The 72,089-nt window shown below is 33.0% G+C and overlaps 6 protein-coding genes and 1 pseudogene across 7 annotated transcripts; 1 reads left to right on the top strand and 6 right to left on the bottom strand.

Moving 5' to 3' along the window:
- Positions 1 to 1,268: 1,268 nt before the first annotated feature.
- LOC8264107 lies at positions 1,269 to 3,747 on the bottom strand. The gene is made up of 4 exons (XM_002519633.4): positions 3,616 to 3,747; positions 3,321 to 3,508; positions 3,072 to 3,234; positions 1,269 to 1,914 (listed from the first exon to the last, which is right to left on the bottom strand). Exons 1-4 carry the CDS (start codon positions 3,691 to 3,693, stop codon positions 1,675 to 1,677), a joined length of 669 nt encoding a protein of 222 aa, XP_002519679.2. The 5' UTR covers positions 3,694 to 3,747; the 3' UTR covers positions 1,269 to 1,674.
- Positions 3,748 to 8,914: 5,167 nt separating this feature from the next.
- LOC8264106 (glucan endo-1,3-beta-glucosidase 11) lies at positions 8,915 to 11,428 on the bottom strand. The gene is made up of 3 exons (XM_002519632.4): positions 10,993 to 11,428; positions 9,762 to 10,813; positions 8,915 to 9,430 (listed from the first exon to the last, which is right to left on the bottom strand). The coding sequence occupies exons 1-3, from the start codon at positions 11,057 to 11,059 to the stop codon at positions 9,344 to 9,346; spliced, it is 1,206 nt and encodes a 401-aa protein (XP_002519678.3). The 5' UTR covers positions 11,060 to 11,428; the 3' UTR covers positions 8,915 to 9,343.
- A 10,536-nt stretch (positions 11,429 to 21,964) lies between these two features.
- Positions 21,965 to 22,866, bottom strand: LOC8264105 (VQ motif-containing protein 10). Its single transcript, XM_002519631.4, has one exon. It carries the CDS (start codon positions 22,657 to 22,659, stop codon positions 22,303 to 22,305), a length of 357 nt encoding a protein of 118 aa, XP_002519677.1. The 5' UTR covers positions 22,660 to 22,866; the 3' UTR covers positions 21,965 to 22,302.
- Positions 22,867 to 25,500: 2,634 nt separating this feature from the next.
- On the top strand, positions 25,501 to 33,767 carry LOC8264103 (cullin-4). 2 transcript variants are annotated; one of them, XM_048374414.1, is made up of 17 exons: positions 25,501 to 26,013; positions 26,870 to 26,985; positions 27,073 to 27,419; positions 27,735 to 27,915; positions 28,050 to 28,172; positions 28,260 to 28,547; positions 29,939 to 30,064; positions 30,200 to 30,301; positions 30,396 to 30,449; positions 31,600 to 31,706; positions 31,811 to 31,871; positions 31,976 to 32,107; positions 32,237 to 32,374; positions 32,507 to 32,587; positions 32,899 to 32,979; positions 33,083 to 33,133; positions 33,467 to 33,767. In XM_048374414.1, exons 1-17 carry the CDS (start codon positions 25,653 to 25,655, stop codon positions 33,578 to 33,580), a joined length of 2,463 nt encoding a protein of 820 aa, XP_048230371.1. In that variant the 5' UTR covers positions 25,501 to 25,652; the 3' UTR covers positions 33,581 to 33,767. The 2 variants fall into 2 exon arrangements, with proteins under 2 accessions (XP_048230371.1, XP_002519675.3); XM_002519629.4 differs by having other exon boundaries at positions 25,504 to 26,013; positions 33,053 to 33,133.
- A 6,952-nt stretch (positions 33,768 to 40,719) lies between these two features.
- Positions 40,720 to 41,406, bottom strand: LOC8264099. Its single transcript, XM_002519625.4, has one exon. The coding sequence runs from the start codon at positions 41,285 to 41,287 to the stop codon at positions 41,060 to 41,062; it is 228 nt and encodes a 75-aa protein (XP_002519671.1). The 5' UTR covers positions 41,288 to 41,406; the 3' UTR covers positions 40,720 to 41,059.
- Positions 41,407 to 43,769: 2,363 nt separating this feature from the next.
- LOC8264098 lies at positions 43,770 to 53,304 on the bottom strand (annotated as a pseudogene).
- Positions 53,305 to 59,191: 5,887 nt separating this feature from the next.
- LOC8264095 (F-box/kelch-repeat protein At1g30090) lies at positions 59,192 to 61,438 on the bottom strand. Its single transcript, XM_048374386.1, has 2 exons — positions 61,280 to 61,438; positions 59,192 to 61,069 (listed from the first exon to the last, which is right to left on the bottom strand). Exon 2 carries the CDS (start codon positions 60,786 to 60,788, stop codon positions 59,391 to 59,393), a length of 1,398 nt encoding a protein of 465 aa, XP_048230343.1. The 5' UTR covers positions 60,789 to 61,069; positions 61,280 to 61,438; the 3' UTR covers positions 59,192 to 59,390.
- Positions 61,439 to 72,089: the final 10,651 nt, after the last annotated feature.

Below are 72,089 nucleotides of genomic sequence, written 5' to 3'. Positions count from 1 at the left end.
TACAGTTTAAATCACATATTTTAACTTTTTAAGATTATGTTAGTCCAAAATTTAGTAAAATGTAGTTCATTTCAGCCCTTTTTTTGGACAATCAACTGCACATGCTTTATTTATCAATAAAAATACCTAAAAAAAAAAAAAATACTTAAATATTTAACTATTTTGAATGTCCCTCGCCACCACCACTATCACCGCCATCTCTATCAGTTCCCACCGCCAGCTTCCACCTTACATTACCACCAGTACTGCTCTCAACACAATCATCACAATAATAAAATTAAATAAAACTCAAACCCTAACCAAACAAATTTTACCCAAAAGAAATTCTAGCAAAAACTATTCACTCAAGACAATAATAACGAAGATGACTGAAACAACAATGCGATGGCGACTGAAGTAGCAACGTCAAGCAATGGCAACGACTGAAGCAACACTTTATGACGGCGATTTAAGCAGCAACGTTAGGCAATGGTGGCGACAGTTCCAACTCAGTTTTGTTGTTTGATTCTCTAATATTTTGGTTGTTTTTCTTTTCGATTTGTGGCTTTAATGGTGGATGCAGTTTTTTTGTTCTTTTTCTTTCAATTTGTATTGTTATAGCCGTTAATGGTTCTTGTTATTTGATGGTATTGTTATTTTTGGGGATGATGGTTTTGTTATTGTTGATGGCAATATTGACAATAGTGGCGATGGCGGTAGTGGTGGCAGTGATAGTGATAGTGGCAATAGAGTTGAATGTGAACAGGGCGACAGAAATATTTGATATGTAATATTTATTTTTTTATTTTAAAAATAATTATAGATTTATAAATTATAGTTCAAGAATTAAATTAATGTTTCATATTTTTCATTGTCCTCACGCATTTATGATGGAAAGTGCAATACACTTTCTTTTTTTTGACAACAACAAAAAAGGATATACTGAGCCCATTTTGCTAAAATTTATGATCAAATAGCCCAAAACGGTAAAAGAAAAATTATTTTATCACGTGAAAAGAATTCGAGGACTAAATTAAATCTTATTCCTTATTATTATTGCAGCAAATTCAGTTTTTAATATATATTATCTCGTTTCTCATAACTCATATCTTAATGTTTTTATTAACGAAAGATTGAACTTAAAATTTAACGGTCATTAATATTATTATTAGAAAATTCTTGTATAGACCTTGTAAATATTTTTGCCTAAATACTAAATCGATAAATGATTAATACATATTTATTAGTTATAAATGATGAAATATATGTCAATCATCCAATACCAAAATATAAAATATTCATATCTATCTATTAGTTGTCGTGTATACACCATTATTATTTTAGAAACACTGAACTAAAGCCTTATGAATAACTGCATTTTTACTACATAATACACATTAGAGCCTCCGTAGATAATCCATTTGCTGCTCATCTCTATAGCTTACAACCACCTAAAAAATATAGCAGGAGCAGCAGTAGTAATATTTCTGAATACAGTCTGCTGTAGGGTCAACTCTTCAAGTGCTAGGTAGATATTCAAATTACTAAACTATTGCCCAATAATTTGGATACTAAAAATTCTCAAAATTGTTTTCCACAAAGCTACACTTATAGCAATGTTATGTAACACCATACAGTGGCCTCTGCCATATACAGGCTTCAGCAATTTATTTCCCCGGAACTTATCTGTGAAGCCTATTTCATTCCAGCTTTACTTGCAGGGAATTGAGATGGCTTTTTCTCTTGATTTTGTGTGCTCAATATACTCTGAAGCTGCATTTGCAACTGTGATCTGATCTGGTAATTAGAAGCCAAACTTTTGTCCAAATTCTCCTTCACAGCAAGGAGTTCTGACTTTCTCATCTCTGCTGCAGCTATATCAGAGTTACTCAAATATCCGTTCTTGCCTCGAAGTTCTATGAAGGTCGAGTTCAGCTGAAACAAAGATCAAAGGTATTAGCTAGATACCCCATGTTCTTGACCACTAACCAAGATCAATGTATTAAGAGCAAAGTTTCCTTGAACGGTATTGAAGGACAAGGTTAATGGAAATTATCAGAGTGGAGGAAAACCAGCAAGACTATTTCTTTTATCGTTTCAGCATACTAACAAAACAAAGCGTCCAAACGCATGTGTCAGAATTTTAACTCTGGCTGCAGTGCCATTTCAAGAAAGAATGTTTTCTCCTACTTCCCACATTAACTGGCATGTACAAGCAGTCAAACACAGAAGAAAAAACTTCAGTTTATCTCTCCCTTTGCTGGTATTCAAAACAATCTCTCAGTAAATTAGCAGATCTTAATTCAGCATGTTGTGGAGTTCAGATGACCATATTTGCACTTTTGAGTGAAAATGCAGATTGTATTTTTCGGTTGTAGTTTACTTGAAAAGCTACAAAAATTCAGCATCTATCGAAATTTTGAGGGGAAGAAAATGTAGACTCTAATTGTATGAAATCTATGAGCATTCATATAACCGATACATCTGATTAAGCAAAATCACCACACTGATATTGCTCAGTGTAGTAGAATCCAGACTCTTAGTTTTCTTGAACAACATAAATGATCAACTTCCCATAAGCGTAATGGTGATACTCATTTGCAACATTGAGCTTAACAAGAGCTCAACAAAAGCACTTCAATTTGAAGGTCAGTTACGACTCTCAATGTTGATGTAATTTTCTTTAACATATCAGAATTTAAGTACTTCATGCAAAAATCAATTTTAGAACACATTTGGGTAACCCTGTAGAACTTAATTAAGCTTGTTGCGAAGTTCATATAAAACATATTACGAATCCAATGCATTAAATCACACTCATGACTGGTGAAGTTAAAATGGAATAATTAATTGCTAGACCTTGTGATTTTTATTATTAGAACATCACTGGGAAGAATTGCATACTCAGAGTCATATTTTCTTCAAGTTACTTGCATTGCATTAGAAAATCCACATCATCTATGTCTTACTAAAGCTACATCATAGATTAGAATTTCATGCACTAATCATCAAAATCAATCTAACAAACAACAGTAGTAAATTTCACTCGTTTAGATTCTTGAGCATCATAACAAATTGTGATTTTATTTTACCTCGTTCACTTGATTCTTCAACTCATTAACTCGCTTTCGAGATTCGGAAACGAAATCCTCCACGTTTTTCCTGAACGCCGTCATTTCATTATGTTTTAGCTCATAAAACCTCTCCTTCTCCTTCTCTACTCTCCCCAGCTCTTCCATTTCACTTTTCAAAACCCTATCAAATCCAATCCATAATCAAAACGCAATTACACTTCTTTAAAGACAAGAAGAAAGACTAACTTAAAAAAAAATCGACATAACCTCAATTGATGTGAATCGGCCTGATATTTGGTGTCTAGTTTCTGAATCTCAGATTTTAGAGCTAAAATTCTGAAGTTTTGAAACGCAATATTGCGATCAAGAATGAAACACCGCTGCTCCATGGAACGTATATCTGCTAACTTTGACTCTAAAACCTGCGATTTGTTTGCTTGCAATTCTTTCTCTGCCTGCAAAGATAAGATAGGCATTCATTAGTTTTATTTCGTTTCTACTTTCTCATTTTCTTGGCAACCAAACAGATGAAAACGGTTTTCTAATAATCAAGTTTTGAGACCTGGAGAAGAAAAAGACGTTGGTTTTTTGTATGTTCCATGTACTCTAGCCTCTCTCTAAACGCAGATGATAGCGCCATCGATGATAATCTTAAGAAAATAAAATAAATTTTCGCTCCAAAATTTATAATCAAATTGGAATCGTCAACTATGCACAAGGGAAGAGTTTGAATTATGGGGTTTATATAGTATTGGGCTGCAAGCTGTACCCTAGCAAGCCCATTATCATCTGGACTTCCTTTTGATATAAAATTTTAGAAAAAGATCAAAAATACTTTTTTATTATTTTTTATTAAATTTACAGTGTTATTTTAATTTTTTATTTTTACTGTATTAAAATATTAAAATTAAATTTACAGTTTTAATTTTTTTAATTATTTTTTAAAAAACAACTGAAAAATAATTAAAAAACAACTGAAAAATAATAATAAAATAATCACGCCACAAATTTAAAAATAAATAGTATTTTTGAAAAAGAAAAATTACACATTAAAAATGATATTATAATATCTTTAAAAAAATTTATAAAATTTATTTAGATGATAAGAAAAGAAAAAATAAGCATTGATTTGGTAGATGAGTTTTTCTATCACAAATGTGATAAAATCCTATTATTATTAGTGGATGATAGACGAAAAGGATTTGAGCTTTATATCTTTTAGTTCCGCATATTCACAAGTAAAATTATTAATCAAATCATTTTTTTTATTGAATGCAATTATTTTAATTATATTAATATTGTAAATTTGATATTATTAAAATTTAAACTCTAGTCTTTCTTAGGGTTGTAGTTTAATTTCAATAATAATGAATGAAAGGGGGTTCAAAAGTGTTATTACCAAACCAATATTTGATATAACTAAAAGTTAAACTAAACTCTGGCGGTTGTAATTTAATTTTGACAATGACGAACAGAAGGGGTTAAAAGTTAAATACAAAATCAACTGTGATTTAAAATTTACTTTTGGAAACCTGCCTATAACTGTATAGAACTTCCATAGGAAAAAACAATTCCACTTTATATAAAAGCATCCTCCTTAAATTTGTGCCAATTAGAGATATAAATATTCTTAAAGAAAGCCTAATCATGACCCCTAAACAAAGTGAGGACATCATAATCAACTTATCATTATATATAGTCCTAATATTATAATGAAATCTTTTTATCTAGATTAGTGTGTACATTATAATAAATAAGAAAGAGACAAGTACTATGAGTGTTTTACAGTATATGATTGATACGTACTCTATTATTTAAAATTAAAAAATATATGTCGATCATTTATCTATTTAGTATATATATAGAGACATGCACTTAATCTAAGTCTATTATATCGCTAGACAGAAAAAAAGAGACTCGATTTGACTATCTTTATTAACAGATTCTACCTCTTTAGGGCAGAAGAAACCCATTACCTACCTTCACTTAAAAGATTAATTTAGCCGTTTTGATTATAAATTGGTGTCTAGTTAATTAGTTTAAGTATTTACTCATCTTTAGGTGCAAAAGAAAAGATAAAGAATTATGTGATTATCTTCTTGAAAAAGTCTCCAATTCTTTTATTAAATTTATTGTAACTTTACCATAAGCTAAGGTTCACCAAATGTGATCGGTTGGTATACAATATGATAAAAAGGGAGGATAAAATGCAAAAGGAGCACAATAGATTCTTTTGTCAAGTTCAGTGCGTCAGAAGAATCATAAACTATAAGCTTTAGTGATGTATATTGGGGACATTCATTATTATTCTTTTTCTTTTTGATTTAATCTTTTTGACTTATTTGGTTGATGACTTTTGACATTATTATCATAAATCAACATCCAAATGTGTGATCCAAAACATGTATCAAATATTCTAATTTTCCAGTCCTATTGCGCTCAAACTAGCTTTGCCTCTTCAGTAAAAGTTACTGCTTAAATATTGTGGTTGTATTCATTCATTATGATTAATATGGCTCTTTAATCATATAAATTAGTGGCGCGTATTAACAGGGGAAATTTGCAAATCCTCTTTTTTCTTTGGTCACATAATTTTCAACTGGGGACAGGAAACGTGTCAGCATTTTTGTAGTTTTAGAAGGACCTCTCCAGAGTTCCAATAATGAACGGACTGCAGCATGAAACATCACCTAACAGAAAATCAGCTGAAATATACATCTCGACAAGATTGAGCCATGCATATATCACTAGAAGCCAAGTGAATATATAAATTCAAAGACAGGTTCAATGGTCATAAATAGTTTAGCACTTCTCACATCCACCTCCAACAATGTGGACATATAAAAGTTTTCATGTATTTCACTTAAAACCGATCGTGGCTCAAACAAAAAAGAAATGAAAATGGGAATACGTGATATGTTTTCTCAGAGATTTGAACAGAAATTAGGGTTGTCTATTAGAATTTGATCTTTATAGGATGTATTTGTAATTGTTGTTGGCCGTTTAAGAAAAAATTAATTTTTTTATTTAACACATTTGATTTTTAAAAAAAAATATTTTATAAATTATTTTCCTAAAACTATTTTTTTAAATGGTTTTTAAGATTTAAATAGAATATAATAAAAATAAAGGTTAAAGAACCATTTGTTTCTATCTGAATGCCAAAGTAGGTCGTTGCAGAGTTAAAACAGTCGTAGCAAAGTTCTGTCCTTAAATATAAATACTAATATGTAATTTAGGCTTAAAGAGAATGCAATAATCTCACACCATGAGGCAAAATGCACATGCTGCTATGGTCCAAGGGACCCTGACACGTCACTAACACAAAAGCCAACAACACACGACAATCTTCCATTTGCATTAACAAAATCTCTTTTAAATTGATGCACAGTATTGTACATTTCTCATTTGAAATGGTTTTATTTTCCTTTTTCTGAACACGAAATTATTCTCTATATTTTATTGATATATGCTTTGTGCCCATTTCTTTGAAGTCTGAATATGATATCTTAACCACCAAGATAGTGCCAACGATTACATTATACAAACTCTTATTGTCAAGATTATTAACTGACCAGTATTACTTTCCTTTATTATGTTTTTCTTTCATATAAATATGTTCATACATATATTAATACATAATTATATCATAATAAAGATTTTAAAAAATACAAAAATAAAAAAATAAAAAAATTTATTATTATTATCAAAAATCTTCAATCATCTTAAATAGACTATTAACTCTAACTAGTATTAGTAAAATTGAAAAAAGTCTAGAAAATAATAGATATGAGCTGAAAACTCTAACCATCTCTCTACTTTTTTCTCTGTTGTTGTTTTTTTATTAGAGATTTAGATATGAGTAAAACTCTAGCGGCCAATTTGAAAGATAGGTTGTGGTCACTTTTTTATTTATATTATTTTATTTTGATCAATAAATATAAATATTTTATATTATTTTACCTTTTCTTCATTAGTATTAGTATTTCTTAATTTTTTTATTTTTTATTCTTTTTTTAACAACTTTTATTTTTTTGTAAAAATTTTAATTGTATCCTCTATGAAATTTTAATCTTCTTTTATAAATGTAGTCATAAAATTTTATAGAGCTGTAATATTGATAGTACAATTTCTTTTGTTGATGTTCTCTCTTGGACTTATCTAAAAGCCAAATAGTAAATTAGAAGAGCTCTATTAATGTTGTTGAAAAAAATACTTTAAATGGGATTTTTCTCTTGTATTTTTTAATTGTTGTTCTTCATTCTTATCATTTATCAAATTATACGTTTTTATTGTTTAATAAATAAAAAACCCATAATTTCTTTAAAAAAGAGAAGTTGACAAAAGTCGAAGTTAAAACTTTCCAACCCCTAACTTCAAAGTGCATGAAGAATGTATCTATCACATACATATATCAAATCATACAGATCATTAATTATTCTTTTCTGATATTATATATATTATTAATTATTTGTCACATGAAGTGCAAGATACTAGTTGCAAAACCCATTCATAAAATAAAATGGTTGCAAAACACATACATATAGTAGAGCCTATTGACACCAAAACTTTAAATATTTTTGATTTGGTGTAATTTATGGTTTTTTGTTTTAGTGAAAGTGCTTGATTTGACTGATTAAACGCAATTTTATTGTAAATATGGTCAAAATGTGATAATGTAGCAAATGATATGGGTTATTATATTAATATCTAATCATCAATATCTTTGCTGCATTAATTAAAAACTAATCTAACAAAACTCCCTCATTTATCCTTTAACCTGTGTAATTAACCTAAACTTCTCTACTCTAACATTCATTTTTTTCTACTCACAGCACTCACTTTTCCATAGACCTATCGCAAGTAATGCCGATTTAAGACTGTAAGCATACACATTATAATATCCATAAACACATTGCAAAGTGATCAAATCCTTGATAGACAGAATTTTATCCGTTTACTGAAATAAATAAACAGCAGAAAAATGCGAGAGTCCACACTAATATCTTGCATAAACTTCTTCATCCCTCTTTGTTTTTAACAACAAGAACTCAAAATTGCCAACATTGTATTCAAGTCTAAATTGCTTTTAATTGATTAAATCAAGCCACTTATATAAAATAAAATAAGAGGGAGAAACTCATAAAATTACATATATTCCTTCATGAGATTCCTTAATCCTTTTTATGGTTGATTTTGTTTCTTATAGAGAATTAAAAAGAAGAAGAAGGAGAAGGAGAAGATCAAACATTTTTCTTGGTGGGGGTCCAAATAAAGGAATTGTTGGGGTGCATGTGCACCACGTTAGCTGATGTGAAACAGCGAGACCAATCCTCATCAGGTTGAACTAAGGCTGACCTTACATTGTCTCCCTCAACATCTCTACATACACTTCTCTACTCAGAAAGTGTGAAAGAGAAAACACCCAAAAGCTCCTTTGCAAAAAGGACCCCAGAATCACCAATTGCTGACGCTATATCGCCTAAAGGAATAAAGCTGAGCCGCCCAATTCTCTATTCAGGATTTTAAAACACACAAAAACAAATCCTAGCTAACCTTTTTATACTTCCCCCGACATTATCTTATTTTTATATTTATTTTTTTAGACTTAGTTTACATTTAAACTTATTTATTACATATGTTTCTCTAGTGTGCTTGGGAAGAAAAATGATAAAAGAGGAGAAAAGCACAACTTGAGAAATCTTTGTATATCTAACGACAGTCGTGGATTCCACGTCCAAAGGTAAAGAGAGGTACCTTTCTTTGCGACCAATAACGTGGGATTGACAGGATTATTGTCTCTATACACCCAATTCAGATTTATCACGAAAAACAGCATATATATATATATATATTTAACATACATAAAATATATGTCCTAGATTGAGAAAGTGAAATTTACACAATTACATTAGAATAGAAAAGATATACGATAGCTTTTGTTCTTTGTCTAACAAAAGATGCTCATTTCTTGACCGAGACTGCGAAATCGAGTTGGATGAGAGTGACCGATGGTGGAGATCACGTTGATGAAGGAGGTTATTGCCATGGCTAAATAATTATTTGTGAAGCAATTGCCAATTTTTTGAAATACTATATGTTGGATGTGAATTGCTTGGTGCAAATTAGAGGTACCTAAATTCCTCTTGTTGAGGGGTCTCTCTTTCTATTGTTTTGAAGGTCGGAAAGTACCAAAAAAAGAAAAAGAAAAATGAAAAGGAAGAGAAGAGACCCCTATGTTTCTTACCAAAATAATGCAATAAAAATATGTACATTTGAACTCCAATTGCTTAATAAGGTCTTCTCATAAAAACGTGGAAGGTCAGCAAATACACATACATCCAGTACACCAAGCTTTCATATTCCTTGTTTGAAGCCTGTTCCACAACGAATTCCATTTAAGGAGGAAAAAGAAAAAGAAAAAGAAATAAGAGAAAAGAAAATTAGACTATTTATATATATTTCTTATCAAAAGCAAGAATCTTATTATTAATCCACAACATACATTTATATATATATACAAATTGCTCATTTCATGATGAGTGACATATACACTTTGTTTCCCTCTATATAATAATGGTCCCACTATATACGTACACTTTTCTCTGTATGTCTATAAATAAATTTTTTTTTTTATTTTTACCTAGACAGAAAAAATATTGATATGATGAATTTTTCAAAAAGAGTAATAGAAACCTACGGCTTTACCTTAGTAGCAGAGGAAGTGAGAGAAATGGAAGCTGATGATGTTGATGAAGAAGAACTTGAAAGAGCGGATAGTCCAACATTGTAAGCCATAGTACAATCAGGTTGATATAGACCATAGTTCCTTTCTGATGTTGGTCCAGGCTTCATATCTTCATTGAATAATGCAAATAAATAAACGTCTAGCCTCCAGTTAGGCCTTAAAGGTGTACCTTCATTCTCCAATTGCCTTCTCAACAAATTCCTGTTATACATTGCTGCATTCTCAATTGTTGCACCAATTTCATCTGCGTCTCCTTTTGATGGCCAACCAGTTTCTGAAACCTTCACTTCAATTCCATTAAAACCTAATCTAGCCATTGCAAAGATAATGGCATCTACTTGAGCATAGAGCATATTGTCATAACGTAACTTGGTGTAGGGGTCAACCATTCCTGAATTAGGGTTGAAAAGAACATAGTCTAAAGAAACCCTATTCGGGTCATCTTTGTAAGCAAAATAGGGGTATGCATTGATCCAAAATGGTGTCTTGGTGCTTGACAAAAATTGCAAAAACTGTGACATGACTCCTGACACTTCACTTTTGAAAATACCTGCCGAAGGAGGGAAAGATTGAGCAAGAACAGCTAATGAATTAGGTGTTGAGACTTGAATGCTACCCAGGCCTAATTGGACTAGTGCCCCATGAATGCTGACTATGGCTGGAACTAAGTATGCTAATAATGTTGTATCATCATCAGTAAAGATCTCGTTCCCTACTGCGATTCCGGTGATTCTAGTGGCCGGAAAGTATGGCTTGATATGGGTACTGACCCATTGAAGGGCTTGTTGAGGATCCATTAATACAGCAAGCATTTGGTTCTCTACAGTGACAATAATTTCAACATTGGAGTTAGCAAATGCTGTTAGAACTTGAGGATTGGTATCGTAGATTCTTGCTCTGGTGAGTTTAAGAGAGGTCAAGAGATCAAGAACTTTCTGTGGTGGTGGCAAATCGTTGGCTACTTGACCATAATTGATGCCAAGGGATGTCACTCCTTGTGGAAAACCATAATCTGTATTTGAGCCATAAGCAATGGAACAAAAATTGACATTAATAAAGCATACACAAGAATACATCAGAAATTAGTTACTGGAGTCGTTTCTATGAATTTGAATCCTAGTTGAAGATAAATTAAAAAGAGAAAAAAAGAATCAGAAATAAGAGGAAAGGATAGAGTAATTAAAAGGATACCTGATAAAGTTAGAGAAAATAGAAGAACTATATGAATCATGGCTATCCTGCTTAAAAATGATGTCATGATGAAGGAAACTAATGAAAGAGAGAGATAGTCTTCAAGAATTCTCCAATTACTGAGAAATGGGGAGAAGTTATAGAGAGATGGAAGAGGGTAATTAAGGAGGAAGTGTGGAATTCTTTTCTTTGCTTGTTAGAAAATATTTGTGAAGAAGATTAGCTTCCTTGCCAATGCTGCTAGCTAGCTCCCTTGATATCTTTGGCTCTTACCTCTTAACTGGGTTTTGAAATAGATCTTTGTCTCTGGTTTTTGTTTCTCTCATTTTTCTTCCACAAGATGGCTTTTATTCAGGACTTAGATTGTCTCTTTCCACCCCATTCCTCCAACTTCCAGACTTTTATAATGACCAAAATACCCCAGCCACTTTCTTCAAGCAAAAGCAAAGTTCAAAGGCAAAATCCCACTGTTTGGTCGTACATATATTAGGATGGAGAGGGGAAGCACTTAATTGGAGGATCCAAAAATTTCGGGTGGTAAAGATTTTAATGGAAATAACTGCCATATAGATTCTGCTTTTGGTCTTCATTATCTTTCCCTACATGGATTCTTATACTTTCTAGGCAGAAAAACTTGAATATTAGTACATTGCGTTTTGTCAAAGGTCAATAATTACCCTTTATATAACTACAGTAAATGACCCTTTCTTTTTTTCTATCTTTTTCTTTTGTTCTTTTGAATAGTATTTATCCAAAATGTATTAAGCTAATTGATATGCTTAGTGTTGCTCCAACTCTATATGATTGAATGGATATCAGAAGAGGGCCAAGGACAAACCAACCAATTTTCACCTCTAACTTAAATAAATGTATAATCCAATTAGATAGGGCATATTACTGATGATATTTTTATTAAACATATGAGTGTGACGCAAGAAAACAACCTACTTTATTGTTATTTATCCTGGAGTCATTTTAATTCATATTAAGTATATATACTGGAATAAATAAATCAATGATATATATATAAGTTTTATATATTTTGTCATTGGATAATCAATACATATTTAATTATTTATAATTAAGTATATAAATAAAATATACACCTAAAGCAATTATATTAGTCATAAGTAGCGAAGATAGAAAGGTAAAAGTAAAAATACCATATTTAATTGATTGATTCTATCTTTGTTAGGTAGACATGTGTCATTAATACTTATGCAATGGAAGTTTAATATTTGGGATTTTGTTTTGCAAAGAAAATCACAATATTCTGAAATCTACGAAATTTATGTTTATATACGCTTTAAATTAACTCTATATATGAATATCAAAAAATTATAATATTTTACTTGTACAAAAGAATGTTACTGCAGTAGTGGATTGAGATTCTGCCATGTTTAAAATAAACATAATTGGTTGAAATCAGTTATCTAATTAAAATTTCATCAAATTCTAAATTTTTTATTTTAAGTTTTTAATAGAGTTTCAACTATTTGGCTTCAAATTAAAATTAGCCCAATGACCGTCCTTGAATGAAAATTATTTTATATAAACTACATAATTATATGAATTGGATATTAGCATTCACAATCTACAGTATCATTACATATATTTATATATAAAAAAATTATATTAAATTATAGATTCACAATTAAATATATTAAATTGGACTATCTTTATGTAATAAAAAAAATTAAAAATTTTAATTTGAAATGAAAGAATAATGATGCTATTTATAAATTTGAAAAATGTTATAAGGATACTAACTTTCTTAATCTGGGTGTAAAATTGAAAGTGAACTAAGGGAGTTTTTGTAGAAATATTTCATCTAAATTAATCATATTATATAGCCTATTATTTTTCTATAAATTCCCATTTCATCCAGGCAGAATCGGACTTTGTGCTGTGGGGTTCAGAAATTGACAGATTAATCAAGGTATAAGGTGATAAAAATTAGTGGCTAATCATTGCGGTATAATAATTTAGTCTTCACGATCAAGAGAACTAGGAAAAGAGTAACTTAGCCAGACGGGTTGAGCTGGCCAGTCGTTGGGTCGCGGCACATGGATTTTGTCTTTTTTTTTTTTTTTCTTTTTTTTACTTCGGTTCTATTTCCTATTGAGTTTATATGTGATCCTTTTCTTAATTTACACAGACCAGACAAGTGAAAAGAGAGAACATAATATAAATATGACCCCTTAACTATTTGCAATAAAATTTACGTGTTATTACTGATATAGTAACATGGGACGTTAAAATGTTTATGTCATCTATTACACACACACACACACAAAAAGACTAACAAAATTCAATTAAATAATAAGATTAGAAATTGTGGAACAATTCGTAATAATTATTCAAGAAACTCATCTTTTTGGATTGTAGTGAAATACCGCAAAATTGTAATTATTCTACACCATAAATCCTTTTGTTTGGAGAAAATTAGAAAGGAAACTTTCATGTTTTTTTTTTTTCCTTTTTATACTTGAAAGGCCTTACATGTAAAGCATTAATTAGAAATTAAAGAGAAGGTTTGTTGAGAATAATCCATTATATATGACTAGTAACTACCCCATATAGGTTGTTAATCTTAGCAATATAACTTCTATTAACTACTCTTTTTGCAGTTACTTCTTTTTTTTATTTATCTATTATGATGGAACCAAATCCAACATTAGTCGATAACATATAATAGGAAAAGATGGAAAATAGCGTCATGGGATTTGTGTCTTGTAATTGTTTTTACACAAAAATGAAGTTAATAAAATCAACAGGCATTTTCTAGTGCACTGCAAAAAGTAACTTGAATATACAAACACAAGAAGAGTTTATGAATTATATTTTGAGGAAGCTAAAGAAGTAGTTAAGTAATCATAATGGTGGGGAAAACAACTTAGTAGAGCAGTCGTTTATGGTCAATTAGAATAAAAGTTTGCAAGAATACTTTAGAGGAATGAGACAAAGTAATCAACATAAACAACAAGGCGATGAGCAACATTAATAGTATTTTGTGGTAGGGAAAATTCAATGATGATAACTTACGTATAGTTTGGCCAAACAAAGCCTTCTTTTTGAAAAGTTATATATGTTTGGCAAGTGGATAAGGGATGGAATAGTCTATAGCTATTTGCTGCAGAGAAACTTCTTTATCTTTTGATGAGACGTTGAAAAGTAAGTCCCAATTGGGCATGTCTTTTTTAAATTCATATTAGTTTCTTCATATATTTGTTTTTAGAATTTCAGTTTCTCACAAACCATGAATAATTCTAAACAAAAAATTGTTTGCTTCTATGGTGTAATACCGCACCCATTAAATGCTTCAATATACTTTCAACCCCAACTCGTACTTTAACAAAATTCATAAAACTATTTAATTCAAATATCAAGAAGTGCTCCCTCCATCCTAAAACATAATATTCCTTTTTCTTAACCTGTCACTTTTCTCTATCGTTAGTTTAGTAAATAATTATTAAGAATATTTTTTAATTAATTTGTGTAGATATTATCATATGTAATTAATATTTATGTTTTATATTTCAAATATAATAATCTTTTTCTTTTTCCAATTTTTTACTTCTTTTAATTTTTAATTTAACAAATAATTATTAAATATTGATACGCATAGATATTATCACATATAATTAATGTATTTATCTTGTAATTTATAATTATAACTTTATAAACAGTCTAATAACAGTATTTCAGAAAAATAGTGTTAAAAATTAATAAAAAAATCAGCAAACTAAAAATAGATTATCTTTTTGGATGGAGGAGTATATAAGATAAATTTAATGCATGGAAGAATAATACTTGAGAAATTGGTTTAGAAGTTAATCAAATAATTTGTTTTAAAGTACTTCTATAAATCTATACTTATTTTATATTGTAATGGCAAAATAAAAAAGTTATAACTAAATAAAATAGGAAAAAGAGTTTTATGGAAAAGAATAAAAAAGCTGGGAATTAATGTAAAGTTATCAACTTTTTTGAAGATTAATATTTAATAATGAGAAAGTCACAAATTTGTAGAGGTGGTAAAAATATTATTATATTTAAGAATAATTTTTATTAAAATTTATATACTATTAATAATAGAAGAATAATATATATTATAAGTATTTTATATTTTAATATTACATAATTATTATATATTTATTTATTTAAAATTAATAAATATGTATAAATTATAGGCGGAGAAATTATGAAGTTGTACTGGTTGAGGACATTTTTGTCCATGAACTAATGGTACAATTGTAATTAAGTCGAGTAGAGTAACATGGTAAAGGTGTAATTAACGAAACTTATCCAAATATGAATTTACTTGTCAGTGAATAGTACCAACTACCAACCCTCTCTCCTCTTTCTAGATAGCAGCGCTAAATAGTTCGATGATGCAAGAAACCAACTTCTACAAAATTCATTTGCCAAATAGACCGGAGGATTTACGGGGACCCATTTTTATATTTACGCAAAAGAAAAGGCAAAAGAAACTTTAGTACAGTCAAATTGGAGCTTTTTTGTTACTCCATATGCATGAATTGGAACCATATTGGCCATCAACAAAAGTTTGAGATAAGAGAAGAAACATAATGGATATGGCATATATTTATATGATATAAGGAGTCACTAATTAAATACTGCAAGTCAAGGGAACATTTAGTAATAATTCGAGTTTTTCATTAACGAGTCTGAATATGAGTTAATTATCCTATCATATGACTGATCAACAATTCGAAATACCAAAAACAACAAATAAATAAGTTGCTAACTAACTTGATTAATTATATAGGGTTATAAGAAACTTCATGGGTAGTTAACGGATTAATTGTTGTGCTTAATTAACTCTGGATAGGGGCCGGCTGGCTTTAATCTTTTTGAAGGAGACCAACTTTGGGACTTGATGATTTGATTCATAGTTTGCCATGGTTGATTTTTCAGAATCTTGCTAAGTCATATTCCAAGGTTGTGACGAATATTTGTAAGACTTAAATTGGCAATTAAGGTAAGGTAAGTTGGCGCATGACATAGTTGCTTTATGATAAAGAGGAGTTCACACTAGCTAGATCAAGAGATCCAATGGATCATATGTTGAACTTGGATAATTAATTAGCCGATGAGAGCAATAGGATGTTAAGGCATATTTGTTAATCCAAATTTTTTACTTTTATTTTTTATTTAATAATCTAGAATAATCAATAATTATTTGGTAGGATCTCTACGAATGATCAAACACTAATTTAAAAAATTTAATGTAATTGTATGTCCAAAACTTGTAGTCAAGACCTTAATTAAATTAAAAGAAATTCATATCATTTTATTTATATACTTTAATAATTTTTATGTTTAACATTAATTGTTATGCATGATATTTCAGCATAGAGGAAATAATTTCGCTATTTGATTATTTTATATAATAATATGCTTATAAAAAACTAGTGGTGTTAACCTTTAATTACTTTTAGCATTTATTGATTTTTTTTTGTTGTTCAATTAGAAATCAATGACTATATATTCTTACCTTCTAGTGCAAACAAAAGATTGAAAGTTGAAGAATTTAGATTATATATCCTTAAATCCAATTGCTAGCATTTTTTATTTTATTTTATATTACCCGAAACAGTAAAAACGTTTTATTATTGAATTAGTAAAAATGTAACATAGTCACTCAAATTCTAAAAGTTGAAACGACCCAATCCTAATTATACGGGCGTACTTTAAGATGGCTCGTAATTTCAGCTCTGAAGGAGGTACTATTCTCCAATCGCGTCCTTTTGCCATGGTGTAGGGTTTTCAGATGGTGGCAAAATCTCTGAGCACGGGGCTTAATGGAGTTCGTTTTCTGTTTCCAATCTGCGAAAGGGACAACTTGCATCACCCTGCTTCCTGCCCATTGCATGTGATCTCTTGCTGGTAAAAGATCTAAAAAAGGAAATTAAAGAAAAAGCTCAACCTTACAAGGAGTAGATAAAAAAGACTTGGAAAGAAAGTCCTCTCACAAGAAAAAGAAAAAGAAAAGAAAAAAAAAAAAAGACATCGTTGTCAGGTCTACTGCGCGTCTATAGTGATATTATACTTAACCGACAGGGTTAACTCAATTTGAATAAATAATTTCTTTTTTCTTTTCTATATTAATGATTAGGTTTGGAGTCAAATATAATAGAAAGAAATAAATAGTTATGTCTCTTGTGAATTGCTAATCCACGTGGATCTGATTCAATAAATGGTTTTGGTTTTTTTATAAAAGAAAAATAATTGACTCATAGTGTAAAGTTTAAACTTGAAATTTGAAATTCTACAATGATTTTATAATTATTGAGTTAAAAGCCCACTGATATTATATAGCTTTACATATTAATAAATCGAAATGGGGGATTAATAAATTTATATATGTAAATAATTTTCTAACCGATATAATCTCTTTTTGTCGACTTTTTTCCATTTTTAAGATATTTATTGATTTATATGTATTATTCTAATATATATATATATATATATATATTAGATTTTCTTTCTTCTCTTAAAATGAGATATTTAAGGGTTTTATTTATTTCACCTAAAATTTTTATTTTTTTTGTTATTCTTCTATCTAAACTTTCTAATATAACTATTTCTTTTCTTAACTTCTAATTTTCTTTTTCAAAGAGAAAGAAAATTATTAATTCTCATATTTTAGTTATTTAATTTTTTTTACCATTTATTTTATTTTGTTCACAAGTGACTCCTATCTTCTTCAACTCAACTTCTTCATCATTCTTATATTTATTATAGATTTTCTTTTCATAAATTATCTTTATTCTCTTTTGCTTCTTCAAAGTCAAGTTAGTTAAATTCAAACTTATAATATCTCTCTATAAAAAAAAAATTTAATATATATTTCTTTTTTTAAATATTTTTTTTATTTTCTAAAGTCATTTTTACATATTTTAATATTTTTTACAAAAGTTTATTATCACATATTATAGAAGAGATGGCGCTCTTTCAATTCTTTGAGGTTATTTCTTTTTTATTTGGTGTGTTCTTCTAATATATTTTTTTTTTCTCTTTTTTTTTTCTTAATGATTTAATTAAAGACTTCTTGATTCATCCAAATTAGTACTCTCATTCACTTTTAATCATACAAGTTTTAAATTTGTCCTAATCTTTTGCTAATATTTCGTCTAGAAAATATAGTATTAAAGCATAAATTATAATGTACCGAAGCTCAGTAGTTAATGGCTTATGATATATAATTATTTAATATTTCAATATTTATTATATTTTAATAGTATCTACATATAATATATTATTAAAATTATTTAATTATATTTTAATAATTTTTTAACATGCTTATGAAGCGGGCATTCATCTAGTTATTTATTATAACGAGCTTTGATTTAATAATACCGACAATACTACATTATCATCCAAAAGAAATAATAATAGCATGATGGTGTTAATGAATTTAAAAAATCTTTTGTCAATATTAGGTACTTCTACACTAGACTAATAGATGATTGATATATATTTATTAGTTTTAAATGATTGAGTATATATTAATCATCAAATGTTAAAATATAAAATACTCATATATATATAACAAGTATCATATTCTAATTTTTTACGGTATATAAACTTAGTATAGATAAGAATTATTTAATGATATATTTGCTAAACAATATCCTAGAAATGATAAAGGAAATTGGTAAGGTGAAAAAAGAAAGAGGATTTTGGTTATCTTCATTCTATTTGATGAATCAGAAGATAGAAATGGACATACTGTATCTTTCTGTTGGCTGGTCAATGTTAATTAATATGCACATCTCTTTTTTCCTTTCCTCTAAAATCCAAAAGGATTTGCATGAGTATCTGTAGAAAATAAAGAAGTTATGTAAAAGAGATGCTTTTGTTAAAGACAGGCATTTTAGTGTTAAAGAGGAAGCATGTGCATAATGGGGAAAAAGGGCAAAAGGAATGGATGTGGGAAATGTGTGTGAGATGTGTAAGTTCAGTGCATGAAAGCGTTTTGATTGACAATGCATATGGGTATATGTTTGCTCAAAGACATGCTTCTTTCCAAGGATTATAGGCCTTGGGTTTGGTTTAAAATGTAAGAATCATTACCCTTTATGTATTTTTCAAAGGGGGTTACCCATGTCGGCAACCATTTCAAAGTTATCTTCTATCTTTAAGAGAGAAGGAAAAACTAAAGGAAAAACAAAAAAGAAGGGCTGCCTATCATAAGCCTGATAAGATAAGTCATTTGCTCATTTTTTGAAAAGCAATAATGGTTATTGGTTATCATTAGGATTAAAATTCCAAGATAAGAAAGCAACCCGTGAGAATTCTACACTGTAAATGAAAGGCAGCCACCAATTATTATGATGAATGAAAGAAGAATTAAACCTGACAGATGAGTCAATAATAGTTGGTATATATCAAATATTCAGCTTTGCTTAGTTTCGTTTTCTCAAACTCAGCATTATTTAATCTAATTTTTTTCTAAAAAAAAAGGACCACTAATTATTCTTCTTGGGCAAGTATAGTGGAATTGGCTCAATATGTAGAAAGTTTTAGAATCTATATTTTACAGTTGATAAATTAGACATTTGCGTATAATTGGCACAAACACACTGAATTAAATAAATATCTAGTTTGGCACAAATCTTTTCAAATCAGTTTTGATTATTGATTTATTATTTTAAAATCTATTTTCTTTAAGAATAGTTTTTAGAAAAAAATTTAAGATTTAGCTAATTTTTCTTTAAAAAAAAAAATCATAATATATACTTAATTAAATTTGTCCACTTACTATTAGTGTTGAGTATTCCTCCATCTCTAATTCCCAACAAAAACGAATTGTCGCAAAAGACTATAGATGCCTTTATAAATAAATATGTACATATATTTTAGCATAATGTTGCTTAATGAATGTTACAATAATTTGAGAGACTCCACTATGTTAGTGTATGACGATTCTTTCCTAAATTGAACGGACAAAATTTAGTGCCTCAATCTGAATGCTTTGCAAGAAAGTTCCACGATGAAGAGATTTGGTTTTCTTTTCTTCCTTTTTTTTTTTTTTTTTTTTTTTCTCTTTTCCCTATGAGATGCATTGTCGTTTGGAAAAACCATCAGCAAATAGAAAAGGATTCTTTTTCTTTGTCCAAAAAAGGGGGACTAATTTAATGGGCCTTGAACCTCATGCAGAGTAGCAACGGTGCAAAACAAATACGAGTTGTTTTCAAATTTTATTAATTAATTGGGAGCGATTTGGAAAGCACGTTCCTATGTTATCACAATGACACTTATGCAGACGTCCTATACTAACCGTTAGATTTATATTGCTCAATTTCTCCTTTAATCATAAATCCGATGGGCAATTATAAGCTACGTAAAAGTAACCTCGATGGCAGACACACTCTTTTGCTTAATTTTTCATTATAATTCATAAGTTAAATTGATTATTGAGATTAAATAAACATAATTCTAAATTAAAATTAATCTAACAAATAGTAGCATAACATATTATAGCAACTCTAAATGATTCTTTATATAAATAAAGTTTTTTTTCTTTATAAATGATAAACTCTTTAGTATAAAGTATTATTCAATAAAATAAAATTTTAATATTTTTTTAATATAAAATAAAAAATAGATTTGACTCTCTATATTTAAAGAGGCAGATTCACTGTATATCATTATTTTACTTAACACGCTACAAACTCTTATATAATGAAATGTTTCTAATAAATTTTTATATCTGTTTGATATAATAAGATATACATAAGATTTAAAGAAATTATTGGACTCCAATAAAGTTTTTACTTTTTATGTTTAAATATAAACTAATAGTTTAGACATACATTATAAGATTATTATTAATATTTTAATTATAAAATTAAGTTAATAAATACAGTTTAATAATATTTTCAATATGTAATATTAATTTATAAAATTTATTAAATAATAAAAATTAACTATTTTAAAGTCCTTAATTTTTTAAAATTTTAAAATTTTATTAATGTAATAGTATAAAATTTATTTTAAAAATTATTTATTAATTAATTTTAATATTATATAAATTAATATATTAATATAATTGATTTTTTAGGTAAATGTTGGAGGATAAATTAGACTTGTAAATTTTGGTAAATCTTGGAGGATAATAATAGTTTTCCCTTTTATATTTTAAAGACAAAAAAGACTTGGAACAATTTCAGAATTCATTTTTAAATAAATTTGCCTAGATTCACATATAATCTTAAGTCGATCCTGCACGATTGGCTGCTCAATCAACTACATTAAGAAGTAAAACATTTTCCTCACACTTCCTTTTTGCTGTTCATTTTCTGCAAGGAAAAAGGAAAACCAGTATAGATGGATATACATATTTAGATTCAAATGATCCTGAATTTATTATTTAATCAAATAATTCAATAAACTTTAATACATTACAATACTCTACATTGACTATTTCATTTAGGAACTTTTACATATATATGGAAAAGCCACGGTAAATTTTTATTTTTTATGATAAAGTCTTGTTATGATTTTTTTTTTAATTTTTATATTTATACAGTTTTCCATTGTCTATTTCATTATGAATTCTAAGTTTTCGGGCTTGAAACTAAGTTGCATAAAATTATTAGGATAAATTTATTTTCACAATATAAAATGCTTACAACATTAATATTTTTATATAAAGAATTATATGTATGAAAAATAAAGTTATGACCCTAGAAAATTATGTTATGAAACTGGCATTTAGAAATCATGAAATTTTTTACCGAAATTCAATTTATTAGACATTAACAACCAACATAAAAAGGTAGTTTCACGGAAAAAAATTTGAATATATATATATATGGAGGCTAAGTATAATCTGTTGATCAATTAATTAATTTCTTAAATTATATTGCTTGAAATTATATAAATATGTCTTATAATGTTAATGTTAACTTTTTTTTTTTTTTTCAGCGGAGGGGAAAGCTCATCACAATGCAACTTTTACATGAATGGCAGGTCTAGTACATGAAAATAAGAATGGATTTAAAGCCCAAGTTGCCCAAATATGCATGGGTAATGGGTATGTATCCCTCTCCTTAAAACGATACGACATGTAGTTGTCTAGATTTTTGAATTACAGCCACTCGTTGTAGAGCGTCAGACTAAATTAATTGGAAAAAAAAGAATCATCATACAACTAAAGAAACAAATAGCCTAAATTATAAAACTACACAAATAATTTCTTTTACATTGCTATCTCTTCTAAAACAAAACAAAATATAATACCTATAAAGAATCTCCCAAGAATCTATATCATAAGAACTAAACCAAATTACTCTGGGCCAACAACTGGTATCTCTCCTCCATTGGAGGCATCTCAGAAATCAGTCTATCCAAATCTTCAAACGACAATCCTTTTGATAACATCCAATCACTGCCACCGCCAAACAGATCACCTTTACCTCCATTACCTGAATAATATTCAAGTTCACCATTATTACCTTCTGGCTCTCTTTTCCTCTTTGCACCAGTGCTAAAGGAACTTTCTTGAACCCAAGAAACACAAGAATCTTTACCAGTAAGACTTTGAACAACGGACTTGAAGCTCAATGGATCAGTTAAAATGTATTGAGTATCAATGATCACAACTTTCACATCTTCGCTCTTCGCACTAGCCATTAATTCTTGGTTTTTCTTCTAGTAGCTGAGGCGAGGTTTCTTTAATGGATTCTCTTCCGTAGTAGCAGCAGTAGTAGAAGCAGTGGCGTTTTAGCTTGAACGAGTTTTCAGTACGTGGATCTGTGCTTGTTTTTATAAGGGGGGGAGAGGTGAGAGATGAACTGGTGAAGTTTTTGGTTGGGACCCCAAAGGAGAAAGGCAAGGCTCTTCGTAGTTAAGGTAAAGGCTGGGGTGGTGGGTCAGGGTGTATAAAGGGGTTGACCAGTATTAGAGAGAAATAGGCAGTCTTGAAGGACCCAAGGGCTAGTATAAAACGGTAGGAAGTCTGAGTCAAAGCACGCGAATTGGAATTGGTTAAAGTCATTAGTTCTGAGTATGTACCAAAAACATTAAGTCACTGGTTTTGAGTCATTCTTGGTGATTTTGTTGATGAGGGTTAGAAACTGGTTTGGAAGCCACAAAATCTTGCTAGCTACTTGCGCAGTCACGTCAAATTTTCTGTTTTCTAAAGAAAAGGTGTAACTATTGAAAAGAAAAGTATTCAAACAGTAGGTCCAAAATTAAAGTATACAAATATATAAAATATATATAAGTTGGGGACATAAAATGCATGAACAGCATTATAACCTTTTATTATATGTGGTCGAAAAACTTTGCTAATTGCTTGAATGAGTTTCTGTGTGGATGGGAGAGGAAAATAGAATAATGGGCATTAATTAAAAACAGATCAAGCTTAAATATTACCAAGTAATGTAGAATTCTATTCACCAAATAAAAGATGTAGAATTTCAAGAGGTTAATTTGCAAAATTCATGTGCCGGAAGGACCTTTGCAGTGGTTGAAGCCGGAACCCCAAATTTTAATTAAATTATAAGAGATTTAAGTATTTAGTTTATCAATTAATAAATTTATATATTAATTATTAATTAGATGCTCATTAGGCTTTTTTTTAAAGAGATGCTCATTTAGTTTATTAAAAATGATATATTTAATTAAGACTTTTATAGGTTTTTTTAAATTAAATTATTTTTAAAAATTTATAAATTTTTAATAGTTTTTGCAGAGTCTGTAAATTTATTGAATGACTTTCATACTTATAAAGACTTTTATAGACATTGATATATTTTTATTAATTTCTATTGATTTTTACATTCCGTTATTCTATATTGTTCAATTATTTAAAATAAAATTAATTATTCTACTTATTTTTTTTTACATTTATTTCAAGTATTGTTTCACATAATACTATCTACAACTTCATACACAAGTAGTAGACTTCATTTCATTGTTATGTTAAATCGAATATCCATTTTTAAATTTACTACCTCATAATATGAACACTATTTTTTTATTAAAATAATAAAAGAATTTTAACAAAGAAATTATCATACACAATTTATCTCGAATTAAATTAATAAATTCATGTCACACTGGTTATATTTTTCTCATTACCTATTTAATAAATAGATAAATCAAAACAACTATGCTTACGACTAGAAACAATTACCCAATGATATTCTTAGTAAAATATAAATGTCTATGGTAAGTTTATTTGCTTAAAATACTCCTTTAAAAATCATTAGATTGTTCATTTGAAATTTATATTTTTTATGAGATTCTTTTTAAAAATAAATTTAAAATATTTAATTAATTATTATTATTTTATATATTTATGAGTAAAATAAATATTATTAGTAAATAATTTTTAAATCTTAAGTATTATCCAATCTATTTTTTTTAAGATGAAAATAATAAGGAGGAATGAAAACGATAATACAGAAAAATTCGATAAGAAGAAATATGAAATTTTTTTCATAAAATTTTTTTTATTGAAATCTTGGAGAGGATTGAAAGAGAATTCTTAAAGATCATTTAAAATATATAAAATCTATATTTTTAAAAATTAATGATTTATTAAATACTAACTTACTTTATTTTTGAGAAAAATTATAAATATTTCATTAATGAGAATTGATGATCTTGATATAAAAGATAAAAATAAGCATTAAAATCAAGAAACACATATAAAAAATTATATTTTCAAGAGATTTACTTCTAACAATCATCAATCATGTTGATGGAGCAGTAGATTGTAATTCTAAGGTAAAAACGCTTCCCTCGATGGTACTAAGCAACATATCAACTTTATAGATATCTTTTAACGAGACAAATTGTTTGAATATCATTATGAGATAAAAACGCTCCCTTCTGTAGCACTAATCGTTGGTTGAAAATATTAGGAGAATATGACCAATGAAATTCACAGAAAAAACATATATACATATCTCTCTTTACTTTTTTTCCTCTACTCCATAATCAATCTTGTATGGTTTGCTAGTTCTGGAAAAAAGAATCTTGTATAGTTCGATTCGATTCTTCGGGCTCCATATTTGGGAAAAACTGGCTATCATTTATATATTTATTCTTAATCTTGTACTAATTAACTGTGCTGTTTCTATTGTGCCAATTCTAGGGTTTGTCATTAAATTATATAACCAAATTACCCGTCAACAGAACTAATTTATTTTTGCAAATATGGAGCCCAAAACATTACTTGAGTAACTAGCCCCAAAAGAAATGTCGAGTCCCCTTGGGCCAATAATTCAACCCAAAAACCCAATACCAAGAGATGCTCACTTCATCTTAACTACCCACCACCGTTCGCAGATAAGCTCAAAGTTCCAGGCCGAAAAGAAGAAGGAAGAAGGAAAGGTTAAAAAAAGCTCAGAAACAAACAAAAACCCATAAAAATTCCAATTTTCATGCAATTAAATAAAAGAAATTCCTACATAATAAATAGAATAAAAGAAACAAGCATAACGAAGGTGTACCTTGTGCTTTAGATGTAGTGTACACATACACACTCTCTCACATATAAATCTCTTTCTTCTGAAATCTGCATTTCTGTTCACTCTTTTTAATTTTATTAACTTTATAAAATGGCCTCTTAGCAAAGAGATCACCTTTTTTTTTTTCTTTTTTTTTTTTTGTTAATGTCTCTCCCCACCAAACGCTCTGCCACCGCCACCAGCTCCTCCTCCACCAGCAGCGCCGCCGCTAATAGTTTTCCTCCAATGAAGAAAGCCAAGTCACAAGCTGTATCCGCTTGCTCACCTCTCGACACCACCACTAACAAAAACGGTATTCACCACTTCAATCCTTCCACTACTGCTGCCGCGGAAAACGATGTCGTTTTCGACCCTTCTTCAATGATGTCTCTCGATGACGATCCTAAACTCGACGACGACCACCACCGCTCTCATCATCATCATCCTCCTGCCGCCGCTAATTTATCTCGCAAAAAAGCTACTCCTCCTCAGCCTGCAAAAAAGCTTGTTATCAAGCTTGTTAAAGGTTCAATTTTTATTTTTCATTTTTTCTCAATTTCGTTAACTTTGTCAATCAGGAAATTGGATTAATGTTGATTTTGGGATCTAGGAGCTGGTTACTTTATTTCTTTTTGATTAGTGGATTAAGCTGTTAATTCATCGCTTAGAGCTTAAATAAATGCCTAATTTAATATGAATCCCTACACTTCGTTCCCATTTTGTGATCTGATATTATTAATTCCCTTCTCTTTCTCTCAGCTAGACCTATCAGCTCTATTCTAGGGTTTACAAATGATCTGATAATTAGCAGATATATCACTCTAGTTAAGATAGGCTTTTGGTAATTGCTTTAAAATATGTTTCCTGCTTATACAATTCTTTCTAATGTTTTGCTACACTGCTATCAAAGTGATGATAAGAGAAATTATTGGAATATCTATTGTTTTCAGTTTCATTCTGTTTTATCATTTACACGCTTCTTTTTATTTTATAAGTTAGTATTTAATGTGCACATTTACAATTACTTTAGACTATTAAACACTATCAACTGCAGCTGCATAATCTTGCAGTTGCACACTGATTTCTGTACAAAAGGACAGGGAATTAGCGAGCAGATAATCATGTTTTCTTTTTTCAGGTACCTGGTAACAGGTTTTTCAATTTTTCTTCTCTCTTGCATTTTCTTATCATATATATCTAACTGGTGGTAGTATTGATTGATTGGAGAGTAAAGGTGAGATGTCTATATATTGTTATAATTATTATGAATGCTGGAGTCTGAATTTGCTGTGTGCTCAGGAATGTGCTTCATAAAGTGTCTTTTATTTTATTATATTTGTTTCCTTGCTTTCTTTGATCTAGTTTAATTTTGCTATGTGAAGCTAAACCAACATTACCTATAAATTTCGAGGAGGATACATGGGCAAAGCTGCAGTCAGCTATTAAAGCTATATTCTTGAAGCAACCAGATTCCTGCGACCTGGAGAAGCTTTATCAAGTAGATTCTCTTGCCTTCTACCTTTATTTTCCTGAAATGAATGGAATGATAAACTACTGTTATTCTTATGGGAACACTTTCCGTTAGGCTGTCAATGATCTTTGTCTGCACAAGATGGGTGGAAATCTTTATCAGCAAATTGAAAAAGAATGTGAAGCACATATTTCTGCAGCTCTACGATCTTTAGTTGGTCAAAGCCCAGATCTGGTGGTCTTCCTATCACTTGTTGAGAGATGCTGGCAGGATCTTTGTGATCAGATGTTGATGATTCGTGGTATAGCCTTGTATCTAGATAGAACATATGTGAAACAAACCCCAAATGTGAGATCATTATGGGACATGGGGTTGCAGCTTTTCCGTAAACATCTTTCTCTGTCTCCTGAAGTGGAGCATAAAACTGTTACTGGCCTTTTGCGAATGATTGAAAGTGAGAGGTACTTTTAAAACCTGAAAATCTAGTCAAACATATATTTTCATGTCTTATGCTGATAATGAGTTCTTTACATCTTTTTATTGAGTTTTAAAAATTCTGGCTACATTTTTGAGTTATTTATAGAAATCAAAGAGCTAAGCTATTACAGTAAGTGACTAGGGCACGGAGAACTTGCAACGTAAGTGTCTAGCATGGCAGTAGGCTTTAGATGGCTAGTCCTTCTTTTACAAGTAATCATTAGGATACTTACCCTCGCCCAGAAAATGGTTGATTTGCATCTTGGAATCAACAGAGGTTCATTTTTTTGTTGTTGCAGATTAGGTGAAGCAGTCGATAGAACTCTCCTTAATCATCTTTTGAAGATGTTTACTGCTTTAGGAATTTATGCAGAAAGCTTTGAGAGACCATTCCTTGAGTGCACATCTGAATTTTATGCTGCCGAAGGCATGAAATATATGCAGCAATCAGATGTTCCAGATTACTTGAAACACGTGGAGGTACATTTCGTTTATCTTTTGACGGTATAAGCAACTGTATTTGCAATTGGTATCTGTTTGTTTCTTTAGTGTCATCAGTTTGGTGCTTGATATATGTATATTCTTGGAAATTCATGGGTTACACTTTCTTACAGATAAGGTTGCATGAAGAGCATGAAAGATGCTTACTGTACCTTGATGCAAGTACTAGAAAGCCACTTATTGCAACTGCCGAAAGGCAGCTCCTAGAACGCCATATATCTGCCATTCTGGATAAGGTAAACATACCCTCAAGCCTAGATATCTGTTAATTATGGAATCAAGTTTGCACTGCTTGAATAGTATTGTTTCTTTGATTTATCAAGGGGTTCATGATGCTAATGGATGGCCATCGAATTGAGGACCTTAAGAGGATGTACTCATTGTTCTCAAGGGTCAATGCACTTGAATCGTTAAGGCAGGCCCTTAGCTCATACATACGAAGAGCTGGGCAAGCCGTTGTCATGGATGAAGAAAAAGATAAGGATATGGTATCCTCTTTGTTAGAGTTTAAGGCTTCTCTTGACACAATATGGGAAGAAAGCTTTTCTAAGAATGAAGCATTTTGCAATACCATAAAGGATGCGTTTGAGCACTTAATTAATATGCGCCAGGTCAGTGTTCCTTTGATTTGACCTTCATAGATTCTGATATTGTCCTAGCTATATGGTAAAATATGGATTTCCAACTATTTGACTTGTAGAATTTGCAATTTAAATGCCTCCCTTTTACATTAGAGTTGCCAAAGTTATGAAGATCAAATCTAATTTAAATTATTTGGTTGACTTTCCTTGCCCAAATTGCTTACTTCAATCTCTAGGATTTCCTGTGCTGAAAGTGCCTCCCTCTGTCAAAATTGTTGTATAGCAGGATATTCATGGTAACCTCTTCCTTGAGAGTATAGTTTTGTGTGATTTTACATGGCAATCTATTCAGGACAGAGAGATGTCTGCCGTTGTCTATTTGGTGGGCTAGAGTTTGTGAAACCAGTAATTTCTGGATGTAATTGATAGGGTATGAAAAGCTAGGTTCGAAGGGCAAAGTGGACAAACATTTTCAGGAATAGGTTATAGGTTACTAGAACCGAAATTAATGCCAGGACAGGAGATAAATTTGAAGTTTTTTGAGTTAGGTTGATGGGTATAACTATAGGATGGCAAAAAGCGTAATGTCTTTAAAATAGTTTTTCCTCTGAATATTAAAGCTGCATACGGTCTGGTAGCACTTGTCTAGCAAGACTAAAATGAGCAGAGGAGAACCACTAGGAAGAAACACACATCACTCAACAATCTTTCACATTGCTTCAGATACACACAACAGGAACTCAGATTAAAGGTGTATTATTATAGAAGATCCAGGTAACTTGCTCTGAGAAATGACCATTTAAATACACAATATCACTCCAATAATATGGAGTGTGATCAATATGTTAGCCTTGTACATCAGATGATGGCCGCTAACCCTATAATGATAAACCTATTTTGGAACATTATAACTAGAAAAGATCCCATCAGCCCAAGGGCAGTAATCCACCATCCTTGTTTAGAGAAGCAAAACTGTAATTTCCTGTTCAATAGGTATAAAGACTCCAAGCAGTTTTCTTTGTATCAAAATTTTCTTTAGTGCATGTGAATTTAAAGAAACGTAATTATTTTTTTTATTTAATTCATTTAATTGCCAAAAATTTGAAAATAACTTCTTGAAGTTGAAAGTAAAATTTCATTCCAGCTAATATGAGTTTTCTAAACATTAAATCATATGAAATATGTTATGTTCTTGCAAGAATGCAAATCATTTGAAGTCTTTCACATGATTTATTCCAAACAATGTCCAAAATGTCAATCTTAATAACTAAGGCAACTAGTTAGTCTGTGTTTTTGGTATATGTTTGTGAGAAATTTTAAGTCTAATAATGTCAAGCTCATGTAATAATTCTAACTACCTGCTTCTAGCTATTACTTTTTAAATTCTGGCTTAAATATTTGTTCTTGCTCTCCCTTTATAGAACCGACCAGCCGAGCTGATTGCGAAGTTTCTGGACGAGAAACTTCGTGCTGGAAATAAGGGTACTTCTGAAGAAGAGTTGGAGGGTACACTTGATAAAGTTTTGGTTTTATTCAGGTTTATTCAGGTAAATGATTTGTTTGACCAGAAATTAGATTCCATTGAAACATTCAATATCCTTTTTATTGCTATTACATCTGTTGTTGTATGTTGTGCAAATTCACGCCGCTAAGATATGCATATGATTTCTTTAATTATCAAGGGCAAGGATGTGTTTGAAGCATTTTACAAGAAGGATCTTGCTAAAAGACTGCTGTTGGGAAAAAGTGCTTCTATTGATGCAGAGAAATCTATGATATCTAAGGTTAACAATAACCTTTTTTACTTTTGTTGTTTAAGTTCTTTTCTTTTGTTGATATTCTGTTGATCATATTAACATGTTCACATTGGTATTGCAGCTAAAAACTGAGTGTGGAAGTCAGTTTACAAACAAACTTGAAGGAATGTTTAAGGTGTGTTTTTCAAAAATTTCCCATTCAGGAATCATAATTCTTTTCCATTTTTCTACAGGTACCTTTAAGACCTAGATAATAGTTTATTGCTAGACCAATTTAGATATTTTTTTTGGCACTGAGACCAATTTAGATTGCAAATTACTATCATTTCCTGGCGACTGAGCTATTGTGACTTGGGTGGTCACAAGTACAAACCAAACATAGTGCAAGGGGAGTCTGCTTACAGCTGACCCTTTATTGCTCATTACCTCCAACTGTTCATGCTGAGAGCCCCAATAGGGATGTAGTATATATTTGACAAACCTCAGATTAAGGCTAAAGTTTTTTTAACTTTCTATCCCACTGCAACTTTTGACCCTAGTGTATAGCTTTTTCACCAGGTGAATTGTTGTTCCATATTACATGTTTTGTGCAACATGTCTGCACATGATCTGGTCTCACCTATTGGCAATCGCTGCCAAGTCCTCTATCATTGTACTCATATACCAAAAAAGGAGAAAAAGAAAATGCATGAAGTAGGTTAGTTGTATGGCTGTGTTGAAGCATCTACTGGAAAATGTTGGCAACTGCATATCTATAATAGATTGCATGGGATTACACAATTCTAACAGGGATTCTGGTTGGACTTCATGCATATAAGGGGGCTGCTAGAATTCGTGAAACTTCGCTATTGGCAAAACTATAGTATGCCATCATGCAGTGCTTGTTATTGATGGTTATCAAGTATGTGCCTTAGCCTGTTAGAGAGGTCTGGATAGATGCCTTGGAAGTTGGAAGCAATTTAGTACGAACTAATTTAGGGAGAATATATTAGTATGTATGTGGATGATATATTAGTATGTATGTGGATGATAGGTGGCCTGGTTTCATAGAAAATAAGCTCTAAGTTGATCTTTGAATTATTTTTATAATATTTTATTCATAGAATTTCAATATGTGATTGATTAAAAGATAACTTGTGTCAAATTAAATGTATAGGTCATTGGAATTAGGTTCCCCGTGTTTTTAGGTCTATCAAATTTCTCTCTCTCTCTCTGAGACATACACAGAGACACGTGTGCATGCAGATGCAGGTACATGAAAAGCATATGGTGATGTCGCAGGGATACTAATGGTGAAATGATTCTTTTGGCTAATGCTCTTGCAGGATATTGAGTTATCAAAGGAAATAAACGAGTCCTTCAAACAATCATCCCAGGCCCGGACAAAACTTCCATCTGGTATTGAGATGAGTGTTCATGTCTTAACAACAGGGTAGGTTTGGTTGCAGACTTTCTAGCTTCCAAGTGAGAATTGTATGCTCTCCGCAAATAAAGGGTCTGGGAGTTTAATTCATATTTTGGTTGTCTGGGCTGCAGGTACTGGCCTACATATCCACCCATGGACGTTAGGCTTCCTCATGAGCTAAATGTCTATCAGGTTGTGCACAAGTTACCTAGAAGCTGGTCTTCCTCACTAGTCAGGATTACTTCTGAGTTTCCAATAGATGAATCTCTCATGCTTAATTTCCCTGCTTGCAACAGGATATTTTCAAAGAATTCTACTTAAGTAAGTATAGCGGCAGGCGCTTAATGTGGCAAAATTCATTGGGTCACTGCGTGTTGAAAGCTGAATTTTCGAAGGGTAAAAAGGAGCTGGCCGTTTCTCTGTTTCAGGTTAGTTTGTAGTCCTACACCTTTTGCTGTTTATTGTCCTTTTATTGTTTATTCATTTGTTTTGTGATCCCATCTGCACCAGTGGGCATGTTCTAATATCTCAGTGGCTTTATGGGTTTTGTGCTCCAGACTGTCGTTTTGATGTTGTTCAATGATGCACAAAAGCTTAGCTTTCAAGATATCAAGGACGCCACAGGCATAGAGGACAAGGAACTGAGGCGAACTTTGCAATCGCTTGCGTGTGGAAAAGTTCGTGTCCTGCAAAAGGTCTGTAGTGGTGATATGCCTTTAAACAATTTGTGCATCGAGTGTGTATATTTTTTCCTGATAAAGTTGGTTAACGTTAGTTCTCCTTTTTTCTTCCCGGTATTTTCTATGAAAAAAATTAATGTTTGACAGCTGCCAAAAGGGAGGGATGTCGAGGATGATGATTCATTTGTATTCAATGAGGGATTCACTGCTCCTCTATATCGTATAAAGGTACATCAATTTGTTATTTGGTATCTAATGGTATTCGGATGGTGTTGATCATTCCTAAAAATAATATTGCCACAAGCGATGTTGAAGTCAAGTGCTTTATTAATCACTTTAAGCTTAACATCAGCAGTTAATAGTAATACTTCACAAATTATTGGTGTCCCTACATTACTTTTGTTAAATGATCTACTGAATCTTAAGCTACAGCTTACAGCACCATTTGTAATACGTGGCATTACTGTGGTCTACCTGCATTCCTTTTCTTTATCAATCATATAGTTGGAGGTTGGCACTTATATTATTTGGGGATTCAGGTCAATGCGATCCAGATGAAGGAAACTGTAGAGGAGAACACAAGCACGACTGAGAGAGTATTTCAGGACCGGCAATACCAGGTTCTTTTTCACAACATAAGATCACAAGTTATTAGAAATTCTGAGAATTATGGTTGCTTAATGTATTTTGCAGGTTGATGCTGCTATTGTTCGGATAATGAAGACGAGGAAAGTCTTAAGTCACACTCTTCTGATTACAGAGCTCTTCCAACAGGCAAAGTGTTTTCCACTTTATTTATCTCAACAGTCAAGTACATAAATGGAATCTATATGATATGCGAGCCACACAAATTTATTGAAGAATTGGTTAAACCGTAATTTACACATTCTCTTTACAAGTTGAAACCTTAAAAATGATGCAATTTAATCAAATACACATTCTAATCCAAGGATCTCTTTTATCATGCAATTGCACTTGCATTTTATCCTGGTTTTCTTCTTAATTTGGGAATGAAAATAAGCATATATGTTGTTAAAACACAATGAAGTGTTATTATATTGAACTAATGGCGATGAAAAATGCGTTTCTTATTCTTGTGGTGAACAGCTCAAGTTTCCCATCAAGCCAGCAGATTTAAAGAAGAGGATAGAGAGCCTCATTGACCGGGAGTACCTGGAGCGGGACAAGAACAACCCTCAGATATACAATTACCTGGCATAATCCATTTTGCGACCATAAAAAAGAAAAAGAAAAAGAAAAAGAAAAGAATCCTCTTGTAAATGGGAAACATGTAACCTCTTTAAGAGGCAGCTGAGTCCCCCTAAGAGTAATGTACAGTAAGAGTTGTAGTGGTTTATTTTTGTTGCAAGCACTCTTTAATTGTAAAGCATATTTAGCCTTTCTTTCATACTCCCTCTCCCTGTTGTAGACTATGAGTTGCTTTATTAAGTGACTGTTTAAAGTGAAAATGATTGATAGAGAAAGAAAAAAAAAAAGAACAAGAAAAAGAGGCCAAAAGTTTACACCAGTTGGAGGAAAGTGAAAAAGATAGGCTTTGACATGTTTATCGCCAGGGAAAATGGAAAGATTATATTACAATTGATGGTGTATGCTTTTCCGGTTTACTCCGTGAACTGTATGGGAACTCTTGAATCAAGTTCTTATATAATATATACAAGTGTTCCCCTCTCGGTGGAATTGTTTAGAGCTTCGGTGACTCTTGTCTCTTCCGGCATTTCAGTCTGGTGATTCTCCTATTCGTTAGTCCTTATCTTCCCCCCTCTCTTGTCCCTATTCTCTCGCTATCCTCTTCTGCATTTACTTCTCTATTTACTCCATTTTTCTCTCTCCTATTTACTTCATTTATGGTGGAGGAAAACTCAATTAATGTTCTAGTTCAAATTGCTATGGATTTGTCAATGAAGGATATTTCGTTGAATCTACAAACTAATGCCTCTGCTGCTCAAGGGGTTACTGATGTCACTTTGGTGGATAAAATTATTGGAGAAAAGAACTACAGCCCTGGACTTGTTCAGACTATTATGCAAAGAGTTTGGAATGTTTCTCAAATGCTGAATGTGAAAAAGAGAGAAACACATTCCTCTTCTGGTTCACTCATTGTGGGGAGAAAAGAAAGGTCCTTAGTGGGTTCCATGGACCGACGGTCATATTATAATAAAAGAGTGGCCACCTGACTGTTCCGTTGAGAAAATTGACTTTAGTATCACCAGCTTCTGGATTCAAATCCATGGTTTACCCCTTAATCAGATGACACTCGAAAATGCCAAAATGATTGGTGGATTATTTGAAGGGCTTGAAGAGGTAGACCTCACTCCTGACAATCAAATCTGCTGGAATAGTTATATGCGTCTGAAGGTGGCTGTGCGAGTCGATAAACCACTGTTGGAAGGCTTCAGTAATATTCAAGGTGAGAAGTGGACCCGAATTAGATTCCAGTATGAGCGGCTTCTAGAATTCTGTTACAGATGTGGTATTCTTGGCCATTCTCAAGGCTCTTGCCCAAATGGGAAGAAAATGGACGAGGTTAAGGAAAAATAGGGAAGAAGACAATTCTATGGTAAGTGGATGAGAGCCAGCAGCTACGCTCAGCAGAAACTCCATTCATGGAAAAGCAAGGACGATGGTGGGGCTAGTTACAGAGGCACTAGTTGCAGAGGCACTAGCCATAGAAGTTAAGCCATTCTCATCCGCCACAAAGGGAGGCGCGTGATAGTTCGTCCTAATTCTCTCAAAGAACACAGTTAACCGTTGAGGATCGCCAAAAGGAGCCACCTAAACCTAACACCATGATGAAATCGGGTATGGCTGCAAGTTCAGTTCCTTCTAAGTTTCAACTTCCTAAAATCTTTAACAAATTAAGCAACCCACCCCTGCCTGGCATATATCCTAAGGGCAATATGCAAAACTGCTCCTCGATACTCGGTTATTCCCCCCAATTGACAAAGGCAAAGCTCCTTTACTCCCTTCAGACCCTCTCATCACTCAAAACACCATAACCTTACCTGACATCCAACCCATCCGTTTCAACTCACTGCTCCTTGAAAATCATAACAGTTCTCAAAGCAAGGCAGATTTAAATAGCTCCAAACTCCTTCTACCCCTCTCTAATCTTGGCCGCCTAATACCGGAATCCACCTTCTGGACCTTGATAATCTGAAACCCACCCAATACAACCCAACCTAGCACACCACCTTTTCACCTTCCAGTATTCATATCGACAGCAACCCAACCCATTCCACCTATGCCCAAAAAAGGAAAAGCCCACCCCTTGTACTAGGCCCTCACACTAAAGCCTTGAAAGAGCTTTCCTCACCTTTCTAGAGCCCAAATACTACAATCCTTCTATTTTATTAAGCTTTTTCCCTTCTGTCAATGACTCACCGCACAACAAAGATACAAACATATCTTCTTTCACAATAACCCAAAGTGCAAAGTGCAAAGTGCAAATTCTCTTATTGCAGAGGGCCCTCTTGAGGCTCCAACTCACCTAAGAAGAAGAATTAGAATTGAGAATTTAGCTAGAGGGTTGAGAGACACTAACTCTCCATCTTTTGAAGTTCTAGTTGATGTGAATGGCTCCCAGAATCCAAACTCGGAAGAGGCGGTGGTGGGTGGCCTACAGCCACGCGGTAATAAATGAGCCTTATTATTTGGAATTGTCAGGGAATGGGACAAACCCTAACAATCCAAAACCTGAGGGCACTCAGGTCGAAACATTGTCCCAATCTGATCTTTCTTTCAGAAACGAAACAAAGGTCAATCTTTTTAGAGAAGGTGAGAAGAAGTTTAGAGTTTGACAACGTTTTTTATATTGAGCCGAAGGGTTTGGCAGGTGGTCTAGGATTATGGTGGATGTCTGATGTTACAGTTCAGGTATTGGGAAGCTGTGAATACTTCATTGATACAGTGATTGAGGGCGAACACGTTTGCCACGCCACTTTTGTCTATAGGGAACTGAATAGAAGTAGAAGAAACTTATTTTGGGCAGAGCTTAGGAAAATTAAGTCTGCAGATTCAAACCCATGGGTATGTATTGGGGATTTTAACGCCTTAAGAAGGACTAGCGATAAAAGGGGAAGAAGGCCTGTTATGCCTGCTGATTGTTGTGAGTTCCAGCTGTTTATGGAGGAATGTGATCTTAAGGATATGGCGTTTAAGGGACATTGGTTTACTTGGAGTAACAAGTAACCAGGAGAAGATAATGTAGTTGCGACACTAGATAGGGTTGTGTATAACTGGAGATGGAAAGATATCTTTCCTCAGAGTCAGCTTATACATGAGGAGCTGCTAGGATCAGACCACTACCCCCTCGTGTTACACTTAGTGTATAAAAGCAAAGGGCGAAGGATGGCGTTCAAGTTTGAATCGAAATGGGTGTCTGATGAAAGTTGTTGAGAAGTGTTTCGGAAGCATGGTGAAACCATGTCCAGGGTTTAAATTTATTCAAAGTTGCTAAGAAGCTTAAAGAGAATAAAGCTGCTCTAATCCAATAGAAGAGGCGGTGTAATTGGAATGGGAAAGAACGTATAGATTACCTCTCCAAGCAACTAGATAATCTTATCAGTGGCCTAGTAGAGGAGTACTCGAAAGAGAAAGAACAAGAGCTGAAAAAGGAGTTAAGCCATGCGTGGAAAGTTGAGGAAATGTATTGCCAATAATCACGTGTTAAGTGGCTGCTCTATGGTGACAAAAATACCACATTCTTTCATCAAAGTGCAATCAGATGCAGGCAGAGTAACCAAATTGTGAAAGTGATATGAATGATGCAAGGCAATGGGTGGATAAAGAAGAACATATCTACAAACACTTTGAGGAGCACTATCCTATGGTCAACCTACAAAATAGTATCCTTGATTGTATTTCTCCTTGCATATCTAATGATATCAATGTTGTTTTGTGTACCCCTCTTTGTAATGATGAAATCAAAAAGGCTGCTTTTGAGATGGGTTCTATGAAAGCCCTAGAGCCTGACAGGTTTCCAGGTTTCTTCTACCAGAAACTCTGGAATATTCTTGGCCCAGATGTGATTTTGGGTACCAAGCAATTTTTTAGGACTGGTTTTATGCTTAGAGAGCTGAATTGTACTAACACAGTGCTTATTCCTAAGAAATGTAACCCTATATCTGTCAAGGGCTATCATCCAATAAGCCTCTATAACTTTGTTTATAAAGTGATTTTTAAAGTATTAGTGAACAGGTTGAAGCCTTGGCTGCCAGAATTACTGTCTCCATATCAAATAGCTTTGTGCTAGGAAGACTCATATAGGAAAACATCATTCTGGCGCACCAAGTTATGCATGATCTTCATAACCAACGCAGAGGAAAAAGATATAACATGGCAGTGAAATTGGATCTCCAAAAAGCTTATGACTGGGTTGATTGGTCCTTCCTGAGAGAGGTGCTTAGTCGAATGGATATTAATGGTCATTGGGTGGCGATGCTTATGCAATGTGTAATGACAGTCCAATAGTCCCTTGTAATTAATGGTACAAAGTTGCAGACCTTCACCCCGACTAGAGGGCTTAGGCAGGGGGACCCGTTGTCCTCCTACCTCTTTATTTTTGTTTCTGATGTACTGTTAAAGAAATTAGAGCAGGAGATTGATGAAGGCAGGTTATCTGGGTATAGAATCAAGCCTCAATGTTCAACTCTCTCGCATGCCCTGTTTGCGGACAACACGATGCTCTTTGCCAAAACATCGATTCAGGAGGCTAGTGCTTTGAGAAAAGTCTTATCTGATTATTGCGAGCCTTCTGGACAACTTGTCAATTGGGGGAGATCAGATGTAGTCTTTAGCTCTAACACTCCTTGGCGTCTCCGAGATGATATCAGCAGTATCCTTAGAGTTCACATCTCAGGGTCAGGAGGAGCTTACCTAGGATTGCCGTCTTAGCAAGGAAGGTCGAAAACACAGGTTTTATCTTTCCTCAAGGATCGTGTGGCCAAAAAAAAAATAAGAATTGGAAAAGCCAGCTCTTATCTCAAGTGGGAAAAGAGATTATGATAAAAGCCGTGCTCCAATCACTGCCAAATTATGTTATGAATCTGTTTAAGCTTCCACTTTCTATTTGTTCAGATCTCGGAAAATCCTTTGCCAAATTCTGGTGGAACTCGCTTGATAATAAGAGAAGAATTCATTGGGTGAGCTGGCGAAAAATGTCTATAGCTAAAGTTGATGAAGGCCTGGGGTTGAAGGACTTAACCATGTTCAACAATGCTTTTCTTAAAATAGAGCTGAAGAGTGCTGCAAAACCCTAGTGCTTTATGGGTTAGAGTCCTCAAAGGGATTTACTTCCCTAGGACAGGATTTTTGGAGGCTTGTAGGGGGATGGCTGATTCTTGGTGCTGGAGTGGTATGATTAGAGGCAGAGATGTGTTGCAAAGAGGTTTGAGATGGAATACTGTGAATGGTGAAGAAATTTTTTTATGGACGGACTAGTGGATTCCAGATGTGCAGGAGTTTAAAGTTTCCTCTATGCCGCCAACAAATGGGGGTCCAACAAGAGTGCAGAGCTTATTGATTGGCGTCGTAGAGCTTGGAATGTGCCCCTAATGGAACAATTCCTGAATCAGGAAGATATTAGTGCTATATTCGAATCGGTGCGAGGCACCTCCCTGATAGGCTCATCTAGTTCCCAGATAAAAGAGATATTTTTTCCATCAAGTCTTGTTATAATCTCTTGGCTAACTCTCGTCCTCAGAATTTAGACCATTCTCCTTCAAATGCCATCCACACTGATAAACTGGTTTGGAAATCAATCTAGAAACTCAAAGTCAATCCTAGAGTTAAAACTTTCATGTGGCGTGCAGTCTGCAATGCTCTCCCATCTTTAGCAGCCTTGAAGCACATGAAATGCATTAGCTCGGATATGTGCTTGTTGTGTGGGAAGAGTAATGAGACTATAGAGCACCTCTTATTTTTTTGTGATCAAGCAACTGCTACGTGATTTGCTAGCCCTTTGCAGTATAGACCCAATCCAATTGGGTTTGGTAGTATGCAAGATTGGTAGTGCAAGATGGTGGAATTTGACAAAGAAGATAAAGCTGATAATTTATTATCCGTTGTAGCAAACACTTGCTGGTATTATTTGGAAAAGTAGAAACGATTTTGTGTTTGAAAAGCAAGTTCCAAATCCAATCTGGAATGTGTCTAGAGCTCAAGAGTGTATGAAAGAATCGAAAAGTCCACAAATTACTGAAAGTGTCGGTGAGGGAATGAATGTGAATCACTATGCAGTTCTTGCAAGTAATTAGGCTCCTCCCCCACTGAATTACATCAACATTAACTGTGATGTTTCCTTTATCAAGGAAGGTTGTATGACAGGATATAGTGTTGTGTGCCGTGATCATAGGGGGGGGAAATGTTGATGGTTGTGTTGGAAGGCAAGTGTTGAGTTCGGTCCTACAGGGGGAAACGAGAGCTTTAATGGAAGCCATGCTTTTTGCTGCGTCCAGAAAATTTGCACAGGCCATCTTCGAGACTGACTCTCTTATGCTAGTGCAATCCATTGAGAGCAGTGACGTGGAGATCATTTGGGCAATTGAAGCCGATGTACTCTTTATTAAATCTTTACTGCTATTCAACTCCTCCTGGAGTATTTTGTACATCAGTAGAATTGCTAATTCTGTTGCGGGTTGGCTGGCCAAACAAGCTAGGCTAAATGTCTGTCCTGTTCCGTGGCAAACCAATCCCCCAGTAGCATTGTTATCCCTACTTTCCAGAGATTTTTATTACGTCTAGTAATATATCTTCTCTTGGTTCAAAAAAGAAAAGTTCTATAATATATATTTTTTCTCACTGCATCAACAGCCTTTGCGCTGTGTTCTTGATGTCTTATTATGCGCATATATATTAATATGTCTCAATGTATATGAGTCAGCCGAATTGAAGTGTTTGAAGATTCCCTTTGTACTCGATTACGTTCCATTTCTTAATCTGAAATCTAATTTGAGCTCTGGAAAGAGTAAAATAATAAAAATCTAAACCCAATGAAGTCTTATTTATTGAGTTTAAACTTGACTCGATCTTTTGAGTTTAAGCTTGATTTGATGATATATTCAAGTTTAATTTAATTGGAATTGATTAATTTATGTAGAATTGATTATAGTAAAAACATGAGTTAGGCTTGTTAAGATATTAAAATAGTTTATACACTTGAAATATTCGAGTAGCTATTAGATTTTAGTTGAATCTAAATAACTGGTAAGTTGGATTGATTGAATTATACTTTTGATCATATAACCCATCAGTTGCTTTATTTATCATAATAAAACTTATTGGGAGGACTGAGTCTGCTATTTAATAACAGTAGTGCAGTGAAACTTGTACTACGAGCAAGAGAAAGGAAAGAAAACCATATTATTATTCCTTTATCAACAAATACAGGACTGCAGTTACATTTTTACCACATAACGATAATGGTCCGACCCGTTTCAAATTCAAATAATACCAATCTCACTGTGTTATAATTGAATTAATCAATACTTGCAAATTGAGCGTATCAACATCTTAGTAGAGGACTGCTGCCATTGGCGGCCACCATAAGAACAAAAATAAATATAAAATTTCCGTAGTCCAAATACATCTTTACACACAAGATAAACCTCCTCAAACTTGAAAACTCAAAGAACATAAGAAACGACAATTAAGGAATATATCAAGCAAGGAAATATTGGACGATCAGACGGCCTTGACTGGATTTGAAGAGGAATCTGAAGGATCAGGATTGGGGTTAGGGTTGAGAGGAGCATGAACATTGAGATCGTCGTCGGGATCATAATCAGGATTAAGAGATCGACCAATCGCATTACGGCCTTGTTCAAGACAAGGTTTGCAAGCCATTTCAATAGCAATCCATCCAAGTATAACTCCTGCTACCGCTATCAATGCACTCGTTATTGCTGCCATTTCCCACCCTTTTCCCTTTCCTCTCTCTCAATTCTTTCTCCTTTTTTTCGCTTTTCCTCACAATTTCCTTTCCTTCAGCTTCTTCTGGTGATTCGGTTCGATTGATGGCTTACTCAGTTTCAAAAGTGGCCCTCATGGGTAGATCCATAACAACTCATACAGGCCCAACCCAATCTTAAATGTCTTTGTCTTTGAGTCCCGTTTTTAAGAAGAAAAAATACTTATTATAAAATGACTTTTAGCCTCTGCAATACATAATAAATTTAAATTGTTACAGAACTTTTTTTTTTGAAACAAAATTGTTTAAAGAATTTTAATCTTTTAAATAATAGAAAAAAGAGTTACATACATCAAAAACATGTTCCCGTCTGTATAATTAATATTAAATCATTTGATATTGAACCACAGAAAATTTAAAATTAACGATAATTAATTATTTGTCTAAATTAGACCTGTTCATGGGCCGGGTCTGGGCGAGCTCGGGCCGGATCTGACCGGGCTTGATTTTATTTTGAACAAGTCCGAGCCCGCCCAAGCCTGAAATTTTTTTAATATCTCTCAGCCCAAACCCGAGCATGAATTTTCTTTAAAAAGTCCGACCCAGCCCGACCAATTGTTAAACCTGTAAATATGGGTCGGGCTGTGCGGGTTCGGGTCGGGCTTGAGTTTAATTTTATTTAAATATATTATTAATAACAATAAAATTATAAACAAAAATAATAGGTAGCTAAGTGGTAAGTGGCACTTAATTATAAGTTAAAGGTCTAGTATGATATATTTTTTTTTCTAATTAAACTAAACATCGGGCCGGACCGGATCAGGCTTGGGTTTTTATGGAAATCCCAAGCCCGGCTCTAAAAATTCGGGCTTTTTATGGATTCGGGCCGGGCCGGGCTTGTATACAAAAATTATTGTCCAAATCCGGCCCGAAGAGTGCGGGCCAAGCGGGTACCCAGACCTATGAACAGGTCTAGTCTAAATTGATATATACCCTAAATATAAGTAAATTATGATAAAATATTAAAATTTCAATATTTAAATTCAAATTTAATATATAAAAATAGGATTAAAACGGTATATCAAAAAAATTAGTATATCGCATATATCGATTTATTGTTAGATTACTTAAACATGTCTGAATCACATAAAACAAGAATGATAGTTAACCTGCTAAATAATATTAAAATTGAAAGGCTTCAGCGAAATAAAACAAAATTATAGGATCAAATTGAGGTCTATAATTATACCCTATATACGTTTTATCTTTTGGTAATATACAGCACTAATATAGAGAAAGAAACAGCCGATATCACTTGTCATGTTTAGTACACTTTGGCATGGTGCTTCAATTGAAGGAATTTACTTATTTTATAATTATATTTGAGATAATAAACTAAAATTCAGCGGTATTCACTCAGAGTATACATATTATATTTTTATTATTACTAATAGTTTACTTTATACGGCCCGTTAGTATTATTTTAATTATAAAATTAATTTTATAGACATAATTTAATAAATTTTTTAATATTTAATATTTATTTATAATATTTAAAAAAATAATAATAAACTAATTATTTTTAAATATTTTTAATTTTTTCTAATATTTTATTAGTGAAATAATATAAAATTTATTTTAAAGATATTTATTTATTATTCTAATATTATATAAATTATCAATACATTTGATATTACTATTCTTTTAGAATTAAAAATTATTATATAATTAAAAATTAATTTATTAGTGAATATAATATTTAAAAATATTATTTTCTATAATTAAAATCATTATCTAATTAGAAAACTAATTTATTAGTTAATATGATATTAATATATAATTTGTATGATATTCTTTAGAATAATTATTATCTGAGTAGAAAACTAATTATTATCTACTTAGAAAATTAATTATTATTTAATTAGAAAACTAGTTTATTATCAATATGTTATTTATTAGGATTAGAATGAGTATTTAATTAGAAATATAACTTATTAATTAATAAATTAATAGAAGAAATCACAACATATAAGTTTGAATACTATGTGTCAAAAATAGTATATGTGTCAAAATAAAAATTTTATGTGTCAAAAATTAAATACATATATTAAAAAGAGTTTAAATTTTAGAAATTAATATACATATAGATAGTTCAAATTTTAAGAATGCCACAAAGACTAACTTATTTTTTTCTGTTGGCCAACCAAATAAACAAAAAATTGTATCGTAAGTGTTCTCCAAGAAAATTAATATTTAGAAGATATTAAGTTGCCAATTTTTTTAAATTTTAAGTGGATAATTGTTTTAGCAATCTCATAATTTTAACCAAAATGAAATCGTTGCTTTCTGCCTAAGAAACTGACAAAGAAATGTACATTTTATTTGTGAATTAAAAACATCAAACTTCCATAGTTCAATCATAAGCAACTTAAGGAGAAGAAAATAAATACAAATATATATACGCATTCTTTTCTAGGACTTGATTACCTTGAGAACAATATGCATATGCAAATAGTTAATAATTCACTGTAATATCTTGCTATAATTGGCTATACTTGAAGCTTCCTTATTATATCATCATGATCGTGAGTTAAATTAAGATTCGGTGAAACAAACTTAATTATTGTGATACTGCTGGAGATATAAAGAGCGATTGATTCCCTAAAATGATGTAAACTGTCTTCTTGTCGTTAACTCATCTCCAGTTATAAAATACCTAAATCTTCTGCTGAGGGAACACATATTTCCTGTATAAACCTAGAGCCCAAAGTGGAAAGATGTTCCTGTATGAAGCATAATGTAGCATGCAAGTCCTCAAAGACGCCCCTGATATTTCCTGCCAATACAATGTCTCTGTAGGTAAAAACGAAATGTATCTTTCTATATACACACAGACTTTCTGTTACATGGAAATGGAATGTAAAACTCATGATATTTAAATATGGCGCCCCTTGAGGATTAACCATAGGAGTTTCTTCTAACCAAAAGGAGAAAAAAGAAACCTTTATGAATTGAATGTAAAGGAGAAAAGCTTAGTTGGTCCAGTTGCAAAGTAATGAATGATTGCCCTAATATTCATAAAAGGTTATACTTTTACCTGCTGAGGAAATTCACCGGTTTCAAGTTGTGAGTTGATAAAAAATCTTGCTGCATTATGTAAAGGTGCAGGATCCCTCTCAACCTAAATAATAAGAAACAAATAAATTTTTAAATGTAAAATATTGAATGTCTCAAATGACCTGTTAATATATAAGTTAAAATTTTCTTATAATTATGGTGCATTTGACAGTTATTTAAGTCCACATGGAAAGTAAATATCCCCATAATTTAGTTCAAAGTTACTTATCTCAAAGAAACACATCGAAAGTTCTCATAGTCATAGCCTTTCATGCATGATTTGGTATGGTAATATATATAATTTGGAGGCTCAAATTAAAAGACGAACCTGCCCTGCATGAATGAGACCCATCATTGCCCATGCAGTTTGCACCAAATGTGATCGGTTTCCTTCTAGCGGTGTGTATTCCTATTTCACCCATAGTCTGAAAAATGACAAACCGAACCAATATAAATGGGATATAATCACTTCTATGTGTTAAAGAGTTTAGGCGTACTGGGTGGAATTGTGATTACCAAATTTCGACAAGACAGACAGCTCTCTCCCACAGCCTCCTGATTTAAGCTGTTTGGGAAGCAGAAAATCACAAGCTTTGCGTACTGTTTTCCTGTTGCTATATGTCTTTCCTGCAGTAGCCAAATCTGCTAATACAAAACAGGCAGCAAATTTGTAGCAAATCCCCCAATTGCCATACCTGCCCATACAATTTTATCATACACCAGTTAAGCATTTTGTTTGCTTATTAGTCAATAATTTTAACTCTAGAATTGCAAGACAGAGCGCAACTAAAAGTACCAAGAACAATCTGGGTTTTGTGCATTTTCTATATATTTTATTGCTTTAGCCACGATAACGTCTATTTCTTCTCTTCGATATTTAGGGTATAAACGTTTGAATAGTATGAGGGTTTGGACAACATATGCAGTGCATTCAACAAATCCGAAATCAGAAAATTGACCAATTATATTGATTAAATTAAGAAAATTCTTAGTACAATAATATTTACTGGTGAAAAAAATAAATTCAATGGTCTACACAATGGAAAAATTAAAGGTGAATTATTGCATACTCAATTTTGACTACAACGCCGGCAAAAGCTTCTGTAGGATTCAACAACTGGTAAGAACGGAAAGGAAAGGTATAAATTTTTCTTCTTTAGAGAAAAGTTCAGGTCATTCTAACGATGTCATAAGATGATACCTCCAACCATGGATGAGAAGTTGCTGGTTCCCAAATTGAAAAGCCACCCTTTTTGCTCTATGAAAATACAAATAATTACTTTGAAAATATAGACATATGAAACTAATTAAAGAATATCCAAGAGTGTTATGATTTTTCATACTTGTAACGTAAGTAGGAAATCTACAGCATCATATAATCGCTGTGCTTCAATTCTGTCACCAGCAATCTCTGGTGGCATTTGTGATTGTAAGAGTAGAACCTGCATTATAGTTTAAAAAAAAATAAATGCAAGAAAGAAAATTGTTGCTTAGGCTCATTAATCAATCAATTAACAAATTAATTACCTTCATGGCTTCAGCTGTGCAGTCAGAGACTTGCCAACCTTGATCTTTCTCAGAAAGAGGCCATGCTCCTTTACAGATATAACGATACATATTTTTGAACTCTCCACTTAAATTTTCCAGCATCTGAAAAATTAATATTAACCTTTTGTTAATAATTCTTAAAGCTTAATATAAGCAGAACTGCATGCACATTAATGAAAGAAAAACCTGAGACTGCTTGATGAACTCGTGTGCTTTTCTTAGAGTAGAACCATATTCATTAGTGAGATTACTCGCAATAATTGCTTGTGGAAAAAACAGCATCCCGCAACTGGCTGCCCAAGTTCTGTTTTAGACCCAACAAGTTACTTATTAGTACATTGTGCTGAATAGTAAGCTCGATATATTGTTGAAATGGGATCAACGCCTCATATCAAACCATCATTTTCATTCCATCTTCAGCAACCCATAGTAATCAGGAATTCCAGGAAGGTGAAGCTTGAATGCTTCTTGTGTTGGATCTTCTGCCCAATATGCAACCATATACAGAAACTGAAAATTATAATTACTGAATTAAGCATGAGATCTTAGTTTATTTGTGCGCGATGAGTAATCTTATCTTAAACCGCGAGTGAAGGGGTGGTTCACAATTTCAGTGTGATTACAGGACTCGTCAAAATCAAAAAGGAAGTGATGAGATGATGCGGCTGTAAGCTTGCGGTCGCTATTGCTAATGCTTCTAGGCACAATTGGTCACGGATACGCACCTTTTCCATGCAAGCATGGGTCATGTATCTAGAGTTGTCATCTTCATAACGAATGAGCCTCATTGCTTTATCTAGAGCTTTCTCTCTTAGCCTCGCAAATGGCCAATGTTTAACAAGTGCCTCACCCACGTAATAAAGACCATCCCATATCAGTTTATGTATCAAAGAACGCGGAATGTAGAGATCCCCCTGCATCATTTATTTTAGTTTCGATAGTTAGACTTGGAAATTATTGCAGCCACACCACACCAAATTTAGCCTGGTGTTTAAATTCGGGTCCCCTAGTATAGTATAGTATAGAACTGACCTCCGAACATAAATGGCGTGCTTTACTCCAATCAATTTGATCATATTGTTAGATAAGTTAATCTTATCCTAATCTTTTGTGTTGTCCTAGTCTTTAGGATTATTGTTAAGTGAATTTTGAATAATCGTTTCTCACCTATTCTTTAGGAGTTTCCTGTTTGTAATCTTTTAGAACCTATGTTCATGCTATTTCAGTTATGTATCAGCCTATTTAAAAGCCATCTCAATTGATGAATAATAACAACAAGTGAATTACACTTTCCTCTTTGTCTGTACTTAAACACCTTTCTTATTTTGTCTATTGATTAAGAGTGGTATCAGAGCAATTCTCTGAAGTTGCCAAAAGCAGCAGCTTTTAGCAACTTATTATCAATGGCCTCTGATAATTTTGTTCAACCTGCAATTCCTCGCTTTGATGGTCATTACGATCATTGGAGTATGTTAATGGAGAATTTCCTCAAATCAAAGGAATATTGGCAAGTCGTCTCAGAAGGAGTACCGGATTTCGCAGCAGCTATGTCAGATGCACAAAAGGCAGAATTAGAAGGGATGAAGTTGAAGGATCTTAAAGCAAAAAACTATTTGTTTCAGGCAATTGATCGTTCAATCTTGGAGACGATTCTTTGCAAAGATACCTCCAAGCATATATGGGAGTCAATGAAGAAAAAGTATCAAGGCTCGTCAAAAGTAAAGAGGCAGCAGCTTCAAGCTCTTCGTTCAGAGTTCGAAACACTCCGAATGAAGTCTGGTGAATCAGTCACTGACTATTTCTCGTGAACAATGACAATTGTTAGCAAGATGTGGATCCATGGCGATAAGACGGAGGACGTGATTATTGTTGAAAAAATTCTTCGATCCATGACACCAAAATATAATTTGATTGTTTATGCTATTGAAGAATCCAAAGATATTGACTCACTTTCAATTGATGAATTACCGAGTTCATTATTGGTTCATGAAAGCAAAGTTAACCAGCAAGACAAAGAGGAGCAAGCATTGAAGGCTTCAACAGAACATCAACAGTAATTTAAAGGTGGTAGAGGCAAAAGCAATGATAGAAGAAGCAATGGAAACAGCCTGCAACATTATCAACATTGAGAAAGTCAATTTCAAGGAAGAGGGAGTAGTAGAGGAAGAGGACGTGGACGTGGAGGCCACCGATCAACAACTGATTATTCAAAATCAGTAGACAAATCAAACGTGGAGTGCTATCGATGTCATAGGTATGGTCATTATCAAAATGAATGTAGAACTAACCTGTCAAAGGACAATGGAGAAAAATCAAATTTTGCAGAGACACAGGAGGAGATATCTCTGTTAATGGTTTGCAACACCAAAGTGGAGTCCAACAAGCACTTGTGGTACCTAGACACTGGCTGCAGCAATCATATGTGCGGTGACAAACAGATTTTTGCTGCTCTTGATGAGTCATACAGAATAGTGTGAAATTTGGTAACCATACCAAAATTTCAATAATGGGTAAAGGACAGATAACCATCCGCACCAAAGATAATAACTGTCAAACTATCTCTAGTGTTCTTTTTGTTCCAGATTTGAAGACCAATTTGTTAAGCATTGGTCAGTTGCAAGAGAAGGGTTATGAAACCAAAATAAAAAATGGTGTGTGCCGCATTAATGACGACAAACTAGGTTTGATTGCTCGATAAAAAATGATAGCAAATAGAATGTTCCCTCTCTATTTGGACAGCATGGCGCAAATTTGCTTCTCAACAAAACTCAGAGATGATGCTTGGCTGTGGCATTTTCGATACGGACATCTAAATTTTGGTGGATTGAAAACTTTGCAACAAAATAACATGGTAACTAGTCTTCCTCAAATTACAGTTCCCTCTGATGTTTGTGAAGAATGCGTGATTAGTAAACAACACCGTAATCCGTTTCCGCAAGGCAAATCGTACAGAGCTCAAAAGACATTAGAGCTGGTCTAGTCAGATCTTTGTGGGCCAATTAAACCTTGTTCCAATGGAGGTAAAAGTTATTTAATTACATTCATTGATGAATTTAGCCGGAAAACTTGGGTTTATTTCCTGCAAGAAAAATCTGAAGCTTTTAAAGCTTTCAAAAATTTTAAAGCACTTGTTGAAAATGATGTTGGAAACTCAATAAAAGTACTTTGGACTGATCGGGGTGGAGAATACAATTCTCAAGAGTTTTCAGAATTCAGTGAGATCCATGAAATTAAGAGGCAACTTACAGTAGCTTACACGCCTCAACAAAACGGTGTATGCGAGAGGAAGAATCGCACAATCATAAATATGATGAGAAGTCTTTTTGCAAAGAGCAGAGTTCCGAAAACTTTTTGGCCAGAGGCTGTCAATTGGAGTATTCATATTCTGAACAGAAGTCCTACACTTACTGTTCAAAATTTCACACCAGAAGAAGCATGGATTGGACGAAAGCCATCAGTCGATCATTTTAGAATTTTTGGGTGTATCGCATATGCCCGTATTCTAGATCAAAAGAGATGGAAACTTGACGATAAAGGAGAAAAATGCATTTTTCTTGGCATTAGCGATCAATCGAAAGCTTATAAGCTATATAATCTTAGCACCAAGAAAATTGTCATTAGCCACGATGTTGTATTTGATGAAGATGGAACCTGGTCATGGGATGAAATCAGTCCTGAGAAGTATATTCCAGCAAACTTTGATGATGATGACAAAAAAGAGCAGCCTATAGTGACGGTACAAGAACCGGACGATACTCAAAATTCTCCAGCACATGCTCAAAGCCCAAATGCATCAGATGTAGATGAAGAACAAAAACGGGCTCGAAGAAGACCTGCATGGATGTCAGATTATGAGGTAACTGGAATCAAAATAGATCAATCTAAATACCCATTCACTCATTTTGCTCTATATTCAGATTGTGACCCTACAACATTTGAAAGTGCTGTCAAAGAATCAAAGTGGCGAGATGCAATGGATGCTGAAATTGCAGCCATCGAGAAAAATAATACTTGGGAACTATTTGATCTTCCAAAAGGGCATAAAACAATTGGTGTGAAGTGGGTTTACAAGACAAAGTTGAAAGAAAATGGTGAAGTTGACAAGCACAAAGCACGGCTGGTAGCAAAAGGGTATAAGCAAGAATTTGGAGTTGATTATCAAGAAGTTTTCGCTCCGGTAGCTAGACATGACACAATCAGATTGGTGATCGCTTTGGCAGCTCAAAATTCATGGCCTATTTTTCAGTTGGATGTAAAGTCGGCCTTCTTACATGGAGACTTGAAAAAAGAGGTATTTATTGATCAACCTCCTGGTTATATTAAATCTGCAAATGAGCATAAAGTGCTTAAATTGAAAAATGCTCTATATGGATTAAAACAAGCTCCACGTGCTTGGTATAATCGTATAGAGACATATTCTTTAAAGGAAGGATTTGAAAAATGTCTTTATGAACATACACTTTTTACAAAAATTGAAGATGGAAGGAAAATGCTCATTGTTTGTTTATATGTTGATGATCTAATATACACTGGAAATTATAGTGTCATGTTTGAAAAGTTTAAGAAATCCATGATGGTTGAGTTTCAAATGTCAGATCTTGGAATGATGCATTATTTTCTTGGTATCGAAGTAGTGCAATCTTCCACTGGTGTATTTATCTCCCAAAAGAAATATGTGCAAGAAATCTTGGACAAGTTTAAAATGAAAGATTGTAATCCTGCGAGTACACCAAGTGAGTTTGCATGGAAGCTAAACAAAGACGCTGAAGGAAAGAAGGTCGATAGCACTATTTACAAGCAAATAGTGGGGAGCCCAATGTACTTGACTTCAACAAGGCCTGATATAATGCATGCTGTAAGCGTCATCAGTAGATACATGGAGTGCCCAACAGAAATGCATCTTCTGGCTACAAAGAGAATTCTCAGGTATTTGCAGGGTACTAAGGAGTTCGGTTTGTTCTACAAGAAAGGAGGTAAATCAGCTTTGATTGGTTTCACCGATAGTGATTATGCTGGAGATGTAGAAGACCGGAAGAGCACTTCAGGATTTGTTTTTAGTTTGGGTTCAAGGGCTGTCTCATGGTCATCAAAGAAACAACCGATAGTAACTCTCTCCACTACCGAAGCCGAATTTGTCGCTGCAACTTCTTGTGCTTGTCAAGCTATTTGGCTTCGAAATATTCTTAAAGAATTGCGTTTCAAGCAAGAGAAAGCTACTACAATTTATTGCGACAATAGTTCTGCTATAAAACTATACAAAAATCCTGTCTTACATGGTCGAAGCAAACACATAGATGTGAAGTATCATTTCTTGAGGGATCTCACAAATGATGGAGTCATTGATTTAATTTATTGTAGAAGTAAAGACCAGATTGCCGATATTCTAACCAAGTCTCTCAAAGTTGCTGCATTTTTAAAGATCAGAAGGCTGCTTGATGTTTGTACTTTGAAAGATTCAATTGAAGGTTTAAACTGAATGAGATGTCTAGAACATTCAGTTTAAGGGAGGGATTGTTAGATAAGTTAATCTTATCTTAATCTTTTGTATTGTTCTAGTCTTTAGGATTATTGTTAAGTGAATCTCTGAATAATCGTTTCTCACCTACTCTTTAGGAGTTTCCCGTTTGTAATATTTTAGAATCTCTTTTCATGCTATTTCAGTTATGTATCAGCCTATTTAAAGGCCATCTCAATCACCTTTCTTATTTTGTCTATTGATTAACACACATATGGCTGAATGTAGAGTCCTTTCCTTAAGGCTACAAAAAGATTCATTATCGGCCCCACAAATCTCTTCCCATATAAGTACGCCATGGGAGTGTAAAGAGTGCGCAAGTAACACCACAGTTTCCCTACATTGCATATACAACTAGAAATTGATCGAAAAATTTCTTACTCCGGAAAAAAAAAAAAAGAGAGAATTCATTCCGAACACATAGCTGGATTTACCTGGGCTAAAAGGAAGAAATGAAGGGACAAGCAAGAATTCTGGAGGTACCGGGTCGCAACCTGCCCACTCGTACACTCCAAGTACCTTTCATACAATTATACCCTACGTGAATTATAAGCTCTTCGTTTATTATTATAGTTTAGTACATATTTAGTTTAACAAATTGCAACAGGTTTATATTATATATGCCATATATCACGACTTTTTATTTTACATTCCTCATTTTCTTACTAATACAATATATTATAGAGGTACGTTGAGGATCTAGAAATATCTGTATTCGAATTATAAACTATTCATTAATTATAAAATAAAGGAAGGAATTTAGTTTATTGCTCACTGAAAGGTATATCTTCCCCCATATTTGAATATTAGTGACACCCCCATGATCCATAATCCACTTTTGGCCCTTAGAAACAGCCCCGTCTTTGGATTTTTCAAGTTCTTGGCCGAGCAAGTTGAGTGCTGTGCTCAACATTGTGCTGTGACTCATCTCTATATGGATTCCCCATCCACCATCTTCATTCTGCAACCCAACTAATACCATTATCTAATAATATGCATTTTGTTTATAGCAAAAAAAAAAAAATGAGAGAAAAGAAAAAGGGTTAAAGACTTCTTAGCAGTTGATAAAGACTTCTAAGCAGTTAAGTACGTACTTGATGATTATATATGTAGCGAAGCATTACTTTTTTATGTTCTGATGACAAGAATGTCTAGTGTTTCTGTTATGTATAGGCACATAATCTGCAGTTTTGTAATCTCTAACAATTAGATATATATTCCACCATTATACATTTGATTATATATAAAATTTTTCAAAAATTAAATCTCTTATCGAAAAATATAATAATTAAGGTTGGCTTGACCAAAGTACGTACCAAAAGGAAGCATTAGAAACAATGGTGCAGAAAATTCAGAAGGCCAGTGGCCATCGATAGCTTGGATTGCTGAAGTGAATCGGACAGCTTTCTTTATAATAGTCTCAACTTTTTCACTTGTTATTTCTTCCTTCTTTCCCTAATGTAACTGCTGGTATCCTTAGATCAATTTTATTTTCTCTGATAAGCTGCTTCGCATATATATGCGTTCCCAAGTATACACGAAATAAGCTCATCAAACTATCAAGAAACTGAAACTTCTGGACATACAAGGTTGAAACTTAATCTGGCCACCTGTAAATTCTTGAGAGCATCACTGCTTGCTTTAACTTGAAATCGGTTTTTAGAGAATCTCTGTCTTGCTTTTTCTACTTCTTCATGTTCCTCTGGAGCGCCAAGGTCAGGCTCGAACTTCCAAACTTGCCTGCCAACAAAATTATTGGCGCTAAACAGCCCAGGATCATGGCCCTTGGCTACCTCAAGCTTCCACATTCTCTATATCCTAATTTTATTTTTCAATTATTCTTAGCTGCAAAAAATAATTAATTAATATAAGTCATATGCATATACATTCGTTTACAAAGTCATATATATATATATATATATATATATATATATATATATTACATGAGATATGAAAACATTTCAAATATGGATAAATTAGAGACTCGGAGAATACTTGCAAGCTCTCCCTTCCTTATGGGCTTTGACAAACTTATATTTAAAGTGCGTGCAGAAAGAATTAAAGAATGCGTAGAATATGAATGAGACGATCGGCAAATTTCGAGGAAGAAAGGTAATGCTTATATATAGATTTTAATTTTTTATTCTTTACTTTGTGAAGTAGTTAAAGGAGAGTAAAATCTTACGACTTAAATATGATACTGAAGATTGATCTTGATTACTTGCCCTGAGAGATTTCGAAACGATAGAAGTCTGCCTACCAGTACTTTCTCTGAATAGAACCTCTTCATCCCGGGGATAGACTGTAGTTGTAGGGTTTTTTCAGAGCAATGCAGGTTTTCGGTTTTATGAATAATATCTTGAAGAAACTCATCCGACTCAGTTTCCTCAGCCATGATTACAGCTAATTTCCCAGCAATAACTGCAGAGCACTGCCCAACTAAACAGAGTAATACCAGCAGCCGAAAAACGGAGAGACACTAGAGCCCTCAGCAATAAATGAGAAGGGGGAACAAAGCAAATAACTTCTCACAACACTAGTAAAAGGCTCTTGACAAGAAAGACAACACTATGCCATGTCAAAAGCCTTTAAAAAGGAACCAAACAAACTGAAGGGACGATGCCCACAAACACTCCAAGCAAGGGAGACTCTTGAAAGAAACTTTATCATGTACTAAATTCTAGTATCATATCTGCGTTTATTCTGAGATTTCGCCTTCCTAGTTCAAAATCTTCAAAGAGTATTAATTAAATTTCATAACGTTTCTGGATTGTCATTGGTCAACCTTACATTTCTCATTGCAGTACCAACGCATTGTATTTTATATGTTTTTCTTTAATTCGAAATTGCATTACAGAGGCTTCCAGGGCATCAGAATTACAGGAGCAGCAGCTCCTTTGGAAGAATCAAAGGGGAGCCAGTTCAAGCAAAGGACCTAACATTTCTTGGCTAACCAGTTAGCTGGTCTGTTAAGGTCTGCTTTTGCATCATTCAATATTCTTCTTTTATAAGTAAATGAAGACAGACTCACATGAATTCTATACACCGCATATGGTTATGTCTAATTATTATTCTTTCTTTTATTCATGGGAGTAACTGAAATTAGATTTCGTAACCTTATATTAGAAAACTTCATAACTCGAATGTGTGACGGATGGAAGAATCTCATAATCAAAACTCCTTTTCTCTGTAAAAAACAAAAATAAAGGTTTTCTTTACTATTGGATCACCGGTACTTGATAACGTGGCTACGGCTTCTAAGAATAAATACATCATATTTATTTAACCAAAGCCTGGTCGATTATATTTGAACCTTTAGATGTTGGGCCCTTTTAGTTAAAACTCTTATAATTAAAATCCAACTCCATCATACTCTTCCTTTTAGCAATTAGGTCTCATGTATAGCTTCCTGCAGGTCATCTACACCAAAATAATTTAATCCATACTTATTTCTTTTCTTGTTTACGCCCTTCTAGTTCCATTGCAGTAAAAAATAGGAATTCTTTCAAAAATATCATTTTTACTGTTAGAAACTTTTTCTGTAAATAAAAAATACGATGCTATTATTAGATATATTTTTTGAAAAAATAATATATGTTATTAGCAATTTGATATATGTTTTTACAATTTTTATAGTATTCAATTCTTCAGTATATGTTTAGTATTCATTTGATAAAATATTAATTTGATAGACATAACTAGTATCTAAAATTACTATCTGCTATCTATTTATATATTTAATATATGATAAGTATTATATTTCATATATAAATAGTATTTGAAAATATTTTTGGTATCCATTTCAAATATTTGAATATATATTAAGTTACATTATGTATATAATTTGTATTTAAAATTAATTTTAAAAAATAATATTTAAATTCTATTTCAGATTTTTGATATCAATCTCACAGGCTTTAGTATCTATTTAATATAGATTTAGTATATATCCAATATATAACTAGTATCTGAAACTAATAATATATTTATATGTATTCAAATTGATTGATTATATTTATTTGTGCATGTTATTATATCTCTATGAACTTATTTTATTATATTCATTTTATATTATTTTGATATTTATTTTAATATTATTTGATAATTTATTTTATTTTTATGACTATATAATAGAGAAATATGAATATTCCAAATGATATATTATAAGAATATGCAATTGCGATTAAAAGAATACCTATGTATTTTCTCTACTAACTATGATTATGAATTTTATCTAAATAATTTAAATTAATTTAGATAGTAATTTATGTTCTCTAAATACAAGTAGTCATATTTTTAGTAAAATGGACTTCATTCCAAGAAAATAAAATTACAACCTGGACCACCATAGTAGATTGGATGCAATCAGGACCGTCCTTTAGCCGAGTTACATTTCGGAAAATAGTGTCCAAGCTTAGGTAGGCAATGGGCAACCAAATTACTCACTTTAGAAGAAAAATTAAGTGTAATGTGATTTGCGAGTAGTTTTTGTATAGTAATTTAATATATATCAACTGTATTAACGTGACAAGAAAAGAACTAACAAATACCCATTAATAGTAAAGAAAAATCAACTGTACAGTAATTATTTTAATATATATATATAATATACTTATCAAATTTATATCCTTAAAAATACACAAAACAAAAATTACAGAAATAGTGTATATTATATGATTTAATATAAATGTTAATTATGTTTAAATTTTTTTAAATGTACAACAGAAAAAATATATAGTGTATGTTAGCATACTAGTATTTAGTTAGTATATATTTAGTATATTGTTAATAATATTTATTTGTGTATGATATTTTATTTTTATGAACTTAATTTATTACATTTGTTTTATATTATTTTTTATATTTATTTATAATTCAATTAACCTAATAATATTATTTTTCATTTTAATATTAATCCTAATATAATTAATTAGTAAATGTTATTAGATTGTATTTAACAAAATAAATAAATAATAAATATTTTATGCTCAAGGAATTTTTTCCAATTCTTTAAAAAATATAATTTTTTATTTTCCTTTTTAAAATTAATGTTCATTCCAATTACCCGACTCATGTATCTGTGGCTACAGCATCTTTTATCCCTATTCTTTTTCCTTGTGGGACTTCTTCCATGACAGTAGTACTTTCCATCATCAACCCCATTGTCAAGAACATCAATTCGGGCATTCTCTTCTTCCTCCTCAAAATCATCTTCCAAGACGCTTATTTTAGGTTCAAGTGCACCAACTGATTCAAGAACCCATCTCTTCTTAAGATATAAAAGAGCAATATATCACAAGAATAATTCAGCAACATGCGTCAATGCAAATTGTTCATTAAGTAATTTAAGTTTCAATTTATAATAGGATAACTGTAAAAGAAGATACCCAAAGCACAGTTACCTGCTACTTGTATTACCAAACTCCATTCAAGTTGACAGCAAAAAATTCCCAACAATTCAAATTGACAAGCACCAACATGAACAAAATAATGCCATCTGAAATTTGACACTTACCCAGGATGCATCTTTGGTTAAATCATGAATCGTGCAAGAAATATGACACATGAAGTAAGGTAAAAACTTAACAATAAGCTTAAGTCAGCAAGGTAGTATCCTAACAATTCAAGCTGTAAATTCAAGCTCTGTACAAGAAAAGCACAAATTCTTAATTAACAACAGATAAATAAAAATGAATACATAATAATAAAAAATGGCAAAGATGAAATCTGATCTCGTAACTTTTCTTATTACAGAGGAACAAATAGTGGAAAGCAGGAGATTCCACGACAACGATGGAGAGCAGTGGTTGTGAATGGAGATGAAACTTCCAATGAGGGTTCATAGATAGTAAAATGTGACGTGGATTGACATAATTGCAGAACAATGAGTAGAAGAAGAAAGAGTAATGATTAGTAGAATTAGAAGAGAAGATTATAATAAAGAAGAGTTAAAAAAAAAGGAAGAAAATAAGCGTTGGTCATATATAACCTGCAGAAAGGAGAAAGTGGTAAAAATAGTGAAAACAATATAATAAAAGTAAAAGACAGTAGTACAATTGAAATATTTTATAAGTGAAAATGAAAGAAAAGAATACTGTAAATGAAAGAAAAAAATACTATAAAAATGATTTATTTATTTATTTATAAATTATAGTATTTTATACAATTTTTTTCTAAAATTTAGGAATAATTATAAAAAGTATCATGTCATTTTACTGTAAGTGCATTACAGTTAACTAAATTTTTCAGTTTTAACCATATTAAATTTTTACAATTTTCTAAAAGAACGTAAATTTAACAATTTTTTCTTTTTTTCAATTACTCAATAAATTAATAATAATAATAATAATAATAATAATAATAATAATATAATTGCTATACTTTTTTAAAGATTAGACTTAATTTTTAATACAAATTTTTTATTAATTAATATATTAAATATATTTATATAAATTTATAATAAAGTAATTTATTAATTAATATATTAATTATATTATATAAATTAATATTAAATATTAATAATTACATATATGTATTAAATATGTTAAAAAAATTATATAAATATATTCGACCGGTTAATCAAACCGTCAATCTTTTTATATAAAAACCGAAACCGAAAATCAGATTAAACTGAAACCACCTGTTCGATTAACGCTTTGCTTTTTGATTTCGGACCGGTTTTTCAGTTTGATCTGATTGTTTTATCAACCCTGCTTTCCACGATACTATTGCCATGCTGATACAGCGAACAGCAATCCCAGCAGTTTCAATAGTAATGGAATACAATGAAACAACTTTCAATTCATTGGCTTCAATTTTCATCACATCTATTACGTCTTACAAATTAACAAGCCTGCAATCTTATCTTCGACAAAGCTCATAAATTAAATTCTCCTAAAAGAAATAACAGAAGATGCAGAACACCAATATGTGAAGTCAAAGCAGAAATTTCGTAAAGGGTCACACATGCGGCTCATTTTTTACCTTCTCTGGTCTGCCTATGTTGACAGTGTCAGCCGTCGCATACACAATTCAGAAAATTTTCAAATTGACACGGGTGCAACCCTCCCATGACATACAAGGAAGCAGTTAAAAGTTTGATAGAGATGTTACACAGAAGAAGCTCTCCAAAGTAATATAATTCATCTGAAGCATAAAGCCATTGTCTATTCTCCAATAAAATTAAACCTGCTTGCACACAAGCTGTACACAATAAAGAGCTATGTGTCCTACGCCACATTAAGGATCAATGTCTTTCGGGTGGACTGGAAGTTTAAAGGCAGGTGGAAAGAAGATACCAGGGTTAGGTAGAAAACCTGACATGATTAGAGATTTTGCGCATACAGCAACCATACACCCAGAATAGTCACTTAAGAATGCTATCTAAATTGGTAAGTTTTTTTGATTTCTTATACAAGTTAATAAATGTCAAACACAATGTTCCTTATGTTGATAAAGGATTCACTCTATCATATAAGGATCAAAACGACAACTTACTAGGTCCAGATGAGAGATGGTAAGTAAAGATAAGATAGAATTAAGTAATCGGTAATTTCGAAACAACAATTAATTGTTAACTAGCAATGGGTTGATCATGATCATGTTTGGTAGACTATGATGGAATGCAATTTTAGTATATCGTTCTTTCATGTTCAATTTCCATCCACTAGATATGCGCTAAGAGTGATAATATGTTCAAAGCATAGTTTATCATAAAACAATGAGATGGAAAAAAAATTGCTTCAACAAGATAGATATCACATACAAAACGCAGGGAGCAAACATTATAACAAACTAAAGAGGAGCAAACATAAATTGATACAGTTCTTCTAAACACAGCCATTAGAATGCTATGGCTTTCACAAAATGCATATAGTTACAATTTATTTAAGAGCATGTGATGAGATACAAATATCACAGAAAAGCTAAGCAAACAGAACCTGAGAGCTTGAAGGTGTCAAGTCAGAAAAAATATCTGGCGGATCTACTACATACCATGTGACACTGAAGCTCCACCTTTTCCCACAAGTGGTATTTTGCTTCAACTTAGTGATGTGACCCACAGCAACATGAAGATTTCGGCCCACAACATAGATTTTGCAATCGCAGGCATTCACAGCGAAGGGTTTGCAAATTTGCTCTGGTAAAGGTGGCCCTTCTATTGTTTCCCATGAATCATTGTCCATATCATAAACCTTGAGCTTCATCCTCTCAAGCTCTGAAACCACAAACAAGCGCCCATAAACTACCACACTTGAACCGGTCCAGCCTTCTCTTAATCCAACAGCCATGTTCTCCCATCTGTCAGTTCTTGGATCATAAACCTGACCCCTAGGAGAGACATAGAATGGCCACAACCAGCCTTCTGTCACAAGAAGCTTCCCATCAAGAACTGCCGCATCATAAGATGCCATATTTGTTCCCATGCTAGCAATTGACTGCCAATTTCCCTTGACAGGATCAAAAACCTCTGCTGAGTCCAGCTCAAAAAGATCAGTACTGTTTCCTCCAGCTACATAGATCATCCCATTAATTGCCGCGCTTGCAAAAAATGACCTAGCTGCAATCATTTGATTCATTACAGTCCAGCGATTCTTTTGCATCTCATACTTCAAAACCAAGTCAAGCGGACAATCCACGTCAGAGACCATACCGCCACAAACAAAGAGTGTACCATCAAGGGGTATTGATGCACACCTGAATCCATGAGGGCAGACCTTGTCCTTACACGGCATTGCTGGGATAGTGTGCCACAAGAAGTGGGTAAGATCTAAAACCTGCCATTGAATCTTTCCAGTGCATTTACGGAAAGCAAAAACATAGAGCCATGGGTCCTTGAAACCTAATTCCTTTCTACGGGTGAAGAAACGCTCCTTATTACCAAGTAGTAAATGCCATCGCTTGCAAACAGCTCTGCAGGATGCATGGCTCTGGACTGGAAGCCGAAGAAGACAGTTAAGGGCAACATCATCAGGAAGCCCAGGTATAAAGGGTTCACCTTGAAGAGCTAACTCAGATTCTGATGAAGAACTTAACAAGGAAGATTGAACCACAGCTAATCTAAATTTAGGAGATAATGTCATCTGGGAATCCCCTAGCTTATGAACAGGTGCCTGTTGAGATGACAAACGAACTCGTTGCATCTTCTTGTGTTCAGTGATAAACACATATAAAGCCTTTTTAAATACAATGATAATCCCTTGTTGTGATATGAGATGCCCTCTATGCTGTTTCTTAAAGTGTTTTATTGAAGAAAAGCAATGGAGAGCCAAACTCAAATCCACAGCAACAGATGAATTCCAGATCCTCAGTTGTTTATTCATTTACCATTTTAGTGCAAAGAAGGGAACTTTCTCCACATAAGAAAGTAAACAAAGTAGAGCACCAATTCATCTCCATAAGTTCATCTCCGCCAATTTCAGACACCAGAAAACTCTGTAAAGCATCCAATCTGGATTCATATGCATCTAAAGCACCTAGCTTTTAAAGCCTACATAACAAACCCACGCCACCTCCGAGAGAAATACTAAACATCCAAAAGAAAAATCAATACCCAGATAATTACCAGCACTATCTCAAAAACAGCCCAATCGCAAAAGCCTGCCTAACAGTAACAAGAACTTACAATCACCCACAAAGTTCAAAGCCGGAAATCAGCTAGAAATAAAAATTGGGAACAGCTTTTACAAAATGATGAAAGGAAGCAATCATGCTAAACCCAGAACAAATCTTGTGCTATATATAGCTTAAATACTTAAATTAGAAGAACAACAAATTATTGAACAAAGGTTCAAAAACAAGTCCTTGAACTTACAAAGAAGAAATTCCTTTGAAGATTGTTATAAAGATTGCAACTTTGATTTGAATTAGCTCTTGTTCTTTGCATGGATAGGTGACCCAGAAAATAATCACTCTTCTTCTTCAAGGAAAAAGAAAAAGAAATAAAATCTTTAGGTGTGGCAATGGGTTCAAGGGTTCTGGAGCCACGAAGTTCCACGCGCCTATGGACAATGATAACACGTGTAAAGAAAATATATATATATATATATATATTTTTTAGCAGGACCTAAATTTGCTAGAGCGTGTTTTACAACCGCGTTTGACGGGTTTGATTGCCGTTGCTTGATTCTGTTGAAAGAGGTTTGACTATTAAAATACAAGATTTTGGGCTATATTTCTTTAATATTTGCGTCATTCAGAAAATATATTAATTACCGGTAATTACTTTTTGAACTACCAGCCAGCTACCGATGAACGGAAATCAGCCATTGCATCTCTGGTGCAAACATTAATAAATATATTCATTTACAGGCAATCCTTTTATATGCATTACAAACAAAATATTATTTTCAATAAATTTAAATATTAAATGGCATTCCAATGAAATGAAAAATCGATTTTTTATGCATTTCAACCAGCAAAGAGTTAGTTCTAATTAAACTTTTGTATAATGCAACCAAATAATAGAGAGGAAATTATTTTATAGAAAGAACTGAAAAATATTTTTCAAAATTAATTTGTTTTCTGCAAATATTTGAAATCCAAAGTTCTAAACATATGGATTAGTGGTACAGTTTGATTTAATACAAAGTTAAGTGGGTAATCAATTGCTTACCAAAAGAAATGGAAAAAGCTAATATCTTGGTGTGTGGAAAAAGCAATTCATTTTAGGTTTTTTTTTTACATGCAATGCAAGTAGGTGGAAGAGAAGTGATTGAAATTGCGACTTTTAAAACAGCCAATAATTAGCATTTAGGCCACTAATTTCTAATTTGAATGTTTTCTTTTTCTTCATATACTTGTTAAACAAGTGAAATGATAATCTAAAATTTCATATTTAGCTAACAGCATTTATTAGAAAAATAATAATGATTTTATATATGAGATAATAAAGGCTAATTTTTGGTCTACATAATTATAAACCATTTTGTGAATTTAGTAGATTCTAAGAGTATATATAATTATAAAAAAAATATTATAAAATATTTAAAATTTACATTCTTGTTTGAGTTAATATATATATATATATGTATATACCTTTTCGAAGGAATACTGCGATTATTTTTTGTCAAGCTTATTATGTGTTTTTTCTTTTTCTTTTTCTTTTAAAGGGGATTTATCAAGTGCATCAGCTAATTATGTGACGTAATGGGGACAGTACTCCCTTTAATTGATAGGATTATATTAAGCTATGGAATCTGCTTTTCAATTATGCCAACCGACTATATGTTAATCTAAATAAGTACCGACTAAAACGGACCACTCTCTGTTAAATAAAAGTATGATGCCCTTAAAAAGAAAAATCATGTAATAAAACATACAGTACTGTGTTCCTTTTTTTCTAATTTCTCTTGAAGATGGGAAAAGCATGAATTCAAACACAATGCCAGACTCACGAGATTATTTATTAAGAGAGGATTTTGGGTACCCAAAAGAAAACATACAATAATAATATTATTACAAATTGGGATGGAGCTGCTTAAAGTACAAGTCAAACCCAACAAATCCAAATTAATAAAACGTCATGTCATGTGAATTATCGTTTTTAATATTTACTCTGCTTTAAAATAAACCCAATTGTAGAAATCCATTCAATAACCAAAAGAAGAGTTGCATATCAACCAATTGACAGGTTCTCACTTTTGAGCTAACCGAACCAAGAATAATCTCAATTGAAAGAAAGGAAAATCAAATTTTTTTTTTTTTTTAAAAAAAAGAGACGTTTTCAAATCGGAGAAGCTGCAGGTCGTTAAAAACAAAATCGAATTTGAAAAACAGTTAGTTGATTATATTGGTGGTGATGTTGGTAGTACGGTGGTGGAGAGCAGTAGTGTGGTGGAAACAATGGAAGTTGGGGTTGGATTTTCTTTTAGTAGGGATGAGATTTGGAGAGCAGGCATTAGCGTTTTTAACATAAAATATTTGGATTGTTTTTGCTAATTTCTATTTTTTAAATAATTATTAATGCCTAATTGATAAAACTTAATTGAACTCCAATTTAATTTCTGCAAAAGAGAATATTGTACTAGAAAGAAAGAAGCAAAGTATGCCAAAGAGATTGATTTAATTTAACTGTCAACACGCTAACTTGAAAAATGAGAAAGGAAAAGAAAAGAAATGTAAATGACAGAACATCGGGAGATAGTCTTTGACGATACATATAGGAGGAAATCAAGATAAGGCAATGACAAGAAAAGAAAAGAGGAATAAAGGAGTTAGGGGAGATAGCAACCTTAAAAGAAAAGGATTACATTATGAAAGGCAAGAGCTTTGTCCCAAAAAAACAAAAGGCAGGAGGGTTTGCAAGTAAATTGGAAAAGAATCTGGTTATGCACCTACTTCCACCAAACAATCATTTTAAAGTCATGTTTGGTCATTCATTTGTTTTTAATGCAAATTGCTCTTAATTCTTATGCACGCTGTATCTTCTTTTCTCTTATCATTTGGATATTCCAACCCATATTTGTTTCCCATTTGAATAATAGGTTTGTCATTCTCTTACAAACAAGTCCTTTTACGGAACATCTAATTTTGTGCTTGTTGATTTCATGTGCAACTTTTATGCCATTCCTTTATTAGTTTTTCTTCAATTGAATAAAATTATGCCTGAAATATCGGATTTTTGCTTAATAATTTCATCAATATTTTTATTTCTTTAAATTAACAGAACCAGTCGCCAACCAATTAAATTCTAAATTAATAATTTTTTTATAATAATATTTTATTCTGTAATTAATGAAAGGGAAAAAACTACACATCCCAACAAAGAGGCTATACTCAAAGAATATTTGAGCCTAAGCAACATCAAACTTTATGTGAAAAAACTTTCTAAAAGACCTAAGAACTACTAAAATTGATTCCTAAAGTTGAAATATTCATGTGGAGGACCGTCAGGAACAGAATCTTATCTAAAGCTTTATTGTTTGTTAGACACCTAGAAGATAGTCCTTTTTGCCCTTCGTGCCAGCTAGAAGAAGAGACTGTTGAACGTACTGTATTCTTTTGTAACTAGGCCAAAGCAGATTGGTCTGCCTCCAAACTATGGGTAATTATCCCAGCTGGTACCAATACTAGGCACTATATATCAATTTGGTACCAAGACTTTAATTTGAATCGATTGATAACAAACGTACGTAAAAATATATCAATTTAGTACCAACAGTCAAATTTCGACGGCCGATGCTGACGTAGCATGCTGAGTAGGAATTTTCCGGGTGTTTTGCCCGCTCAGCGTGTGCCACGTCAATTAATGCCCCTGTCGACGCCAACACGACCGTGTTGATGCCTGTGTTCCTAACACAGGCTGGTGTTTATGCCCGTGCTCCCTAAAGAAGCTTTTTTCTTTGATGTTTGATGCATCCAACACGGCCATGTTCAGCATTGTTATCCCCACTGTCACGCTTCCCTCTCTTCTTCCCCGCTTCTCAAAATCCCTAATTCTATTTCCCTCTCCCCTCTTCTTCCCCGCTTCCCTCTCTTCTTCCCCGTAACTCCTGTTACCCCCAGTGTGCGTTTTACAACATTGTTACCCCCACTGTCACAACATTTTCACATTGCAGAGTGTGCGTTTTACAGCATTGTTCGCATCGCACAATGTCTCTTGAATGGAGGCGAAGGGAAGAAAGCGAAAGGCAGCTCGTGTACTGTAAGTCATATAACTTGCATTTTGTAACTTGTGCTCTGTATGTAATGGTAACTTCAGTTAAAATAATGGTAACTTGTATTTTGTTCTTGTGCTCTGTATGTTGCATGTTGATGGTTGTGCTTGGTTTTTGGTAACTTGCAAAGGATGATCTTCTGTTATGTGTTTTATTTTGGTGGTTGGTGTTTGGTGATTTGAAACCCTTTTCCTTATTGATTTTCATTGTATTGAGTGATTGTAATATAAAGAATGGCATTGATTTATTTTATCCATTTTACCATATGCAGTGCCTGATATAGAGTATTTCAGTATAGAATGGCATTGTTTTAGAGTAGATGGTAGGGGTAGGCCAGAAATTAGAGATGTTAGGAGCATAGATTTTTGTTCTGCTGATATGATGTCAAGATTAGAGATAGATGCAATGGCCAGAGAATTGGGTCTGGTACCTGCATTATTTTCTATGTTTGGAAAGCATCCAAAGAAAAGTGACACAGATGGTTTAAGAAAGTTAGATAATGACAGTGATAGTATTGAGATGTCTTTAAGTATTGATGAGTCAAGAGTGATTCATGTTTATGCTAGGGATAAGGTAAATATGCAACAAGATAATTTAGAACCAACTGACAATGTTGTGCATGCTGATAATATTGAATCATCTGAGGAAGTGAGAATGCTAAGTAGTGATGGCACTAGCTTAGAAGAGGTACAAATTGAACAAGATGGTCATGGGAATGATGATAGTGAGGAGTTTGACAGTAAGGCTGATGAGGAGGACCCTGAATTTGTTGATTCTGATTATGACTTGCATGATGAAGATGATGATGATGATTTATTTGAAAAATTTGTTGATATGGAGTTAGAAAGGGATAGAACAAGGGTTAATGAAGAAATAATTAGAGGTAAGGGTTCAGATGAGACTGTTTATGCACCAAGTGATGAGCTTAGGTCATGCTCTTCATCTGATGAAAGTGATATTGATTCGAGGAAGATAAAATGATCAATTTTTAATGAGGAGACAGATATGGCCAACCCTAATTTGAAGATAGGCATGTTGTTTAGTACTTTTAGGCAGTTTAAAGATGCAGTAAAGAACTACTCAATAAGGAGCAGGAATCAAGTAATTTTTGGTCCAAATACAAAAATAAAATGTAAAGCAAAGTGCAAAAAGGGATGTGGATTTTTTATTTGGGCTTACTTGAAGACAAATGATAAGAACACTGTGCAAATCAAGTCTGCAAAGTTTGATCATAGTTGCACGAAAGAGCACTATAACAGATGTTAATGCTAAGTACATTGCCATGAAGTATGTGGAAAGGTTTAGGGCTGATCCAAATTGGGCAATTCAATGTATTATTCAAACTGTTAAGGAGAATATGGCAGTTGATGTCTCTAGGCTAAAGGCTTGGAGAGCTAGGAACATTGCTCTGAAGTTCATTGATGGTGATAAAAGAGAGCAATTGGGTAGACTGCATGATTACAAACTTAAGTTGCTAAGGAGTAATTCTGGGTCCACAATTGTGCTACATTTGGAGGAACAAGTGTTCAAGGGTTTATGTGTCTGTTTTGCTGCTCTAAAGGATGGATTCAAGTATTGCAGACCTTTAATATCAATTGATGGTTGCTGGTTGAAGGGGATTTATGGTGGCTACCGTGGCGATTGATGCCAACGACTATATATATCCAGTTGCTTGGGCAGTTGTTCAAAAGGAGAACAAGGATAACTGGAAATGGTTCCTAGACCTACTAGTAGCTGACTTGGAACTCAACAACAGTCACCACTGGACCTTTGTGAGTGACAGACAGAAAGTACAAGGTTCTAATCCTTTTATTTTAATATTTTTTTAGTATATATGTGAACTAATATATGTTGGAGTTGTTAATTGTGGTTTTTTTTATGCTTAATTAGGGTTTAATTCCTGCAATTGAAGAGATGTTTTCCAATGCAGAACACAGATTTTGTGTTAGACATGTCCACAATAATTTGAAGAAAAATTTTAATACATTAGGACTAAAAGAGTTAGTTTGGGGGGCTGCTAGGGCTAGTTATGTGCCAATGTTCCAGAAAATCATGGATAAAATTGCAGAAATTTCTACAGATGGCCATAACTACATGAACAACATACCCCCCCACCATTGGTCTAGGTCACATTTTAGGACAACCCCTAAATGTGACATGTTATTAAACAATCTTTGTGAATGTTTTAATAGCTTCATTCTAGAGTCAAGGACTAAGGGAGTTATAACAATGAATGAGATCATTATGACAAAGTTAATGAAATGAATTCACAAAAAAAGAGATGTTATGAAAAGAACTGCTAGTCAATATTGTCCTAAGATTATAGCTAAGTTAGAGAAGTCTAAAGAATTCTGCTGGATATTCAGAACTAAGTGGTCAGGGGGGGGGGGGGGGGGGGGATAGGTTTGGTGGTTGGTCCTGGGGGGCAGTTTGTGGTTGACATTAAGGACAAAACATGTACTTGTAGGAGGTTTGATTTAACTGGCATACCATGCTGCCATGAAGTGTGTGCAATATGGTATAAGCATGATAATCCTGAGAATTATCTAGATGATTATTACAAGGTCAGTACTTATTTAAAAACATACAGCCACTTGCTGAACCCTACTACTAGCTATGAATTTTGGCCAAGAGCCACAGCACCACCTGTGCTACCTCCTACTCCAGTTCAACCAAAACAGAGAGGCAAATCTGTTACAAAGAGGAGATTAGAAGAAGATGAGATGACTGCTGTACTACAGAAGGGCAAAGTAACCAAAAAAGGCTCAGTGATGACTTGCACCATTTGTGGAGCTAAAGGCCACAATAACCTAATGTATATTTACTTTAACTTATGCAGGTGCAAAATGTAACTCCTTCACTGTCAATCCAAACTGAGTTTGACATACCTGGTCATCTAGTAGATCTAGATGATTTTAATCTTCATTGGACAAGTTTGTCCCAAACTGTTGCAGGAACACAAAGACCTCATCAAAATACAAGAAGCATCAATGAGTTGCTAAGTGATATTCCAACTCAATCAAGTGGAGTGAATGAAGACTCCCAGCCGAGTAAGAAGAATGGCAAGGGCAAGACAGTGAAGAACAAGGGTAACAAGCCATTTCTGGCTCCTAGATCTGCATCTCTTTCAACAGCATCAAAGAAAGCTTCTGGATCTAATCCTACTCCGAATGAAAGTTTGGGAAAGGGGAAAGATAAGGTGCAAGCAACAACTAAGAAGGCTAAGAGGAAAGAAAATGTTGAGACTGCAACCTCAAAAAAGAAGAAGCATTGGATGCCTGCTGGTCTTGGAGAATACAGCAAGCCTTAGCTAGGCATTATAATTGTTTAATACATTAGGAACTTGTTCATATGTAGGAACTTTTGTTTTTTGCTTTTAGGACAAATGGTGCTTTTGTGGCCCATAAGACAGATTTCACATACTTATTTATTGTGCTCAGTGTCAACACTGTTTTTTGATCAGGACCATAAAATCATTTAATTATTTTATCATGTTCTTGTGTTCCACACTTAATACAAGTTGCTATTTTGTAATTACTTAAAGTGCACTACTTAATACTTTTGCTTAGAATTGTCCTTAGTGTCAACAATGATGTCTTCTATTAGTCCTTTTAACACTAGCCCTGCTTAGAATTGTCCACCATACAGGTTACATGGTTTTCTTAACCATAATTTACCACTGGCTGAATTTATGATTATTCTCTTCTTGAACTTCGATTATGACAATTAGTTGGTTTCAAGTGGTAGTTAGTGTTGCCCATTTTGGGTAATGGTTTTCTTAGATCCTTTTTCCACCCTGTATCGGAGCGGTGAATCTTGCTAGATTTTGGTTTATATCCATCCTTTCCTGAATTCATCAGTAACTAGAAGCTGCCGAAACGAGCTAAGTATGGGCATGAGAAAGCTGAACATGGCCGTGTTGGTTTCAACACTGACCGTGTTCCCAACACGGCCACCAACACGGCCCTGTTGGATGCATCAAACATCAAAGAAAAAGAAGCTTTTAGGGAGCACGATCACAGAGAGTAACACGGGCATAAACACCAGCCCGTGTTGGGAACACAGGCATCAACACGGCCATGTTGGCGTCGACAGGGGCATTAATTGACATGGCACACGCTGAGCGGGCAAAACACCCGAAAAATTCCTACTCAGCATGCCACGTCAGCATCGGCCGTCGGAATTTGACTGTTGGTACTAAATTGATATATTTTTACGTACGTTTGTTATCAAATCGATTCAAATTAAAGTCTTGGTACCAAATTGATATATAGTGCCTAGTATTGGTACCAACTGGGATAATTACCCCCAAACTATCTTATTGTCCTAACCCAATAGGATTCCCTTCTCTAAGTGCGTGGTGGTCGGTCTCCCTAATAGGAAAGAATATATTGCTTGCTTTTGCTAATTCATTTGAAAGGCTAGAAATGCGGCCATCTTCGAAAGTATTCCTCCTTATCCTATGCAATATGTATGCAAGACAAATCTCTTAATGCAAGAACTTTTTGAGGGGTCCAACTACTATTCCCCAGAGAGCAAATGTCCAGTTCTGAGGCTCCTGAGTCAAGAAGATGGCAAAATCTTCCAAAAAGCTTTCTCAAATTCAATATTGTTGCGTATGATAAGGGTAGTTTGCAAAGATTGGAAGGGGACTGTGATTGACGGTGGTCATTCTACTTCCAAATTTAACAACCCTATCCTAGCTCTATATTTGGTTGTGGACTTAGCTATGAGAAGACGGACACTGATTGTCTCATGCTTGTTAATGCAGTTAAGGATATTAGTCACTGGGTTATTCATATTGAACATGTTTGTCTTGTTTACTATGGACAAACTTGTGAAACCCCATTATGTTAGTTTTTGTTTTTGCTTTAGATTAGCCAATAGAGTGGCAGATTGGGTAGCAAATGCCACTCTTGAAAATTCTATTCCGGTTTTTTGGGTTGCTACCCCTCCTTACTCTCTCGTATGCTCTTTCGAAGGAGGATCTTGAATGAAATCTTATTCACCACCCAAATATACTTAACTTATGATAAAGTTTTCTGAATTAAGCGTCTTTTTAAAAATAAAGGTGAAGGCCTAAAAATAAAATTCAGCGCAAAAGACCACAAAGTCCGTTCATAAACCTAAGCAAGGAACCAATATTTCTCATCTAATGTTGTTATTTGAAGAGGATTATGCATAGCGCCACCAAAACTGTTGCGCCTACTATTTTCGGTGGCTACTGTCTTTTTGGTCCCTATATCACACAATTAAAGATGCTGTGTCTTTTCACCATCAGAGATTTATCATCTTTTAGGCTTTAAGCTTGTTCCTCTTCATTGATTTTCATTTTCACAGTTATAATTAACCATTAAAAAGCTTTAATATCTAGCCCTTTCATGGGGATTTTGAAAAACAGAAAAAAAACATAAGACCAATTCTGAAAATCAAGTCCTGGTGAAAAGGCAAAAATCAGCTAGTGAAAGTAAGGAAAAAGAAGAAAAGGAAACAAGAAGGTCGGGGTTGCCATCGGCAGAATGGTCAGCAATAGCCCCACGCACAAGTCAACTCATTGATTGCGGATAAAAATAACGCAATAGCTAATTAAATAACTATTTCTCTTTAAGTATAACATAACATCGCTCAGGTCATCAACTTTTTTTTATTTTTTAATTAATTACTACAACGGTACTATGTAATAAATCATTTTTTGAATAATATTGGCACAAATGGACACAAACCTTATACAGACTGCCAGAGCTGCATGAGGATTGGACAATGCGTAAAGAATTTGATTCAACCATGAGGGAACGAGATGATAAAGAATTATAGCAACCGACAATTCGAAAGTCGTTTTAGTATCAAGAGATTCGGCCTCGTTTGATTCTATGATCCCTAATGGGACATCATGAGGCACATAGAAGGAGGAGGAGCTGCCAGAAAGATGAACTGTTTGTTTTCTTGCATTGTTTTGAGCCCAAAATTTAAATATATCCAGAGGAAGTGACGCTGGAAAATGCAGGGATGGGTTCAAAATGAGCTGAATGCTAAGCAATTGCTTAAACAAAGACCAAGTCCAGCAACCTCGCCTAATTTACCGGCCAGTTATGGAATTGGAAAATGATCCTACTTCTTTCGAGTCACAAGGACCATAAAGATGGGTTTGGATTTTCGGAACGGCCTTTCCAGCATGTTTTGGACGACACCAAGAGAACCCCCACTGTTTCATAATCTTAGTACCAGATTCTCCATATGCACGACAATGCCCAGTAATTCATTTGCCGATAATTTAAGCCCATGTACTTGCACACATTGTGCAAACCAATTTAATACATCAAGCCCATTACCTGACCCAAGATTGAGTCCATTTTCTTGGCAGATGGCAAATGGCAGTATATTTGACTTTGTAATGGGGACTAAGGGGTTATCTCATCTATTCTATTTTCCATAATTGATTGTGCTATATTGCATTACGGTCCAACTAAATATGGGTTTCCTTAAATAGTTTGAAAAGATTAAATACTAATATGATATTAGAACAAGTCACTTGCAATGAATTGTTGCGCATTACTTATTCCAAACAAGCATAAAGTTATATTATAAGAAGTGATTTTCTTTTCCTTTTTCTTTTTTCTGCAAGTTTCAATAGCTTTGTTTTAGAACTTCTTTAACCAAATCAGGAAACAAACTTAGGAGTGAAAGAAAAAAAAAAAAAAAGGTTGCAAGATAAGTACTTGTTATTGTTCGTTGGTGGATGTATCATCCAACTTTAATTTGCGTGAAGGCATGAAAAAATACGTATATCATGAAAGTGGGCGATGATTAAACCTTGTATGTGGAATCAAATTTTTTTTAGTGCTTACGTTAAAGACGGAGTTCAAATTGTGTCAAAAGAAAAGAAAAGGACGGTGTTCAATTCAGGCATCCTACCATTTTCATGTATTATATATATAGTTTCTCCTTTTCTTCACGCAAAATCATATT

Source organism: Ricinus communis, chromosome 5 (genome assembly GCF_019578655.1).
Source record: "Ricinus communis isolate WT05 ecotype wild-type chromosome 5, ASM1957865v1, whole genome shotgun sequence".
In the NCBI taxonomy this organism is placed as follows: Eukaryota; Viridiplantae; Streptophyta; class Magnoliopsida; order Malpighiales; family Euphorbiaceae; genus Ricinus; species Ricinus communis.
This window is presented reverse-complemented; position numbering and strand designations above follow the sequence as displayed.

Bases quoted from the DNA above. Each gene is read 5' to 3' on its own strand.
- LOC8264107 (XM_002519633.4), bottom strand. From the start codon at position 3,693: ATGGCGCTATCATCTGCGTTTAGAGAGAGGCTAGAGTACATGGAACAT. The intron at 3,509-3,615 runs GTCTCAAAACTT...TTATCTTTGCAG, and splicing joins AACGTCTTTTTCTTCTCCAG to GCAGAGAAAGAATTGCAAGC. The intron at 3,235-3,320 runs GTTATGTCGATT...TGGATTTGATAG, and splicing joins GCCGATTCACATCAATTGAG to GGTTTTGAAAAGTGAAATGG.
- LOC8264106 (XM_002519632.4), bottom strand. From the start codon at position 11,059: ATGACATCATTTTTAAGCAGGATAGCCATGATTCATATAGTTCTTCTA. The intron at 10,814-10,992 runs GTATCCTTTTAA...GCTCAAATACAG, and splicing joins ATTTTCTCTAACTTTATCAG to ATTATGGTTTTCCACAAGGA. The intron at 9,431-9,761 runs GTAAAGCCGTAG...GTTGTGGAACAG, and splicing joins TCACTTCCTCTGCTACTAAG to GCTTCAAACAAGGAATATGA.
- LOC8264105 (XM_002519631.4), bottom strand. From the start codon at position 22,659: ATGGCTAGTGCGAAGAGCGAAGATGTGAAAGTTGTGATCATTGATACT.
- LOC8264103 (XM_002519629.4), top strand. From the start codon at position 25,653: ATGTCTCTCCCCACCAAACGCTCTGCCACCGCCACCAGCTCCTCCTCC. The intron at 26,014-26,869 runs GTTCAATTTTTA...TGCTATGTGAAG, and splicing joins TGTTATCAAGCTTGTTAAAG to CTAAACCAACATTACCTATA. The intron at 31,872-31,975 runs GTTGTGCACAAG...TGCTTGCAACAG, and splicing joins ATGAGCTAAATGTCTATCAG to GATATTTTCAAAGAATTCTA.
- LOC8264099 (XM_002519625.4), bottom strand. From the start codon at position 41,287: ATGGCAGCAATAACGAGTGCATTGATAGCGGTAGCAGGAGTTATACTT.
- LOC8264095 (XM_048374386.1), bottom strand. From the start codon at position 60,788: ATGAATAAACAACTGAGGATCTGGAATTCATCTGTTGCTGTGGATTTG.